At 41.7% G+C, this 59,966-nt stretch overlaps 4 protein-coding genes across 4 annotated transcripts; 2 read left to right on the top strand and 2 right to left on the bottom strand.

Annotated features, from left to right (window-relative positions):
- Positions 1 to 21,552: 21,552 nt before the first annotated feature.
- Positions 21,553 to 26,207, bottom strand: LOC106605997 (uncharacterized). Its single transcript, XM_045718973.1, has 5 exons — positions 25,772 to 26,207; positions 25,607 to 25,661; positions 22,744 to 22,858; positions 22,456 to 22,615; positions 21,553 to 22,015 (listed from the first exon to the last, which is right to left on the bottom strand). Exons 1-4 carry the CDS (start codon positions 26,069 to 26,071, stop codon positions 22,456 to 22,458), a joined length of 630 nt encoding a protein of 209 aa, XP_045574929.1. The 5' UTR covers positions 26,072 to 26,207; the 3' UTR covers positions 21,553 to 22,015.
- A 133-nt stretch (positions 26,208 to 26,340) lies between these two features.
- Positions 26,341 to 36,485, top strand: LOC123743177 (uncharacterized). The gene is made up of 5 exons (XM_045718974.2): positions 26,341 to 26,633; positions 30,279 to 30,576; positions 33,641 to 33,695; positions 35,112 to 35,229; positions 35,421 to 36,485. Exons 1-5 carry the CDS (start codon positions 26,578 to 26,580, stop codon positions 35,452 to 35,454), a joined length of 561 nt encoding a protein of 186 aa, XP_045574930.1. The 5' UTR covers positions 26,341 to 26,577; the 3' UTR covers positions 35,455 to 36,485.
- LOC123743178 (uncharacterized) lies at positions 35,681 to 41,108 on the bottom strand. Its single transcript, XM_045718975.2, has 4 exons — positions 40,896 to 41,108; positions 40,751 to 40,791; positions 40,480 to 40,606; positions 35,681 to 37,316 (listed from the first exon to the last, which is right to left on the bottom strand). The coding sequence occupies exons 1-4, from the start codon at positions 40,959 to 40,961 to the stop codon at positions 37,215 to 37,217; spliced, it is 336 nt and encodes a 111-aa protein (XP_045574931.1). The 5' UTR covers positions 40,962 to 41,108; the 3' UTR covers positions 35,681 to 37,214.
- Positions 41,109 to 41,173: 65 nt separating this feature from the next.
- Positions 41,174 to 46,113, top strand: LOC106592246 (acyl-coenzyme A thioesterase THEM4). The gene is made up of 6 exons (XM_014183569.3): positions 41,174 to 41,642; positions 41,936 to 42,125; positions 42,339 to 42,501; positions 42,661 to 42,771; positions 42,961 to 43,085; positions 43,363 to 46,113. Exons 1-6 carry the CDS (start codon positions 41,481 to 41,483, stop codon positions 43,404 to 43,406), a joined length of 795 nt encoding a protein of 264 aa, XP_014039044.1. The 5' UTR covers positions 41,174 to 41,480; the 3' UTR covers positions 43,407 to 46,113.
- Positions 46,114 to 59,966: the final 13,853 nt, after the last annotated feature.

The raw sequence follows: 59,966 nt of genomic DNA, 5'->3' as shown, positions 1-59,966 counted from the left end.
GTAAAGAAAAAAACACAATTATTTATCGTTCTATCACACCGGAGAAAGCACCCGAGCGAGCGAAACAGCGCCCCTCTGTCTCTGTATGTGTATGCCATCTAACAACTAATGTTGTCTGATCGAAAATAGTATGACATCATTGTCGTCTGTATGGCCTCCCTAGATAAAAAAAAGTATACAATAATAGCCAATGTTGAGCTAGCTGAGCGAGCTGAATGGTATCAATGGAAGGCAGTTTGGATTTGGCTTCACTCAAATCACATCACATGGAGAGCAATACCTAATTGGTCTTGTCCAGGGGCGAAAATCTGATATCAACTTTGCAGGGGACAATTACATGAAATTTTCTCAAGAGCAATTCCTGAGGGGGACACCAAAAGTAGTGCTGTAACACATAGCCTACATTGTAATATGGTAAATGTATATTGAGGAACCAAAGAAATAAGGTGTTTGCCGTACTCCTAACTACCGGTACCCAAAGCTACACAACTAATCACAACAGCAATACCATTGCCTTTAACAAATCTTAGTTCAGTCACCAGTTTAAGTTGAGAGTGGGGGTGTCCATGGCATTTTCCAATTATGTTCCTATTTTACAAGTCAAAAAAATTGAGAACCTTTCATAATGTTGCCAAACAAAGACTCAACAAACTTACCTGAGACTCCCTGTCTCTGCCAGTCTGTCCCTGCATATCTGTCCCCAACTCTGCTGTCTGTGTGCCATCTGTTGCCTGCTCTGCCCAATGACATCATTGTGAAACATTTCCATTAGAATTTCATTTCTTTCTTATGAACATTTTATCAACTAGTCTTTGAGATATTAGGCTACTAGGGTTCTTACTTTGCGTTTTGGTGTACTGAAAAATACTCTGATGTCCGTCTTTTATTTTTCTGCCATTTTTCTACCTGGCTGGCTGGCTGGCTGGCTACACACACACACACTGTGTAAGTTATTTACAGTAGGAGATGGGCTTCTATCATCTTATCTTTTATCATTCTATTTGGGCTTCGATCTAAAAGGTAGCAAGCATATGTGAAACGGATTAAAATGACAAGAGTTGACAGCTGTATGAGTTCACCATTTACACAAAATATGCTGCAACCTTTTGTAATTGTAATAGTTTGTTTCATATTGGCTGGCTTCCAACAATAGCTGAATTTGCAAAGCTAGCGAGCACCAATTCCGTTTCAGTGGTGTTTGCTATAATCTTTGCTACCCGGGTTAAATAAAATAAATAAATAAAAGTTCCCTTGCGACAATTTAGCTTTTGCAACGAGACCATTAAATATATTTAAGACAATGGTAGAAGAGAGTGTAGTTCTGTTCAGTTTGGACTTCAGTTTATCGCTAACCTTATCACAGGGACTTTGAAGCACTAACTTACATCATCTGCATGCTGATCTTGGAATAAATTGACGATAGCAAAGATTCCATCTTTGACGAGGCCACATAAATGGAATAGGTACTAGCTAGCTTAATAGTTAATATTTGCGCGCTAGCTCTGCATATTCAGCTAGTGTGTGTGCACGATTGACTGGATTAACCTCACGTCAGTTACGTTCGTTGAGTGCCTTTCAGACAGTAGATACAACCCCTCTGTTACCTTGCCAACTAAGGAACTGGCAGTGGATCAAACCATTGTGAGGCAAAGGGTGGGGGGGTCGCAATCTTTTGAAACTTAAAAACACGCTATTAAGTGTCTATAATCAGCACAATTGCTTTCATTGCGTATTATTAATATTATTTAAATTACATAGTTATGTTTCAGTGATATATTGGGGGGGACAAATTATATTTTTCCCAGGATGGGGGGGGTCGTGTCCCCCCCGTCCCCCCTGGGATTTCCGCCCCTGGTCTTGTCTACACTTGACACTTACATGTGACTTCTGCTATCAGACTACTAAACTCACATTGTGCGGATTTCCCCTCAGTCTTGATGCAATCAGGCTACTGAAAGCGCATACAGTGGGGGACTTCATGAGCACTCCTCCCACAAGTCTCCAGAAAACGTGTGTTTTTGGGACAGAGGCACCTTTTCATTATAACATTGGAGGAAATACATTCCTAGTGTATGGGGAACGTGTTTGCTGGCCTCAAATGCTAGCCAGCTAGTTAATATTAAGAAAAACTATTTATTGAGGGCTAGAGTTATGCTAACTCGTTTGCAATCCCTTTAGCGTTGCTTGCTATCTTGCTGGCTAGCTACAGAGGTTAGCTAGCTACTTAGCTACAATAGTTAGCTACTGCCATCAGTTGTTGTTGTGTTAGGGTGCGTTCGTAAATTCACTCTGGCTATCTACTCCGATTTCAGTGCACTCTCATCTGAGTGTGCCAGAGCGCAGAATAATTGATGAATTTACCAATGCGCAACACCTGTTGAATATGACAAGTGTCAGTAAACTTAGGCCATTTTTTCAATTGTTGCCAGCAGCACAGTTAGTCACCAACGCTCTAGACAACATGAAAACAGCCTAACCACTTCTACTAGGGCGAGTAAAATGGTCAGAGTGAGGTGTTCTATCATTTGTGTATGGAAGTAGCTAGCCAACTTTAGCCAGTTAGCTTGGGTGCTTGACTGCTGTTGTGAGGTCAGAATGCTCAGATCAACCCTACTCCTCAGCCAGAGCGTCCAGTGTGTGCTCTGAACGCTCACGCTCTGAAATTATAAATGGCTCATTTGACAAATTCCAATACTTTGAATTTATGAAATCCCAGAGCACACTCTGGCACTCCAGAATGAATTGACGAACACACCCTTTTTTAAAATCATATTTAGCCTATTCCACCATTTGTAGAATGCATACTGGCATTTGAATATAGTGCAGGAACGGACACAATGTAGACATGGTGGACACATTTAAATGTAAATGAAGAGGCAGGACTTGTTCGGAATTCCATGATCAGAACTCCATTATCGGAATACAAAAGCTGCATGAACTGTCAAGTGTAGACACGGCTATTGACAGAAACAACTTGAATTGTTGCATCTCATTGTGTTGTTGTCCTCCGGTGGCTAGCTAGCTAAAAGTGTCCCTTTTCTAAATTCGCCATGGATGGAGATAGGGATTTGGAACTGTGATTTGACTTAATTCTCCATACTGGCCAATGATTACCAGGTGATTCTGATCCAGCCATAAATTCATACATTGTGCCCTTGGCCTGAAAGCATGGAAGTTCGATATGTAGCTAGCTAGAAGTAGAAGGCTAATGTTAACTAGTTAACATTGCCCATGAAAAAAGTTAGGCTAGCGAGCATGCATTTTAGCCAGGTAGCCTAGAACAACAAAAAATATAGGCGTGTACTGTATGACAGAGTCATAGACCGTTTCATCAACATAAAGAGAGGATTGCGGCATTATGTTTTTTCTACTTGCATGAATACACACACACACACACACACACACACACACACACACACACACACACACACACACACACACACACACACACACACACACACACACACACACACACACACACACACACACACACACACACACACGAAATCAGAACCATGGACAGCCACATCATATTTAGCTTACGTTGATTACACTAAATTGTTTTTGGTATCTTTAAAGTTGTCACTGTATTAGACTAAGCAGAGGTGATTTGATGATGTTGAAATGTTGAAGTTGAAATGTTGCCGGAATTGTGGAGGCTGCTCCTGTTTTCTTTGCGACTTGGGGTAACTTTCCAATAGTTGTTTAGTAGTCTGAAAATGTCAGAAACTTAACTTGCTTGACCATGCTGTAGGTCATGTAACTGTTTGTTCCATGCAATATGCTTTGTGGACTTCACCGGACAGAGGCTGCTCTCTGTATAATGTTTCAGGTAATGCAGAATGCAGACTGTGTTGAAGTAACAATGTTTATTACAGCAACAGGGGCAGGCAAATGACAGGTCAAGGCAGGCAGGGGTTGATAACCCAGAGTGGTGGGGCAAAGGTACAGGACGGCAGGCAGGATCAGGTCAGGCAGAGGTCGGTAATCCAGAGTAGGGGCAAAGGTACAGGATGGAAGGCAGGCTCAGGCAGAGTGGTCAGGCAGGCGGGCTCAGAGTCGGGACAGGCAAGGGTCAAAACCAGGAGGGCAAGAAAAAGAGAGACTGGGAAAAGCAGGAGCTGAGACAAAACACTGGTTGACTTGACAAACAAGATGAACTGGCAACAGACAAACAGAGAACACAGGTATAAATACACAGGGGATAATGGGGAAGATGGGCGACACCTTGGAGGGGTGTGGAGACAATCACAAGGACAGGTGAAACAGATCAGTGTGACACTGATTTTCTGATTAAACAAAGGTGTGGATTAATTTATTCTGTCACTGTCTTCTTACTGTCTCTGCCTTCAGGCCTATATATCACAGTGGCAAGGCAGGTGAACTAACAGGTTACAGAGCAAACAAAGGTTGTAATATGGCTTTTTTTCTGGCTTGGCTTCCCCAGGGATTTTGCTCACGCACCACTCTACATGCACAGAAGAAGAACAGAAGGCATTTGAAACGTATCTGTTTATTTAAACATCAGGTACATGTAGGACCTAGGTACTAACGTCTTGTGGATTAAACATGTCCAATGTAACGTACATGTATGAAGGAAATTCAATAATGCAGTGAGTCTGACTTTATAACCCCTCCCCCAATCTTTCGGTGTCACTGTGCCATTAGCTGCTGTGGCTGTGTGAGTGGATTGTATTACAGTAATTCTTATTCTTTGCTGTGTTCAAGCCTTAACTTGAGCAGGAGCTCACTGGAGCTGAGTACCAGTATCTCAAATGTTCTACTGCTTGGGCTCCTGTTCCTCTAAAAGAATATTATCTCAAAAGTATTGTGGAGCTCCTGCACCTAAATATAAACAGTACCGGCACCCAAAATGATTACCGGAACCAATTTCAGTCCAAGTCAAGCACTGCCTTTGTTAATGACAGTCTATCTGCATTTGTTCATAAGAAACAGTGAGAAACACTATCAGTCAATCTGTGTTTTAATCATTTCTCATCTTCCCATTTATGAATGGCAGAATTATGGACCGATCCAAATAAAGGGCCACTGTCAGATTTCCACGGCTGTCGCGCTCCTGGCCTCAGACGACCCCGTCCCCACAGACGACCCCGTCCCCACAGACAAGGCAGCTTGTGATTGGCTTTTATCACAGTGATGATGTTGCAGGAGTCTGGCTTGCGGATCACATCACACCAGTCAGGGTAGTCCATGGGTTGAGATCCACTGTGAGGAAGGTAAAGACATTAATAACACACTTTGTTCTATCAACCGTCAATACAATCACACAGTGTCAATGCCGGGGTGTGTATTGTGATGTAAAAGGCTACAGTGTGATGGTCACACTTACTGATCACAGCAGCTCACTCCAAATGGATCCATACAGACACACTGGTGTCGTGACGTTGTATTAGTTATGTGACGACTGTTGCTCATCGAATGATTAACGGTTTATAATTGCGTGATTAAATGAATCAAGCAATGAATCAAGCAATTATTAACTCATTAACCTGGGGCACCATGGGAAAATTAGTTTTATTGAGTTTCTATTTCCCAAATTAACTCAAAGAATATCAGAATATCGATTTTACAACAGTCGCTAATTAATCAATTTCCTCTAATGTCTCATTCTGAATGTCGCATAATCCGGGAATCTGCATGGACCCGGGTCCCACCAATGAGTTCGTACCACACCAATCTTAGTTGATTATTTATTTACTAGCAAGCTAAAAGGATGATAAAAGATACACATACACAAAACACAGTCTAGGCTATTGATTAGGACTTAGTCTAATGGGCCAACACACTATGGCGCGTGTTACCCAAAATGGGGATTTAAAAGAGAGAGAAACAAAGTAAGTACACGAGAGAAATATACATTTGGGTGCATTAGTCAGCTATGCTTATTTTAACCCTAGCCTTGCCCCGAACTGCTGCTCTTATGGGTCAGAATATAATGATGTAATTACGTGTTGGAGGTCTCAGATGGGAAGCTCCGCGTGGCTCGTTTAGGCTTCTCACGGACGCACTTCTCTGGTGTAACTCTCTGGTTGTCCTCACAATGTCAGTGTCCCTTTTGGCTTAGTGGTCTGATTTCTCCCCCTTTCTCTGATAGTGTCGTCTGAGGACAGACAGCTCTGTAGCTCAGAGCTCACAGCGTAGGAATGAAACAGCGTAGATACCACGATTCGACGAAGAGTGGAGGCTAGGTGGTTCGGCTTGAATTCACCCACTTAGACACAGCTACTCATCCGTAGCTTGGGTAGAAAAATATGTATTTGTCTTCAACCTTGTGTTGCGTTTTGGATTTCGTTGAACTTTTAGAACTTGGCTGCAGCCTGGGGTCAGTTAGTCTAATCTGTTCATTCTTCACTCCCATGTCTTATACCTTCGGGTCAGAAGTGGGCATAACCGCCTTTAGGGCAATTCTCTGGGCGTACCAAATTAAGAGACAAGGCCTAGATTTTACTCAAATCCAATTTTAGACAACTAACGTCACATTTCATCTTTACAAAAACATTCTCTTTGATTTGGATATTTTCCACACAATGTACAATGTATAAACATCAGGCATATACTGGGAAAAATCATAAAGTTACAATGTTTTCATAATAACGTCATGTATTAACCTTTAACAACAAGACAAAAATTACATACATTTTCATATTCCATCTATCGTCATGACCACCATTGTGGCTGACGGAAACCATTGTTCCAAAGTCCCTTTATTGCATGTTTAATGTTCTGAGGCCAGTTCTCCATAGTGAGGACAAAGGAATTTCTCTGTGGCCTAAGATTTATCATGGGCGTGAGGGTTCATAAAACCCCCACATCTTCATAGCCCTAGATCTCTCCTCCTCTGTTGGGGGTGAGAGATAATCTGTAGGGTTGTGGTCTCCTGTAACCTGACCTGATCAGGACAGTCATGACACTGGTAACAGTCCTTGGTCATCCAACTCTCACCTATTCCATATACTTGGCCCATGTACTCACAGCTTCCTATAAGATACATACACACACACACATGGTTAATACACTCACACGCACACACATACTGTACACACATACACGCACCTTTGGTATTGAAGTAGCACTCCCCACTGTTGTAGACAGATAAACAGGGCATAGTGACACTCAGGATGAAGACTAGAGCCAGCAGCATTATCCTCATCATCCTCACTGGGTCTGTCATCATTGTCTGTGGATGAGGAACCAACTTAATAGTGTAGACAATGGTCAGTCCATAGGGTTTAGTGTGGTGCATAGAATCAACATGGTCAATTATGATGAAAGAAAGGTATACTGTATACTCTTAGAGTTAAGGCTATAGAAAGGAAATCAGTTAATTCCATTTTATACAAATGCTCCATCTCTCTGTTCATCTCTCACTCTCTCTCTTCCTTAATCTCTCTCTCTCTTTTCCACACTCACCATCTTTAATTCTCTTTTTCCATCTCACTTACACCTCAAAGATCCCTCTGTTTCTTTGTCCCCCTCTATCTTCTGTTTCTCTTATTGGACAAAGTCTTCAGCTCCTGATGTCTTCTGTCTCTCTGTCCAGTATTCCTTATCCCTCCTCTCCCTCAGCCTGTCTCCCTTGGTGTCAGTCTTGTACTGTGGTGTGGTCTGTTCAGACTCAGATATTTATACAGCACCTCCATCTCATCAGCTCTGTCCCCCCCTCCTAACTCTATAGGTCCATCTCTCTCTCTCTCTCTTTATGATTATCTTTCTATGCCTTGGACACACACACACACACACACACACACACACACACACACACACACACACACACACACACACACACACACACACACACACACACACACACACACACACACACACACACACACACACACACACACACACACACACTGTTATGACTTGCCTTCGTCATCTCCTCTTGTTTCCCTTGCAGTGATTGTCCCTGTGCATACAGTGTGGACTCACTCAGATAACAGTTGCCCCAGGAAGCAGTTATGAGACCATTTTTATGGATCCCCCAAACTGGATGTGACATGTGGCTTCAGAGAGTTAAACCACTGGTGATCTTGTGGCTTCAGAGAGTTAAACCACTGGTGATCTTGTGGCTTCAGAGAGTTAAACCACTGGTGATCTTGTGGCTTCAGAGAGTTAAACCACTGGTGATCATGTGGCATCAGAGAGTTAAACCACTGGTGATCTTGTGGCTTCAGAGAGTTAAACCACTGGTGATCTTGTGGCTTCAGAGAGTTAAACCACTGGTGATCATGTGGCTTCAGAGAGTTAAACCACTGGTGATCTTGTGGCTTCAGAGAGTTAAACCACTGGTGATCATGTGGCTTCAGAGAGTTAAACCACTGGTGATCTCTATCAATGTAGCTGTTTAGTAACCATTAACCTATGCCATCACAGGACAGCAGATGAGTGTTTGGTTTCTGTGCATGTGTCTGTGTTTGGTTTGCGTTTGTATGTGTGTGTGTGCACCCTTGTGTGTTTATGAGGGAGGGAAAGTCATTGAGAGAAGGTGTCTGCAATATTTGAGGGACCATGTTGTAAGACCACATTATATGACCACTCAGTATACCAGACGTACTCCTATAGCTCCTTCCATCAGCCTCCTCTGCTATATACAGTTGAAGTCGGAAGTTTACATGCACTTAGGTTGGAGTCATTAAAACTCGTTTTTCAACCACTCCACAAATTTATTGTTAAAACCTGTTGGGGCTAGGGGGCAGTATTTTCACGGCTGGATAAAAAAACGTACCCGATTTAATCTGGTTACTAATCCTACCCAGTAACTAGAATATGCATATACTTATTATATATGGATAGAAAACACCCTAAAGTTTCTAAAACTGTTTGAATGGTGTCTGTGAGTATAACAGAACTCATTTGGCAGGCAAAACCCTGAGACATTTTCTGACAGGAAGTGGATACCTGATGTGTTGAATTACCTTTAAGCCTATGCCATTGAAACACACAGGGGTTGATTAATGTTTTGGCACTTCCTATTGCTTCCACTAGATGTCACCAGCCTTTACAAAGTGTTTTGAGTCTTTTACTGTGAGATCTGACTGAACAAGAGCTTTGGAACGGTGATGGCCGATTAGACTCTGGCGCGCGAGTTCATGTTGGGTACCCTCGTTCCAATACGTTATAAAAGAGAATGCATTCGTCCACCTTGAATATTATTCATGTTCTGGTTAAAAAAGGCACTAATGATTTATGCTATACAACGTTTGACATGTTTGAACGAACGTAAATATATTTTTTCCCCTCGTTCATGAAGAGAAGTCCGGCTGGCTTAGATCATGTGCTAAGAACACAGAGCTTTTTGGACATAAATGATGAGCTTTTTTGAACAAAACTACATTCGTTATGGACCTGGGATTCCTGGAAGTGACATCTGATGAAGAGAATCAAAGGTAATGGATTATTTACATAGTATTTTCGATTTTAGATCTCTCCAACATGGCCGTTTGTCTGTATAGCGAAGCGTATTTTTCTGGGCGCAGTGCTCAGATTATTGCAAAGTGTGATTTCCCAGTAAGGTTATTTTTAAATCTGGCAAGTTGATTGCGTTCAAGAGATGTAAATCTATAATTCTTTAAATGACAATATAATATTTTACCAATGTTTTCTAATTTTAATTATTTAATTTGTGGTGCTGACTTGACTGCCTGTTATTGGAGGGAAACGATTTCCTGAACATCAACGCCATAGTAAACCGCTGTTTTTGGATATAAATATGAACTTGATAGAACTAAAAATGCATTTATTGTCTAACATAATGTCCTAGGAGTGTCATCTGATGGAGATTGTTAAAGGTTAGTGCATCATTTTAGCTGGTTTTATGGTTTTGGTGACGCCTGTCTTTGAATTGACAAAACATTACACACAGCTATTGTCAATGTACTCTCCTAACATAAACTAACTTTATGCTTTCGCCGTAAAACCTTTTTGAAATCGGACAACGTGGTTAGATTAAGGAGATGTTTATCTTTCAAAGGGTGTAAGATAGTTGTATGTTTGAAAAATTTGAATTTTGACATTTATTTGGTTTCAAATTTGCCGCTCTTGAAATGCACCTGCTGTTGATAGGGTGCACCACGGGTGGCACGCTAGCGTCCCACATAGCCCCAAGATTAACAAACAATAGTTTTGGCAAGTCGGTTAGGACATCGACTTTGTGCATGACACAAGTCATTTTTCCAACAATTGTTTACAGACAGATTATTTCACTTATAATTCACTGTATTATAATTCCTGTGGGTCAAAAGTTTACATACACTAAGTTGACTGTGCCTTTAACCAGCTTGGAACGTTCCAGAAAATGATGTCATAGCTTTAGAAGCTTCTGATAGGCTAATTGACATCATTTGAGTCAATTGGAGGTGTATGTACCTATAGATGTATTTCAATGCCTACCTTCAAACTCAGTGCCTCTTTGCTTGACATCATGGGAAAATCAAAATAAATCAGCCAAGACCTCCACAAGTCTGGTTCATCCTTGGGAGCAATTTCCAAATGCCTGAAGGTACCACGTTCATCTGTACAAACAATACAAACAATAGTACACAAGTATAAACACCATGGGATCAAGCAGCCGTCATATCGCTCAGGAAGGAGACGCATTCTGTCTTCTAGAGATGAATGTACTTTGGTGCGAAAGTGCAAATCAATCCCAGAACAACAGCAAAGGACCTTGTGAAGAAGCTGGAGGAATTAGGTACAAAGGTTTCTATATCCACAGTTAAACAAGTCCTATATCGGCGTAACCTGAAAGGCCGCTCAGCAAGGAAGTGCTGGACTGCTCCAAAACCGCCATAAAACTATGCCAGACTATGGTTTGCAACTGCACATGGGGACAAAGATCGTACTTTTTGGAGAAATGTCCTCTGCTCTCATGAAACAAAAATAGAACTGATTGGCCATAATGACCATCGTTATGTTTGGAGGAAAAAGGGGGAGGCTTGCAAGCCGAAGAACACCATCCCAACCGTGAAGCACGGGGGTGGCAACATCATGTTGTGGGGGTGCTTTGCTGCAGGAGGGACTGGTGTACTTCACAAAATAGAATGCATCATGAGGCAGGAAAATGATTTGGATATATTGAAGCAACTTCTCAAAGCATCAGTTAGGAAGTTAAAGCTTGGTCGCAAATGGGTCTTCCAAATGGACAATGACCACAAGCATACATCCAAAGTTGTGTCAAAATGGCTTAAGGACAATAAAGTCAAGGTATTGGAGTGGCCATCACAAAGCCCTGACATCAATCCTATAGAAAATGTGTGGGCAGAACTGAAAAAGTGTGTGCGAGCAAGGAGGCCTACAAACCTGACTCATTTACACCAGCTCTGTCAGGAGGAATGGGCCAAAATTCCCCCCAAAAATGTTTGACCCAAGTTAAACAATTTAAAGGCAATGCTACCAAATACTAATTGAGTGTATGTAAACTTCTGACCCACTGGGAATGTGATGAAAGAAATAAAAGCTGAAATAAATCATTCTCTCAACTATTATTCTGACATTTCACATTCTTAAAATAAAGTGGTGATCCTAACTAACCTAAGACTGGGAATTTTTACTCGGATTAAATGTCAGGAATTGTGAAAAACTGAGTTTAAATGTATTTGGCTAAGGTATATGTAAACTTCCGACTTCAACTTTACCCATTGCAATTTAGATTACGAGGAAGTCTTTTAATGGCTGCATTGTCCAACAATTGCTTTATGATGCAATTACATTAATACATTCATGCATATCAGTCATTATCTATAACAAGAGGTTCTATCACTTATGAGTCATTAAAGCTGTAATCCTTAATTGAAACAAAAACAAAGTGGCTAACCCCGCCTGTGTTTTAGTAAAAAGCCGAGGGATGGGCCTGGAGAAATGAAACCACTTTCAAATTGAAAGCAAGAGCTATGTATGCAAGGACTGACCATCCATGATATCAATATTATTGTTTTAACCATGTTTTGAGGCTGTACAGTGTTTGTTTACATGTACTTTGTTTACAAACATTGGAGTATAACAAGCCTATATTTTGGGTTAAGATGGTGTATGACAGTTGAACTAAGCCCATGAGGCATTTAGAAGTTATATTCTTCAAGAATCAATGGCTATACTGTATATCTTTAAGTCCTAAAATGGATGTAGCAACTAAGGATTCTTGCTTTAAAATGTGTTTGTGAATATGGCATCACTATGTTTCACTGACCTTTATAATGAATGTCATTACATTTCTTAGAAACATGCAGCCATCTAATTATGTTGATATAGGCAATGTTATACTATTTCAAAGTTTTGTTTTGTGTGTGTGTGTGTGTGTGTGTGTGTCAGAGTTTATCTAGTAATCTGTTGTTTATACACATTCATGTTATTTTTTCTTGAAATTGTTTGCATTCACCACCTTGGGTGTCCTGATAACACTCACAAAACAATACACACACACCGTGGGTGATACACACAGGAGATATAGAGATCTATGGTGCTGCTGTGAAACCATATTGATATATTCTGTCCTATCCTGGGTAAGCAGCATCTGATAGATATTCATATCCTCTGACGTCAGAAAACCCACCCACCCAGTATACACTACTACCCACATCAGTCAAATTGACATCAATGTGATGTGCAATACATTTATCCTAATTGTTGTCGCAATGAGACCAAGGTGCAGCGGAGGATGTGTATTCATATTCAAGATTTTAATAAACAGAAAAATAGAACACTTTTCAAATAAACAAAAAAACGACAGCCGACAGTTCTGTCAGGTACTCACAACGAAACAGAAAGCAATCACCAACAAAACCCAAAGGAAAAACAGGCTGCCTATGTATGACTCCCAATCAGCAACAACGAACTACAGCTGTTCCTGATTGAGAGCCACACACGGCCAACTAAAGAAACAAACCAACATAGAAAAATAAACATAGAACGCCCACCCATGTAACACCCTGGCCTAACCAAAATAGAGAACAAAAAAAACCCTCTCTATGACCAGGGCGTTACAGTACCCCCCCCCCCCCCCCAAAGGTGCGGACTCCGGCCGCAAAACCTGACTCTGAAGAGGAGGGTCTGGGTGGGCCTTCCTACGGCGGCGGCTCTGGTGCGGGACGTGGACCCCGCTCCACTCTTGGCTTAGCCCACTTTGGTGGCTCCCCTAGCTGCACCGGAGGACTGGCGGGCGTCCCTCTGGCTGCGCCCGGCTGGCGGGCGTCCCTGGCTGCGCCCGGCTGGCGGGCGTCCCTGGCTGCGCCCGGCTGGCGGGCGTCTCTGGCTGCGCCCGGCTGGCGGGCGGCTCCGGACAGGCGGGCGACTCTGGCGGCTCCGGACAGGCGGGCGGCTCTGGCGGCTCCGGACAGGCGGGCGGCTCTGGCGGCTCCGGACAGGCGGGCGGCTCTGTGCGCTTCACAGCATAACACGGTGCCTGACCAGTACCACGCTGCTTCCGGTAAGCACGGGGAGTTGGCCCAGAATTCAAATAACAACAAGATAACTACCGTAAAACATATATTGGTTCAGAAATTTTGTGAAAGAAACAGATGGAGAGGTTGAGGTTAGCGGAAGGACAGGAGTAAAAACAAACAAAATATAACTATTGTAAAATAGACTGTGCCATAAAATGTATATAGTATGTATAAGCTGGAAGTAGAAGCCTAAGTGTTGTTGTTCACTAGTTTACTCCAATTAGGGGAGGGGTGGTAGGGTTAGAAAGTAATAAAGGAAAATATATATAAAGATGTGTATGTATATGTATCTATGTATGTATATATTTATGTATGTGTATATGTATGTATCTATGTATGTACAGTGTGTATGTGTATGTATGTAAACTCAGCAAAAAAAGAAACGTCTTCTCACTGTCAACTGCTTTTATTTTCAGCAAACTTAACATGTGTAAATATTTGTATGAACATAACAAGATTCAACAACTGAGACATAAACTGAACAAGTTCCACAGACGTGACTAACAGAAATTGAATGTGTCCCTGAACAAAGAGGGGGTCAAAATCAAAAGTAACAGTCAGTATCTGGTGTGGCCACCAGCTGCATTAAGTACTGCAGTGCATCGCCTCCTCATGGACTGCACCAGGTTTGCCAGTTCTTGCTGTGAGATGTTACCCCACCCTTCCACCAAGGCACCTGCAAGTTCCCAAACCTTTCTGGGGGGAATGGCCCTAGCCCTCACCCTCGAATCCAACAGGTCCCAGACGTGCTCAATGGGATTGAGTTACGGGCTCTTCGCTGGCCATGGCAGAACACTAACATTCCTGTCTTGCAAAAAATCATGCACAGAACGAGCAGTATGGCTGGTGGTATTGTCATGCTGGAGGGTCAAGTCAGGATGAGCGTTGAGATTGCTTGCAATGACAACAAGGTCAGTCCGATGATGCTGTGACACACCGCCCCAGACCATGACGGACCCTCCACATCTAAATCGATCCCGCTCCAGAGTACAGGCCTCGTTGTAACGCTCATTCCTTCGACGATAAATGCGAATCTGACCATCACCCCTGGTGAGACAAAACCGCGACTCGTCAGTGAAGAGCATTTTTTGCCAGTCTTGTCTGGTCCAGCGACGGTGGGTTTGTGCCTATAGGCGACGTTGTTGCCGGTGATGTCTGGTGAGGACCTGCCTTACAACAGGCCTACAAGCCCTCAGTCCAGCCTCTTTCAGCCTATTGCGGACAGTCTGAGCACTGATGGAGGGATTGTGCGTTCCTGGTGTAACTAGGGCAGTTGTTGTTGCCATCCTGTACCTGTCCCGCAGGTGTGATGTTCGGATGTACCGATCCTGTGCAGGTGTTGTTACACGTGGCCTGCCACTGCGAGGACGATAAGCTGTCCGTCCTGTCTCCCTGTAGCGCTGTCTTAGGCATCTCACAGTATGGACATCTGCAGTCCTCATGCCTACTTGCAGCATGTCTAAGGTACGTTCACGCAGAAGAGCAGGGACCCTGGACTTCTTTCCTATCTGTGGGACTGGGATGGGCTGCTATGACCATGGACCACTTCTTATCTGTGGGACTGGGATGGGCTGCTATGACCATGGACCACTTCCTATCTGTGGGACTGGGATGGGCTGCTATGACCATGGACCACTTCTTATCTGTGGGACTGGGATGGGCTGCTATGACCATGGACCACTTCTTATCTGTGGGACTGGGATGGGCTGCTATGACCATGGACCACTTCCTATCTGTGGGACTGGGATGGGCTGCTATGGCCACTGGACCACTTCTTATCTGTGGGACTGGGATGGGCTGCTATGACCATGGACCACTTCCTATTTGTGGGACTGGGATGGGCTGCTATGGCCACTGGACCACTTCCTATCTGTGGGACTGGGATGGGCTGCTATACTATTTCAAAGTTTTGTTTTGTGTGTGTGTGTGTGTGTGTGTGTGTCAGAGTTTATCTAGTAATCTGTTGTTTATACACATTCATGTTATTTTTTCTTGAAATTGTTTGCATTCACCACCTTGGGTGTCCTGATAACACTCACAAAACAATACACACACACCGTGGGTGATACACACAGGAGATATAGAGATCTATGGTGCTGCTGTGAAACCATATTGATATATTCTGTCCTATCCTGGGTAAGCAGCATCTGATAGATATTCATATCCTCTGACGTCAGAAAACCCACCCACCCAGTATACACTACTACCCACATCAGTCAAATTGACATCAATGTGATGTGCAATACATTTATCCTAATTGTTGTCGCAATGAGACCAAGGTGCAGCGGAGGATGTGTATTCATATTCAAGATTTTAATAAACAGAAAAATAGAACACTTTTCAAATAAACAAAAAAACGACAGCCGACAGTTCTGTCAGGTACTCACAACGAAACAGAAAGCAATCACCAACAAAACCCAAAGGAAAAACAGGCTGCCTATGTATGACTCTATGGCACTGGACCACTTCCTATCTGTGGGACTGGGATGGGCTGCTATGGCACTGGACCACTTCCTATCTGTGGGACTGGGATGGGCTGCTATGGCACTGGACCACTTCCTATCTGTGAACTGTAAATGGTTGTTTGTTTTGTGGGCGGAGTCTGTTGGCAGCTGCCAAACTGGAGGTGCAAATATTGCAAAAGAGATGATGGATTCCCTACACACATATTCTGACGTCAAACGACATTAACCCTCACACCTCCTCAGTTCTCATTTGTTCAATGTTTTCTGTATACACAGCAGACACGGATCTTATCTCTTGTAACACTGTGGCAACATTTTACAATCAGTCTTTTCGAGGTTTAACTGTCTTTATTCAAAGTAGATGCAATAGCAAAGACAATATACCGTAATTTCCGGACTATTGAGCGCACCTGAATATAAGCCGCACCCACTGAATTAATTATATATTTTTAATTTTGAACATAAATAAGCTGCACATGTCTATAAGCTGGAGGTGCCTACCGGTACACTGAAACAAATGAACTTTACACAGGCTTTAACGAAACACGGCTTGTAACAAAAATAAATAGGCTTTAACGAAACACGGCTTGTAACAAAAATAAATAGGCTTTAACGAAGCACGGCTTGTAACAAAAAATAAATAGGCTTTAACGAAGCACGGCTTGTAACAAAAATAAATAGGCTTTAACGAAACACGGCTTGTAACAAAAATAAATAGGCTTTAACGAAGCACGGCTTGTAACAAAAATAAATAGGCTTTAACGAAGCACGGCTTGTAACAAAAATAAATAGGCTTTAACGAAACACGGCTTGTAACAAAAAATAAAAAATTAGCAGTAAACAGTAGCCTACCAAGAAAGTCATTGGTCACTATCTTCCTCCTCCTGTGCACTGAAACCACTGAAGTCATCTCCTTCGGTGTCGGAGTTGAATAGCCTCAGAATTGCTTCATCCGATATTGGATCGTTTTCATTGTCACTCTCATCACTGTTTGACCTTAACCCGTTCGCCAATTTCATTGGTCTAATGAAAGCTTCATGCCGCCAAAAAACTGAGCACGTCACAGAATGTGGGTTTTTTGGAAAAAAAAAAATGTAAAGCGGGAAAAATCCATATATTAGCCGCGTCATTGTTTAAGCCGCGAGGTTCAAAGTGTGGGAAAAAAGTTGCGGCTTATAGTCCGGAATTTACGGTATATATTTTTTAACTAAATCTAAGCAGGCTTCTATATAGCCTAATACTACATTACATTGCCTGAATGTTGTCAATTGGTTATTTTAATAATGTTAAGAGATATAAAATAGAAATGTTTGTTTCATTTTAATTTACAATATAGTCGTCCATGCTCGTCTATTCAAAAACTGGATAACTCTTTTGAATAAAGTCAAATAATAGCTCATGAATAACGCATTTTTTAAATGATTTACAAACAATACAAACCATGATTATCTGACTCGACTGGCCTGTTAGTATCCAGGGTCTGTAGATGTGTGCCAGGCTCTGTAGGAATATGTCTGATATTTAGTTGACTTGATTACGCAGGAGAACAACCGAATATCAAACATATCACACAGCCCCTGGCCAAACAGGACCCCATGCAGCCATCCTGTCTTCTGTCTGAAAGGACACAGATATGGGTGGGTTTTTAGGACAGATCATTTGTGTGCCAGTGTTAAGCGTTAGAGAGATGATGAAAAACGAAACATCAGGAAAAGGTGAATTTGGACATCAACATGAACAATTTATAAAAAATTAAAAAACAGTGGTATAAACGGGTTTAAGACATTTGATGTAAGTGCACATTTAACATGTTATTTAGTTTCATAGGGAGAGGACCAGACATGAATGATATCCAGAGTTCCACCTACAGCAAAGTAACAGAGCAGAGGGAAGAGCCCTTTGTGGGGAGGGAGTGAAGGTGGGGTTTGGAGGGACAGACGAAACAGATGAAAGACAGGAAACCAACTGATCCAACAGTCCTACAGAGCGAGCGAGAGAGAGAGAGTCTTATACTTACAATGTTTTCTATGTCCCAATAGCGTAGTCCTCTTTATCTTGGTCCAGTGTATGTGTGTGTCATATCCATTGCCCCTGTTCTGTGTTGTTGACATGAAGAGCAACAGCCGTTCAATGCATGTCCCATTCACAGTTCTACTCTAGTTACAAAGGTGTTAGGTCTCAGCATGTGGGTGCGTAGGTTTGTGAAGTTTCTGTAAAGTATGTAAGTACAAGTCTATGTCTTTTAAAGTGCTGGGGTATTTGAGAACACATGTGTGTGTGTGTGTAGCTGTGTGGTGTGTAGCTGTGTGTCAGTGTGTGGTGTGGTTGTGATCTGTGTGTGGGAGTTTGTGTGAGTTCCCTGTGGGACGGGGTATATATACACCCCTGTAGATTTGGGGGGCTCCACACACACCCATACATAATTAGGAGTGTATTGATTGCTGTGGCCTAGGGCCCTTCCTCCCTGCATTAGCTGGATCAATACATCAGACTTTCATCCAGCTGTGAGTTCACACACTCACACACCCACATGGTCATAGACTAAAGTCAATTAACTCCATGTTTGAATATGTGTTCTTAGCTGTAACTATGGCTATAACGTCACTGTAACTATGGCTACAATGTCACATACAGCCTTATAGGTGGACTATCTTTGTGAGTTTAGTAGATAGGAAAGTTGTTTGGATTGATTGTTGCTCCCTCCAGCAGTGGCCCTGTGGTGGGCCTACTGTGGATGGATGTACTGTAGACAAGCTATAAATAACCTGTGTTTTCTCCTTACAGCCTTTTTCTTTATTTTCAACCACCCCATGTCATCAAGGAGCCCTGGTTGTCAAGGTGACCCTTGGTTGTCAAGGTGAACCTAGTCGTCATGTTGACCTTAGTCATCGAGGTGACCTCTGGTTGTCAATGGAACCCCATGGTGGCTTGTGATGTCATCTGGTGAGATTCTGACCTGTGTCTGTGTATCTCACACTGAATGCAGGTCAAGGGTCATCATGATGGGTGAAGGGCTCAATGAGAGCAGAGCAACATTTCTCTGGGTGGTATGAACCCACACCTTCAGGGGTAGAATGAGGGAGGAATCTGAAAAGGGAAAATCAACCAGTTCAACAAGGGGTTTGGTGTTGTGTTGTGTGAGGGGATTCACAGTCTTATTTCACAAACATCCAAATATTCTGTTTACTTCCCTTCTTTCAATCATGAGCCTGCCTCAGATGTGCAATCTACTGGGTTACTGTAGGACAAAAAGGGTACAAAGGATATTATAAAGTAAATATGAACAACAAAAAATCTGACTGTTTTCCAGCAAAACGGACCAACAGAGGGTTATTAAAAAAAAATGTATATGAGGCTCCAACTACATATACTTAAACTTATACATTGTAAAACATTTTATCATACATTTACAATACAATTTAAAGTGTAAATGAAGTCTGGTTCAGTTTTGCAGCATGATTTAAGTCTAATAGCAACGATTCTATTTATCTGTTGAGGATTTGTCATCTGTTAATTTCTAATACTATTTATCCTGTACTGTTAGAACATGTAGTACTTTCAAGATAAACTGAATGACTAAGAATCATTTAACGTCATGACTACCACCTTACATCATTTGAATTGTAAACTTCCTCATTGCTCGATTAAGGACAGATATTAGGCATATCAGGACATACTATATGTATTAGTGATGTTAGTGGGATGTTGGGCAGAGGTCCACTCCCCCGTCCTATCCCTCACTCCTGCCCCTTTCCCCACTCTCTCTGCTCTCCCTGTCCTACAGTTGCCAGGCGGTAACAGTGACCTTGTGAGTTTGCTGGAGCGGAATGATAGCTCCCTAATTGGCTAGGCCTAATTTAAGCCTGAAGGGAGCATTGTCATCTGTGGAGGGAGGTAGGGGGGAATAAAAAGAGAGAAGGGGAGGGAGGCAGAGGGGAAGAGATAGGAGGGAGAAAGGTGGAGAGGGGGAGACATTAAATGGATAGGAGAGGGAGAGCAAGCGAAAGGCAAAGATAAAAGGACAGAGAGTGAACGGGATGGAGTGACAGAAAGACAGAGGTCTCCATAGTATATTGTATGAAAAAAAATAAAGACAATTATTTTCTTTTATACCAATACAATTGCACAGAGAAAAACATTTAATTCTCTAAAAGACACGTGTCTAAATTATTGGGACCATTAAATATTGTTACATTTTATTTTATCCGAATTAACATTTTTTTTTTTTAAGTTGATCTCAGTTTAAGGAAGTGAATTGTGGCTTTCTATTGCTTCCTGTTTCACTGGGGCATAAAAATGAGGTAACACGCATGTAAAATCCCTCTGTCATTCATCACAATGGGGAAAGGCAAAGCACTCACAAATAAGAAGAGACATGGTTGTTGACTTTCATAAAATCAGGCAGTGTGTACGATTTTCTTTCTGAAAAACCAAATATACCACCTAACATTAAGGCAACAATTTAGAAGTTTAAAACCACTGGAACAGTGGTAAACTTGCCTGGTATCGGATGCAAGTATATCTTGTCCCTAGTGTTGTAGTGGTAAAATTGCAAAACTTGGTCGCATCTTCGGGTCACCAAATCTACAACAAGACACCACCTCCATGCCAGTTAGCTATTTGGAAGGGCTTCAGTAAAAAGCCTTTACTGAGAGCAACCAGCATATGTAAACGCCTGGAGTTTACTAAACGGCATTGGCACTTTGACTGGAACAAGAAATAGAGCTCTTTGGCCATGCACACCAGTGTTGGGTTTGGTGTCAAAAGAAGAATGCATATGCAGAAAATAACCTCATACCTACTGTAAAATATGGTGGCGGATCTTTGATGTTAAAAGGCTGTTTTGCTTCCACTTGTCCTGGGGCCCTTGTTAAGGTCAACAGCATCCTGAACTCTACCAAGTAGTACAAAAATATTTTTGACAAAAAGGCTGACTTGGCCGCAAGTGGATCTTCCAGTAAGACAATGACCCCAAGCAAACATCAAAAATCCACAAATAAATGCTTAATTGACCACAAAAATCAACATTTTGCAATGGCCATCTTAGTCTCCGGACTAAAAAAACCTGTGGTTTGAACTGAAGAGGCCAGTCCATAAGCGCAGGCCAACAGATATCAGGGATCTGAAAAAGATTCTGTATGTAGGAATGGTCTAAGATCCTTCAATCTCAAAACATCCTAGAAAAAGGCTCAGAAACATTATCCTGGCTAGGTGTGGGTACACAAAGCATTGAAAGCAGGTGTGACAATAACTTTGACATTTGTCTTTGAGATGAAAAAAATAAATCCTTGTTCAACAAAATATTTTTCTTTGAGCAATTGTATTACTATAAATATTTTATTTATTTGAGCATACAATATACAATAGCTCAATATTTGTGTTTATTATATAGTACTTTTTGCTCATCATTATCAAGGGTGCCAATAAATTTGAGGTGACATTCTAAATGAGTTATACATCATTGTGATACTCTAACAGATCTCCAGCAGCTGTTATTAGTTATTTGCCTTAATGTTTAAAGATGGAGGGACTCAGAACATACAGTAAACAATGCCAATGTTTGTGCTCACATTAAATATGAAATGGTTCTGTATCAATAGTTAATAAAATCCACATTCACACATTCAACATTTTCCTTTAGGGTTAAGCTTTATTACATCAGAATCAGACTAACAGAAATAACAGTTAGTTTAATCCACGACTTTTGATTGGTCAATGCTATGGTCGCCACCACTGCATAATACCGTCACCGGGGTAACAGAGTGAGGATGATGAGGAGTGACAGAGAGAGGCTATGGACTTTCCGATTGGTCGATACTGGTGGCACATACACATTTGTTCTAATCCCACACACAAACACCCCCCGAGGGAGGGTCATACTGAGAGAGAGGAATGGACAAGGTTAACAAAAAGTATTCAATATCCACTCATGTTAGATGGTAGTTAATAGACACTCTAAAGTAGCATGAAGGACAACTTCTGACGAGTTTAAAAAGGAACAGAGAAATGTCCTGCAGATGGTCTCCATTTTTCATCCGCCTTCCTTGTCTTTTCTTTGATTCCATGTTGCTCTTCTCGTTCTCGTCGCCCACCCTAATAACAAACAAAGATCAAAATGAAAGAGTCAGTCATCCTTCACACAATAAAGGCAAATACAAACAACATCCTGATAGACAGATGAGACATTGTTCCAGAGAAGACAGATCACACATCTGTCATGCACACACCTCTGTCAACAATGAGAGATGGGAATTATAACTAGGACATCATAAAGCTGGTTAACATCATACTGACACTCCAGTCAACTCTAATACAGTCCCAGACAGCAAGACTCAAAAGATAGTGACACTGTATTTGACAGAAATACTATCCTTTTTAATGATAGAAGCCTTTTTTTATGATGGTGTTTTTGAGTCATCTGGCATTTCTACATAGCAATGAAGATACATGTTATAAGCTGTTTCCTAATGCTATCAAGACAATACCAATCAGTGGAATGCTAACAGAAAAAGACAGAACAAAAGATACTCAGCTCATCTCATCTTTGGGGCCTCAGGTTTGGGTTCTTCTGGTTTGGGGACGGCTTCTTGTTTAGGGGCTTCTTTAGGAGAATCAGGTTTGGGTTCTTCTGCTTTGGGGGCATCTGGTTTTGGAGCGGCCTCTTGTTTAGGCGGTTCATCCCCACACAGTTTCCTTTGGGAGTCAGAGACACATAGAGCTAAAGTGTGCAAGTGTCCATATACCTGTGGTGTACAGGTATACATACAGATGGACATGTATAGAGGGGTTCCATGTTCAAGCCTCCAGTCCCAGTCTCTTACCTTCCCTCTACAGAGTCCTTCTTCACAAAGACACACACTTTGCTGCGCTTCTCTACCTGCTGTTTGAGAGATGTCACCTCTGCTACCCAGGCAGCCTTTTGCTTCTCAAACTCAGCTACAGGAACAGACAGAGAGGGGGTTAGATGCTACAGGACACAATATGGAGCTAGAGGCTACAGGACAGAACAGGGGGTTAGAGGCTACAGGACAGAACAGGGGGTTAGAGGCTACAGGACAGAACAGGGGGTTAGAGGCTACAGGACACAATATGGAGCTAGAGGCTACAGGACACAATATGGAGCTAGAGGCTACAGGACAGAACATGGGGTTAGATGCTACAGGACAGAACATGGGGTTAGATGCTACAGGACAGAACAGGGGGCTAGAGGCTACAGGACAGAACAGGGGGCTAGAGGCTACAGGACAGAGACACAACATGGAGCTAGAGGCTACAGGACAGAGACACAACATGGAGCTAGAGGCTACAGGACAGAGGCACAACATGGAGCTAGAGGCTACAGGACAGAGACAACATGGAGCTAGAGGCTACAGGACAGAGACACAACATGGAGCTAGAGGCTACAGGACAGAGACACAACATGGAGCTAGAGGCTACAGGACAGAGATAGGGGGATACTAAAAGACAGGTTAGTGAATAAAACATATTCAATAAGACCCGTCGCATAAACAGAATACTACTCTTAAACCTAGCGACCTGCAATGAGCCTATTCCACCACAAGATGTCTCTTTCATCCACCAAAATATTTAGAAGAGAAAACAAAGCTTGCACCTAGAACTGGTCACGGACCTGTTTTATGTTATAGTTCACTGTGAAAGGGAAGGGAAAACCTAGTTAGTTGCACAACTGAATGCATTCAACAGAAATGTGTCTTCTGCATTTAACCCAACCACTCTGAATCAGAGGTGCGGGGAGCTGTCTTAATCAGGGGCGGAAATCCCGGGGGGGACGGGGGGGACACGACCCCCTTTATCCTGGGAAAAATATGATTTGTCCCCCCCAATATATCACTGAAACATAACTATGTAATTTAAATAATATTAATAATACGCAATGAAAGCAATTGTGCTGATTATAGACACTTAATAGCTCGTTTTTAAGTTTCAAAAGATTGCGACCCCCCCCCCCCCACCCTTTGCCTCACAATGGTTTGATCCACTGCCAGTTCCTTAGCTTGCGAGGTAACGTAGAGGTCGTATCTACTGTCTGAAAGGCACTCAATGCACGTAACTGACGTGAGGTTAATCCAGTCAATCGCGCACACACACTAGCTGAATATGCAGAGCTAGCGCGCAAATATTAACTATTAAGCTAGCTAGTACCTATTCCATTTATGTGGCGTCGTCAAAGATGTTATCTTTGCTATCATCAATTTATTCCAAGATCAGCATGCATGTAAGTTAGTGCTTCAAAGTCCCTGTGATAAGGTTAGCGATAAACTGAACAGAACTACACTCTCTTCTACCATTGTTTTAAATAGATTTAATGGTCTCGTTCCAAAAGCTAAATTGTTGCAAGGGAACTTTTATTTATATATTTTATTTCATCTTTATTTAACCCGGGTAGCAAAGATTATAGCAAACACCACTGAATTGGTGCTCGCTAGCTTTGCAAATTCAGCTATTGTTAGAAGCCAGCCAATATGAAACAAACGATTAAAATTACAAAAGGTTGCAGCATATGTTGTGTAAATGGTGAACTCATACAGCTGTCAACTCTTGTCACTGCAATCCTTTTCACATTTGCTAGCTACCTTTTAGATCGAAGCCCATATAGAATGATAGAAGATAAGATGATAGAAGCCCATCTCCTACTGTAAATAACCTACATACTGTGTGTGTGTAGCCAACCAGGTAGAAAAATGGCAGAAAAATGGCAGAAAAAAGACGGACATCAGAGTATTTTTCAGTACACCAAAACGCAAAGTAAGAACCCTAGTAGCCTAATATCTCAAAGACTAGTTGATAAAATGTTAATAAGAAAAAAATGTAATTCTAATGGAAATGTTTCACAATGATGTCATTAGGCAGAGCAGGCAACAGATGGCACACAGACAGCAGAGTTGGGGACAGATATGCAGGGACAGACTGGCAGAGACAGGGAGTCTCAGGTAAGTTTGTTGAGTCTTTGTTTGGCAACATTATGAAAGGTTCTCAATTTTTTTGACTTGTAAAATAGGAACATAATTGGAAAATGCCATGGATACCCCCACTCTCAACTTAAACTGGTGACTGAACTAAGATTTGTTAAAGGCAATGGTATTGCTGTTGTGATTAGTTGTGTAGTTTTGGGTACCGGTAGTTAAGAGTACAGCAAACACCTTATTTCTTTGGTTCCTCAATATACATTTACCATATTAAACGTAGGCTATGTGTTACAGCACTACTTTTGGTGTCCCCCTCAGGAATTGCTCTTGAGAAAATGTAATGTAATTGTCCCCTCCAAAGTTGATATCAGATTTTCGCCCCTGGTCTTAATAGACGTCCACTTCATTGAGGAGCAGTGAACTATCATTTGTAACAGTGTTGGTCCTCCGTCCCTCTCTTCGCCCCAACCTGGGCTTGAACCAGGGACCCTTGCACACATCAACTGACACCCACGAAGCATCGTTACCCATCGCGCCACAAAAGCCGCGGCCCTTGCAACGCAAGGGGAAACCCTACTTCAAGTCTCAGAGCGAGTGACGTCACCGATTGAAACGCTATTAGCGCGCACCACCGCTAACTAACTAGCCATTTCACATCGGTTACACATGCATGTTATGGTCGTACCAGGAACAAGGCAAAGATCCTTTCAGAAGAGTGTTGATGTAACCATAGAGTTTCGGGTGTTTAAACACTCACTTTTGGAGTTACTGTTCTCTGCCTCAACGGCCCCCACCTCATCAGCGACATGTTTCTGTGACACGAGAGAAAACACACACACACACACACACACACACACACACACACCACACACGAAATCAATTGTGTACACTCTAAACCCCAGACATATCCCTCCTTCCTTACCTTTTCTCCCTGGCATGCCTCCAGTTCACTCTTCTTCTTGGCCTCTGCAGCCTGCAGTGGGGGGAGTTCTGACCCCAGAGTATCCACCTGAGCCTTAGTCTTGTCCAGCAGGTTGTGGGCTCTGATTACCTCGTGTTGGTACTCTCCCAGTACGTCTCTGGTCACACGCAGTTTAATCGTCTCGAACGATACATGTTTCTGCTCCTTCACCTCTTCTTTCCGCCGCACGTTTATCAGTCCCAGTAGAGCTACGCTAGTCAGTAGAGACACCCCCACCAACACACCCTGCGTCTTCATCATGCCGTGAAGTTTGACCAAGGAACAGTCGTTTTCGCTGGTCCCTGTCGACTGCTCGGCAGAAGTGTTGGCGACGTCCTCGCAGACTCAGAGCGAAAGAACCAATGGAGTGTGAAAGGACAGGTGGACGCCCACTGTACTTGAGCGGAGTCCGTACTTCAGTTTTCAGGTGAAACGGGAGTCAGGTTGAAAATACTATATCCACTATATCCCTGAAAAACAGAAACATCTGCTTCTGTCGACTCCGCGGGGAGCGCACTTATTCTTATTCTTTTTTCTTTTGGAGAGCGCTTCACCAAAACCATCCACGTGCCCGCCCACCTGTCACGGTCCTTGCTATCTGGGATCCTTGGGACGGGCCTACCTCCCTTTGAAGTTGACATTTAAAATGGTTAATAATGCTTTAAGTTAGGTAAGGATTATGGTTAAGGTTAGGATTTAGGGTATGGACGTCCCAAGGCTCCCGGATAGCACTAGCATACCTGGCACTGCTACGCGGAAGTAAGTGGATGAACGCAAAATGGTCATCTGTGCTTCGGAATCAAGGGAATATAAACGTAAAAAGGTAACGTGATAATACTGTATAACATGTGCAACTCGAATTAGGAATGATATCATAATTTGTTTTAACACGCCCTAGCCTATAGGCTACGGCTACCTTTGATTTAGTTCTAGTATAAACATGTAGTCATGACTAACCTATAAAGCTCTGCCAGTTTGATGTAAGGCCACACTAGCTATTTTTCCAGTAACTTGTCAAGTAAACTAGGAATTTACAGGAAAACAAAAAGCAGAGCAAAATCGTTGGTAAAGTCAATAAAAAAATCGTATCTGGTGTATTACCTTACCAATAAGTTATATACAGTAGATGACTGACATGGGGCGCTGTGTTGAAGCCACCTGCGCCTCCATCTTGGAACTCCACCGCCGTTGTAAAAAATATTTAAGGAAATATAGAAATGTACCAAGCTAAGGACCCTGGGACTAAACACCTCCCTCTGCAACTGGATCCTGGACTTCCTTACAGGGTGCATGATTATTGATGAATTGGAGAAAAAAAAAAGTAATCTATATTAGAATAAGGCTGTAACGTAACAAAATTTGGAAAAAGTCAAGGGGTCTGAATACTTTCCGAATGCACTGTATATTTTCAGTTTGTGAGTGTGTGATATGCGAGTTGGAGACATGTGTATTTTGACATAATAAAGAACAACTTTTATAAACAATGTTTAGAGCGCTTGCTGTTGCATTGAGCCTTGCTGTTGAAAAACCACATCAGTGTCCGTCTTTTGGCTGTCGCAGATGCACCTCCCCCAACCTCACTCCTCGACTTTTGTCTACAGTCGGTTGCTTTCGCCTTCCACCTCAAATGATCCCAATGTCTTACTGGCCTCTTAGAGACAGGCCCTTTATATCCTAATCAGACAGCACCAGAGTAAACACCAGCCTCTTGGAGACAGGCCCTTTATATCCTAATCAGACAGCACCAGAGTAAACACCAGCCTCTTGGAGACAGGCCCTTTATATCCTAATCAGACAGCACCAGAGTAAACACCAGCCTCTTGGAGACAGGCCCTTTATATCCTAATCAGACAGCACCAGAGTAAACACCAGCCTCTTAGAGACAGGCCCTTTATATCCTAATCAGACAGCACCAGAGTAAACACCAGCCTCTTGGAGACAGGCCCTTTATATCCTAATCAGACAGCACCAGAGTAAACACCAGCCTCTTGGAGACAGGCCCTTTATATCCTAATCAGACAGCACCAGAGTAAACACCAGCCTCTTAGAGACAGGCCCTTTATATCCTAATCAGACAGCACCAGAGGAAACACCAGCCTCTTGGAGACAGGCCCTTTATATCCTAATCAGACAGCACCAGAGTAAACACCAGCCTCTTGGAGACAGGCCCTTTATATCCTAATCAGACAGCACCAGAGTAAACACCAGCCTCTTGGAGACAGGCCCTTTATATCCTAATCAGACAGCACCAGAGTAAACACCAGCCTCTTGGAGACAGGCCCTTTATATCCTAATCAGACAGCACCAGAGTAAACACCAGCCTCTTGGAGACAGGCCCTTTATATCCTAATCAGACAGCACCAGAGTAAACACCAGCCTCTTAGAGACAGGCCCTTTATATCCTAATCAGACAGCACCAGAGTAAACACCAGCCTCTTGGAGACAGGCCCTTTATATCCTAATCAGACAGCACCAGAGTAAACACCAGCCTCTTGGAGACAGGCCCTTTATATCCTAATCAGACAGCACCAGAGTAAACACCAGCCTCTTGGAGACAGGCCCTTTATATCCTAATCAGACAGCACCAGAGTAAACACCAGCCTCTTGGAGACAGGCCCTTTATATCCTAATCAGACAGCACCAGAGTAAACACCAGCCTCTTGGAGACAGGCCCTTTATATCCTAATCAGACAGCACCAGAGTAAACACCAGCCTCTTGGAGACAGGCCCTTTATATCCTAATCAGACAGCACCAGAGTAAACACCAGCCTCTTAGAGACAGGCCCTTTATATCCTAATCAGACAGCACCAGAGTAAACACCAGCCTCTTGGAGACAGGCCCTTTATATCCTAATCAGACAGCACCAGAGTAAACACCAGCCTCTTGGAGACAGGCCCTTTATATCCTAATCAGACAGCACCAGAGTAAACACCAGCCTCTTAGAGACAGGCCCTTTATATCCTAATCAGACAGCACCAGAGTAAACACCAGCCTCTTGGAGACAGGCCCTTTATATCCTAATCAGACAGCACCAGAGTAAACACCAGCCTCTTAGAGACAGGCCCTTTATATCCTGATCAGACAGCACCAGAGTAAACACCAGCCTCTTAGAGACAGGCCCTTTATATCCTAATCAGACAGCACCAGAGTAAACACCAGCCTCTTGGAGACAGGCCCTTTATATCCTAATCAGACAGCACCAGAGTAAACACCAGCCTCTTGGAGACAGGCCCTTTATATCCTAATCAGACAGCACCAGAGTAAACACCAGCCTCTTGGAGACAGGCCCTTTATATCCTAATCAGACAGCACCAGAGTAAACACCAGCCTCTTGGAGACAGGCCCTTTATATCCTAATCAGACAGCACCAGAGTAAACACCAGCCTCTTGGAGACAGGCCCTTTATATCCTAATCAGACAGCACCAGAGTAAACACCAGCCTCTTGGAGACAGGCCCTTTATATCCTAATCAGACAGCACCAGAGTAAACACCAGCCTCTTAGAGACAGGCCCTTTATATCCTAATCAGACAGCACCAGAGTAAACACCAGCCTCTTGGAGACAGGCCCTTTATATCCTTATCAGACAGCACCAGAGTAAACACCAGCCCGTGAGGCTGGTAGGAAGTCAAAACAAAAGGCTGCTACTTTGCCAGCTGCTACAGAATCATACAGTGTTTACACAATGTCATCAATACAATATGAATAATCAGTGTGTCCTCGGTCCTTGTACATCCAGTCTGGCGTTAATCACTATCAACAGATATGAGAATAATCCATAACATTCAGTATCAAGTCTAGTGACCATCAACCCGCACCTTGAGTGTCACAAACACTGGAAATCATGTGTTTTACAGAAGGAACATAATATCTACTAATATGCTAAACATTGTGTTAATCACTCTAAACTAAATATGAACTTTAATGATCTTAAATCTCCCCATTGCACAAACTGCACCCTAAATGATGACTTACTACATGGAACAATTTCATAATCTCTGGTTGTCTGTGTACCCTCTAAGAGGAAGAGGGAGAAGAAATTAAATGCAAATGAAAGAGATAGATAAACAATATAGAGAGAGCATATCTGTTAGTAATAAAACGTGACCTCTGAAACAGAAGGTGAGAGAGCAAGAGAGGAAGGGAGGGAGAGAGAGAAGTGGCGAGGGAGGGAGATAAAAGCGGTGGGGGTGTGGTAGTTAAACAAGGAAGTAGATTTCGCTTTGTCTACCAAACATTCCGCCTAGCAGGAAGATCCGGTTACAGGTGGACAGACTGCCATCAGCAACCAGAGGGAGGGAATGTGAACACACACTCTCCAACACACACAGGCTGACTACGGAGATGGTTGAGGAGTGACCGATCAAGACAGCAGCCAAGAAAGACAAACTGTACCTGACTTGAGCCTCATCTCTCTCTCCCTCTCTCTTTCTCTGCCCCCTTCCTTCTCTCTGTCCTGTCCCAGCAGTATGCGGGCTGTGTCTGCGCTAGTGTTCCTGGCCGCGGGTGTGATGGTGGTGTTGATGTACCAGGCGGTCCACCAGGAGCTGACTCTGCGGGGTCTTAAAGCCCGCACTCTGGAGAGCTCCTCTCAGGTTAAGCAGAAGGAGAACGACATCGTCCAGGTCAAGATGAAGATCCAGAAGCTGAATGGTGAGCTGGAGCCCATCAACACCAAGAGAGACGAGCTGACTAAGAAGAAGGAGGAGTCTGCTAAAGCCACAGGCGAGGCGGACAAGAGTCTAAAGACCTGTCAAACAGAGAAGGTAATTTTATTTTCCGTAGACTCATTAGTACTCCTAACCCTCATGTAAGGGCCCTGTATTCACCGATCACCATCAAATCAAATGGAATTTGTCACATGTGCCGAATACAACAGGTGTAGTAGACCTTACCATGAAATGCTTACCTACAAGCCCTAACCAACAATGCAGTTCAAGAAATAGAGTTAAGAAAATATTTACTAAATAAACTCAAGTAAAAATGTTTTATCAAAAGTAACACAAGAAAATGACATAACAATAACGAGGCTATATACAGGTTGTACCGGTACTAAGTCAATGGGCGGGGGTACAGGTTAGTCAAGGTAATTCATACATTTTTACATGTAGAGGTGTATGTCAGGTGAGGTGTGTTAATGTTTTGTGTTTCATACTAGAGGGCAACTTGATCTGATTACCACATCATTCACCACTGTGGCAGATTACACACATTGGAAGGTAAACTGACAAGGGATATATTACAGGGCCTTCAGAAACTATTCACACTCCTTCACTTTTTGTTGTTTTACAACCTGAAGTTAAAATGGATTAAATTGAGATTTTGTGTCACTGATCTACACACAATACCTCAAAATGTCAAAGTGAAATTATGTGTTCTGAAATTGTAAAAAAAAATATAAAAAATGAAAAACTGAAATGTCTCGAGTCCATAAGTATTCAGCACCTTTGTTATGGCAAGCCCAAATAAATTGAGGAGTAAAAACCTGCTGCTGCTAAGCTAATTGTTTTAAGATGGTCATAGATTATTTAGCTATTTTATTTGGAATTGTTTATACCTTTAGGTATATAAAGAAAAATATAGCACATAGAAACACATTGAATAACTCATTCATAAATGGCAAAACAGAGTCAAAAAATAAATAATAAGGAATAAGGTTTTGATGTGTCTGTCCTATATCTAGGAGATATAAGAAAGCTCAGGAAATAAACAATTTTTTGGCACAAAACTACTTACATACTTCCATTCATTTTTTGACCCGTTACAGGGTTACATTCAGATGAGCCCCATGACACTTGTTCGGACACTACAGACGTTTTCGTGAGGAGACCGATTTTCGGGATGTATGCTGATCTGACAAACAGCATTGTAGCTCTGCCACTTTCCACTGCAGATGCACAAGGTGGATGCAGTGGATTGAGACACAGCCCATACAGTATCTCTATCTTAAACAGACAGATTTTGATGGGGATTTTGCATGGACTCACTCTGTGTGCCACAAGTGTTTAACATGATTACCCCACATAATGATTACCCCATCTAAGTACCCCACACATACAATTAGTTGTAAGGTCCCTCAGTCCAGCAGTGAATTTAAAGCACAGATTCAACCACAAAGACCAAGGATCTTTTCCAGTGCCTCGCAAAGGACGACACCTTTTGGTAGGACACCTTTGAGCGTGGTGAAGTTATTAATTACATTTTGGATGGTGTATCAATACACCCAGTCACTACAAAGATACAGGCGTCCTCAGTGGCTGTAGAGGAATGAAACTGCTCAGGGATTTCACCATGAAGCTAATTGTGATTTTTAAAACAGAGTTTATTGGCTGTGATAGGAGAAAACTGATGGATCAACAACATTGTAGTTACTCCACAATACTAGCCTCAAGGACAGAGTGAAAAGAAGGAAGTCTGTACAGAATAAAAAATATTCCAAAACAGGAATCCTGTTTGCAATAAGGCACTTTAGCAATACTGCAAATAATGAGGCAAAGAAATTACATTTTTCTCCTGAATACAAAGCTTTATGTTTGGGGCAAATCCAACACAACACATCACCACTCTTCATATTTTCAAGCATGTTGGTGGCTGCATCATGTTATGGGTGTGCTTGTCATCGGCAAGGACTAGGGAGTTTTTTATTATAAAAATGTATGGAATAGAGCTAAGCACAGGCAAAATCCTAGAGGAAAACCTGGTTCAGTCTGCTTTCCAACAGACACTGGGAGACAAATTCATCTTTCAGCAGGACAATAACCTAAAACACAAGGCCAAATATACACTGGAGTTGCTTACCAAGACGCCATTGAATGTTCCTGAGTGGCCTAGTTACAGTTTTGACTTGAATCGTCTTGAAAATCTATGGCAAGACATGAAAATGGCTGTCTAGCAATGATCAACAAACAAGTTGAAAGAGCTTTAAGAATGTTTTAAAGAATAATGGGCAAATATTGTACAATCAGATGTGCAAAGCTGTGTGCTCACAGCTGTAATCGCTGCCGAAGGGGATTCTAACATGTATTGGCAGGGGGATTGAATACCTACAGTATCTAATCAAGATAGTGTTTTATTTTTCCATTTACTTTTTTTAAAATGTTTTCCGCTTTGAATTACAGAGTATTTTGTGTAGGTCATTGGCAAAAAAGTACAATTAATCCTATTTGAATCCCACTTTGTATCACAACAAAATTTGGAAAAAGTCAAGGGGTGGGAATACTTTCTGAAGGTACTGTATGTTTTGTGTTGAGTGGCATGTGAGAGGTATTCTGCCAGGTATTCTCTTAGCAATGGAATTACATTTTGTTCTCACTTATTAGTCACAAAAATGATTAGTCACACTTTAAACAAAGTGCATATTATGAAGGACTCATTGTATGCCTTATGTAGCTGTGACGATCGTCTGAAAGAGGGGACCAAGATGCAGCGTGGGAAGTGGTCATCATTTATTATAAATGACGAAACATTTAAACAAAGAAACAAAAACGAAAGCCAACAGTTCTGTCAGGTGAAAAACACAAGACAGAAAACAACCACCCACAAAACCCAAAGGAAAACAGGCTACCTAAGTATGGCTCCCAATCAGCGACAACGATGTACAGCTGTCCCTGATTGAGAGCCATACCAGGCCAAAACAAAGAACACAAAACAAAGAAAAAAGGACATAGAATGCCCACCCTAGTCACACCCTGGCCTAACCAAAATAGAGAATAAAAACCTCTATGGCCAGGGCGTGACAGTAGCCCTTAATAAGGCCTAGCTAGATAAGGCCCATAATGCTTCAAATACCGGTCCTCATCTTCCTCATCTCCCCTCTTTTTTTCTCCTCAGGCCGATGCGGAGAAAAAGAAGACTGACGCGTCGGCGGCCCTTCAGAAAGTTAAAGGTACGATGGTTATTTTACTGCAGTGATGGGATACCGTCAGCGGCCCTTCAGAAAGTTAAAGGTACGATGGTTATTTTACTGCAGTGATGGGATACCGTCAGCGGCCCTTCAGAAAGTTAAAGGTACGATGGTTATTTTACTGCAGTGATGGGATACCGTCAGCGGCCCTTCAGAAAGTTAAAGGTACGATGGTTATTTTACTGCAGTGATGGGATACCGTCAGCGGCCCTTCAGAAAGTTAAAGGTACGATGGTTATTTTACTGCAGTGATGGGATACCGTCAGCGGCCCTTCAGAAAGTTAAAGGTACGATGGTTATTTTACTGCAGTGATGGGATACCGTCAGCGGCCCTTCAGAAAGTTAAAGGTACGATGGTTATTTTACTGCAGTGATGGGATACCGTCAGCAGCCCTTCAGAAAGTTAAAGGTACGATGGTTATTTTACTGCAGTGATGGGATACCGTCAGCGGCCCTTCAGAAAGTTAAAGGTACGATGGTTATTTTACTGCAGTGATGGGATACCGTCAGCGGCCCTTCAGAAAGTTAAAGGTACGATGGTTATTTTACTGCAGTGATGGGATACCGTCAGCGGCCCTTCAGAAAGTTAAAGGTACGATGGTTATTTTACTGCAGTGATGGGATACCGTCAGCGGCCCTTCAGAAAGTTAAAGGTACGATGGTTATTTTACTGCAGTGATGGGATACCGTCAGCGGCCCTTCAGAAAGTTAAAGGTACGATGGTTATTTTACTGCAGTGATGGGATACCGTCAGCGGCCCTTCAGAAAGTTAAAGGTACGATGGTTATTTTACTGCAGTGATGGGATACCGTCAGCGGCCCTTCAGAAAGTTAAAGGTACGATGGTTATTTTACTGCAGTGATGGGATACCGTCAGCGGCCCTTCAGAAAGTTAAAGGTACGATGGTTATTTTACTGCAGTGATGGGATACCGTCAGCGGCCCTTCAGAAAGTTAAAGGTACGATGGTTATTTTACTGCAGTGATGGGATACCGTCAGCTCTGTTATGAATTGCTTCCTTTTAGGTGGTTCTGGAATTTAACGTCTCTTTTCTAGATTTTGATCATTAGTGGGTATCAGCCTAATTCTGCTCTACATGCATTATTTGGTGTTTTACATTTTACACTGAGGATATTTTTGCAGAATTTTGCATGCAGTCTCAATTTGGTGTTTGTCCCATTTTGTTAATTCTTGGTTGTTGAGCGGACCCCAGACCTCACAACCTTTCTCTCTCTCAATACATTTCTTCCTGCCCTCCCAATTTCCCTCCATGTCTTTCTCTCCTCCTTCCCACCTCTCTCTCAATACCCTTTCCTCCTTATCTACCCATTTCCTTCTGTCTTTTTTCCTACCCTCCCGCTTTCCACCCCTCTCTCATTATCCCTCGCTCCCCCTCTAGATGATCAAGAAGCAGAGAAGAAGAAAGCTCAGGAGGAGATCCAGGCGTTGAAACAGCAGATTCTGGACCGGGACAAGGCACTGTGTGCTTTTGTGGACCAGACCAATGAGGAAGGACGGTAAGAGCAGACACACACCCAGGCATTCAGCCACACTCACACACACCCAGTAACACAGTCTTGTGGTCACCATTATGAAAGACTTCTATGGTCACGCTGTACTGTGTGTCATGTAGTTCTGTGGTTACTGGGTGCTCACATGCTATTGATAACTAATGGTTGTTGTTGTTGTTTTCTTTGTTGTTTTGCAGGAAGCTGTGTGGAATCACAGAGGCCCCAAAATGAAGACTTGGACTACACTATCAGCCTCCATCCCTCCCTCACTCCCTCCCTCACTCCCTCCCTCATGCTTGCCGTGATGCACACACACCCTACAACCACTTTCACTTCACTGTACCTCTCAATACTCAGGAAAATAAAAAACAAGAAGGGTTTGGAAAACCCAGTCTGAATGTCATGTCTTCATTACATACAGTACACTGTTAGTTTATGTATGCAGGTAAGGAAGGGAGACATTACATGTTTTTAATTAGTGAGTTTCATCCTATGGTACAGTACATTAATGTAGGAATGACTGAAAGAGGTTAGGGATAATTCCCTCAGAGATGGAGCAGGGTGTCTCTGAGGTGACTTCTGAATGTTGCAAAGGTTCTAGAGAAGGGTTCTAGAGAAGAGTTCTAAAGAAGTGTGCAGGTGCATGCCCATCTGGTTCAATTGTCTATTAAATATTTATTATGCATAGATGTATGATTGACCTTTATAGTGCATAGATGTATGATTGACCTGTATTGTGTATAGATTTATGATTGATCTTCATTGCATTTGGGTGTGGTGTGTGTTAATCAGAGTATAACATTGCCCTATGTGCGTGTGGGTAATGGGAAAATGTAAGATGAATAAAGTGAATATTCAGTTAACAGGAATTAACACAATGATTAGCATATTTATATGTTTTCCCTTTCTATAATACACATGATTTCCAATGTTCTATTTGTGACACTCACTTTTGTATGGGTTGATGGTCACTAGACCTGAGCTACTGAAGGTACAAGGACTGAGAACACACTGATTATTATTGTATTGATGACATTATGAACACTGTGTGATTCTGTAGCAGCCGGCAAAGTCACTGTCTTTTGTATTGACTCCAAGCCTCTCTGGTTGATATTTTAGAGAACATTTGGTACTGTCTGATAAGAATATGAAGGTTCGGTCTCCAAGAGCCCTGTTGGACATTTTCTGTGCTTCTGTTCTGGAGGTGTCTCCCTGAATGATTGTATTAAACTGGATTGATCTCTGATTGATATTATCAACAACTGCTCTCCTTTTTGTTTATCTGGAAATTCCAATTACTTTCTCAGTCTGTGTTAGAATCTCCAACCCTGCATGACCAAGTGTCCCAGATATGGCTAGAGAGATTGGACCTGTCATTGTGAGCTACAATACAGTATGTTAAATGTAGTGAGCTCATATGTTACATAATTACTCCTCAAAGACTGAAGCAAATGACCAGTAGAGAGTTCTACTGAATGGACAAATGCCAGACTGTGTATCGGTTGATTTTTTTGGTCTTGCTTGCTGTTGACAAGGAGACCTGTTTGTTAACCAAATATGTGTTTTGTTTATGTACAGTGCTACCTCCCTGACTGTCACACAAATTCCTGTTTTGTTAAGGTGACATGAGTCATGTGATGTAAATTGCTTTAAAGTGTACTTTTACAGAAGCAGTTTATTCACTCTGCTTCTGTACAGATCAGACCTTTTTTTATTTATGTAAATACAACGATATAAAACTGTAATCCTAAAGATAAAACACTTTAATATGTGTTTTATCTTTAGGATTACAGTTTTACATCATTGTATTTACATAAATAAAAAAAGGTCTGATTGTAAACAAGATGCTTGTAGATGGCTGTGAGTAAATGTTTTCACATTAATACTTCAAAGTATTCTATAGTTGTTCACACATCCTTGCTGCTAGATGGCTTTCAGCATAAACTTCAGATGATCTTTGGTGTTGTTATGGGTCTAGTGGAGACTAGAGTCTAGACTCTCTGTTTGTAGATGGTCTTGCCCAGTCTGTTGAGCTCTATGACGTACTGCTGTCTCTCATGCTCCAGGAGGGCCTGCAGTGCTGCTCTACGGACCTGCACACACACAGAAAGCAGACATAATGGAGAGGATGTACTGTAGATACGGGACGCCGTAGTTGAAGTTCTGGTACAAATATGGACAATGCAAGCAATTCATAAGTTGGTGTGTCCTATATGGAAAACCTGACAATGTGTAGCCTACTTTTACCCCTGCCTGGTGTTACAAATGTGTAATTGCTCTGACAGTGTATGTGTGTAAAGGACACTGCAACACAAATTAACAAGAATAAGACCATTCATTTTCCTCAGTCAGAGGAATAGGTTAGAGATATGATGCTACGAACCTTCATGAAAGGGCTGATAATAGGTTATTTAATGAAGTCCCCTAAGAGAACAAGGTCTCTAAAACAGTATGGAGACAGGGATTAGCTTCATGGCAACAACACTAGTTGGATCCTATCCACATTAATTTATACTTCAGGTTTCCTGATTTTGCCTTCAAAATAATAGTCTGCGGTAAAACGCTGTGTCTGCCACAAAATATATATATTTTCAGCTTTGTGCATAATGTTAAAATTAGGAGAAATATAATAACTACATGGGGTAAAAATCTAAACTAAATAGAATTAGTACTTTATATAAATCAAATCAAACATGCCCCGAATACAACAGGTGTAGTAGACCTTACTGTGAAATACTTACTTACAAGCCCAAACCAATAATGCAGTTAAAAAATGAATAATAATTCATTAAAAAAACGAATATAATATATATATATATACATTTAAAAAGTTAAATAAATAATTAATACATTTAAAATAAAGAAATTAAATAACATATAAAAGTAACAAATAATTAAAGAGCAGCAGTAAAATAACAATAGCGAGGCTATATACAGGGGCTACCGGTACAGAGTCAATGTACAGTAAGATAAAGAATATTATAAGGTGGAGCATAATGAGAAAATGGTTGGCGCTTAATAATATCCTACTGGTTAAAAAAATATACATTAAACATAAAAAATATATATATTTTGATTGTATGATTCTTGTTTATATACTGGTGCTATTGTTTAAGGATGCAATTTGAAATGTAATGTTTAAGAAAAAAAGTACTGTATTTTTGTTGTATTGCACAGACAAATTGCACACAGGAAAGCGATTGATTGTGTGTCCATAAAACCAGGGCCCAGTCTACTTACTAGAGTTCCTAGAATACAAATCAGATGAGTTAGAACAAAAAACTAGGTCATTGGAAGAGTTGCTGTACTTTTACTGTGGTCAAACATCTGAAAATGGGGTGCCTGGACACTTTAAGATTATTTGTGCAGATGTACAAATGGGGTGAGGAGTACTCAGGGTCTGTAGAATGTAATGGTGTCATTTAGTGTTGCTGGCCTTTTACTCCACCCATTCCATTGGCCACGATGAAAATCCCTGTATAAGGAATACATGTTGGCTTATAGAGAAAAAACTATTCTAGGTGTCGCAGTGGAAGCATTGTAGGGAATACTCAGTATGGTCTGTAGAATGTATATATGGTGTCATTTCATTGGGCTCTGAATAATATGGAGTGTTCCTTCCTGTACAGTGCTATAGTTGTACCTTATAGTGTCTAGGCACCCCAATTTAAGCTGTTTGACAACAATGAAAATTAAATCAAATTAAATGTTATTTGTCACATACACATGTTTAGCAGATGTTATTGTACGTGTAGCGTAATGCTTGTGTTTCTAGCTCTAACAGTGCAGTAATATCTAACAGTAATATCTAACAATTTCACAACAATACACACAATCTGAAGTAAAGGAAAGGAATTAAGAATATATAAATATTTGGGCGAGCAATGTCAGAGTGGCATAGACTAAGATACAGTAGAATAGAATACAGTATATACATATGAGATGAGTAATGCAAAATATGTAAACATTATTAAAGTGACTAGTGTTCCATTATTAAAGTGGCCTCTAATGTGCTAGTGATGGCTATTTAACAGTATTTAACAGTTTGATGGCCTTGAGATAGAAGCTGTTTTTCAGTCTCTCAGTCCCAGCTTTGATGCACCTGTACTGACCTCGCCTTCTGGATGATAGCGGGGTGAACAGGCAGTGGTTCGGGTGGTTGTTGTCCTTGATGATCTTTTTGCCCTTCCTGTGACATCGGGTGCTGTAGGTGTCCTGGAGGGCAGGTAGTTTGCCCCCGGTGATGCGTTGGGCAGACCGCACCACCCTCTGGATAGCCCTGCGGTTGCAGGCGGTGCAGTTGCCGTACCAGGCAGTGATACAGCCTGACAGGGTGCTCTCAATTGTGCATCTGTAAGAGTTTGCGAGGGTTTTAGGTACCAAGCCAAATTTCTTCAGCCTCCTGAAGTTGAAGAGGTGCCTTCTTCACCACACTGTCTGTGTAGGTGGACAATTTCAGTTTGTCAGTGATGTGTATGCGAGGAACTTGAAGCTTTCCACCTTCTCCACTGCGGTCACATCGATGTGGATAGGGGGGATGCTCCATCTGCTGTTTCCTGAAGTCCACGATCAGCTCCTTTGTTTTGTTGACGTTGGGTGAGAGGTTATTTTCCTGGCACCACACTCCCAGAGCCCTCACCTCCTCCCTGTAGGCTGTCTCTTCATTGTTGGTAATCAGGCCTACTACTGTTGTGTTGTCTGCAAACTTGATGATTGGAGACATGCATGGCCATGCAGTCATGGGTGAACAGGGAGTACAGAAGGGAGCACGCATCCTTGTGGGGCCCCAGTGTTGAGTATCAGCGAAGTGGAGGTGTTTTTCCCTACAGTACCTTCACCACCTGTGGGCGGCCCGTCAGGGAGTACAGGACCCAGTTGCACAGGGCGGGGTTCAGACCCAGGACCTCAAGCTTAATGATGAGCTTGGAGGGTACTATGGTGTTGAATGCTAAGCTATCTTGATCTGTGTTATTCAGAGCCCTATGTAATTACACCATATATACATTCGACAGACCCTACTGAGTATTCCCTACAACACTTCTACTGCGGCACCTAGAATAGTATTTGCCCTACAAGCCAATATGTATTCCATACACAGTGATTTGCATTGGGGGCATTTAGGCTATTGACACTTTTCTGCTTTTACATGCAGACATTTATTCTGAACATTCTGAAATTCCCGGAAGTACTTTTTTAGTGTTGCTGAGTGTTGCTGAGGAGACAGGGCCCTGTTTCAGCACCCCTCCACTCCCTCACCATCGTCAGAGCAGCCTTTCCCAGCTCAATCTCTCTCTGCTGGGTCAGCTCTCTCAGCTTCAGGGTCTTCATGGAACCAGCCTGGGTGGAGCCCTCAAACTCAGCCTTTTGCATCACACCACAGATACTGAGAGAAAGAAAGAGGGGGGGGGGGGTCCTTTCACTACATTGAGAACTGAAAGGACTGTAACTTCAAGGTATTTCAGGGAAAACGTATCAAACGTTACAGTTACAATTAGCCCAACAGTACAGAACGGAATAATTTACACACCTGTCCAGCTCTGCAATGCGTGTAGTCATCTCGCCATCTTTCTATAAAAGAGTGAAAATGCAGGCTATAACACATTTCCAGCCACTTAGCTATAGGTATCTGACCACTTTTTTGTCTGTGTGTTGCCTAGTATTGACATGCTTACCTTGATTCTGTCTCTCGCCCTCTGCACACGTTTGTTTTTGGAACGTCGTTCCTCACAACCAAACATCCTGCTGGCAGTTTATTTGAAGTAAATAATCACAAAGTATCTTGCTTTAACAAAAACTGCACAATAAACGAATAAATGGTAAAAGGCGTCTCAATAGATGGAGGAGTCTGTCTACGTTGGCATGGTAACTAACCTTTGTAGCCGGAAATATTATTCCTTCGCTGCCAATTACAGTGAACGATACAGATCACATGACCAGGAAGACGCATGTTGCCCGTCGTCGTTCCTTGTGCAGGAAGTGGTAACATGGGGCGATGAGATACACATGAAAGTCATTCTACCGGCAAAACCAGTGGCGAGACGAAATTGACAAAAGTTCCGTATTTATCCTCCTGTTGTTAGTTTGTTACAGTAGAAAGTTATAGTTCTATGTTAGGTTTGATTCGGAATGTGTATTGCTATCATACAACAGCCACTAGTCAGTAAAGCTGAAGGGCTGGCTAGTAGTAACCGTAACGTTACAGTAATTTGTAGTTACATCAGAATAGGGCTTGGCAATCTTACCCCAACATTGTCATCATGATACGAACAGGAGTGCAGAAGATGGCCAGGGGACTGTGCCAAATAATGGGACGTGAAATCTCAAAGGGAAATTTCAACACCAACATCGGACAACAAATGACTCCAAGAGGGACTCTCCAGCTTCCCTGGTCCTCTATCAACAGTGTCCGAACCATGGCGGTAGGTCCGGAAACACACACACAGCCACACATATTTAGCTAGCTACAAACAGCCATAACATTAGTGTAGCCTACTGTCAAGGGCAATGTGAGTGAGAACATGTGAGTCATGATTCATCTTATCTAAACATTTGTCATGGTTCCCATTTCCCTAACGTTACTGCCGATAGAAACAGTATTTTTTCCCACAATGTGCATTGTGAACTGTGCTGTAATGTATTTCGTTCTGGATGTTTCTGCCGTGTACTGTAAAGAAATATTGATGAGAGTGTAATAGTAGTGTTTGTCCACTAGGTGCTGCCCTGGCCTTTCTCTTTCCAGCCACGGGACTTCAGCCTGCCCAACTCGTCCTGGGGCTCAGACATGAGGCGTCTGTATGAGCACTATAACAGCCAGTGTGAGGTAGAGACAGATGACGGAGAGAAGAAGTGGGGGGTCTGGAGAAGACTGCCCAGCTATAACCGCTCCCTCAAGTACACCACAGGTACAGTAAGGAAGGGTTTCTTTCACTTATGGATGGCGTGTGTGTACGAAAATGCATGCACTCACTACTGTAAGTTGCTCTGGACTAGATAAATTACTAAAATGTGACGTAAAAAAAATGTGTTTGTATAACCCTGTCTCTCTCATGTCCTGGGCATAGTGTCTGAGTAAGATGCTGTGTGTATGTGTGTAACTCTGTGTCTCTCCTTCCAAGGTGGGGTGTATCTGAGTAAGATCATTCAGTCGAAGGCGCGTCTGTTCACGCGGAACATCAGGGAGCAGGGTGCAGCGTTCGAGTACGTCGTGTTTGTCAACAAGCAGGAGCAGAAGTGTGTGTGTGTGTTCCAGGCTGGCCACCTACTGGAGGGACCCCCGGGGTGAGCTGTTTGTGTCTGTGTGTGCTGATGGCATGTGTATACTGTGACAATGTTTGTCCTTGTGTGTGTATCTCTGTAAAAATGACACAATCAACTGCTAGCATTCAAACATCATATTTAGTCAGAAGTGTAATGTTTATAAATTGTGTGTGATTCCAGGCACGTCCATGGGGGGGCAATAGCTACCATGATTGACACTGTAACAGGGACCCATGCCACCTACCTCTCTGGGCCTGTCATGACTGCCAACCTCAACATCAACTACCGCAGGTACACACACTTTCTCCCTCACTCTGTTCCTCACTCTCTCCATCACTCACTCACGGCTTATTAAACTCTAAAAACATGTTTTCATGTTATTGTGGTCATTATTGTAGGGTTCTAAGTGAGGTTCTAGATTTTTCCTGACCACATTTCCTGGTTATGACACATACTGTATCCCGCCTCTCCTCCCCAAAGCCCCATCCCATTGGGTAGTACAGTGCTGCTCACCTGCTCATTGGATAAGAAGGAGGGACGGAAAACCTTTGTTTCCTGTCAAGTGACCAACACGGACAGCTCCAAACTACACACAGAGGCCACAGGTACTGTCACCCACCCTCACGTGTTGGTTGTGTTTTTAGACGTGTCATTGGACATTCAGTCAGTCGGAAGTGTTCTCTCAGTCTTAGTATGTTTCTCTTTTCCCTCATCCTTCTCTCTCTCTCTCTCTCTCTCTCTCTCTCTCTCTTTCTCCTTCTCTCTCTCTTTCTCCTTCTCCCTCTCTCTCTCCTTCTCCCTCTCTCTCTCCTTCTCCCTCACTCTCTCCTTCTCCCTCACTCTCTCCTTCTCCCTCACTCTCTCTCCTTCTCCTTCTCTCAGGGCTGTTTCTGTCAATCACAATGGGACACCTATTAGGAGGATGATGGATTGGCCAGCTCATCGACCAACCTGACGCTACAAACACACAACATCAGAAACAGCACTGACTTCCTAGGGGGTGTGTTTGTCTGCACACAAATGTTTGGGTGTATATCAGTACCTTAGTGTGTGTGTGTGTGTGTGTGTGTGTGTGTGTGTGTGTGTGTGTGTGTGTGTGTGTGTGTGTGTGGTTATGACTGTCAGATTCAGTAATCTTCTTAACTCTAGCAGTTTGCCTGAGACACCTGATGCCTTGCGCTCCACTGACATAGCCTACAGATACTGTATATCATAGACACAACCAGTTGTTGATATTGTACCTCTCTTTCTCCACTGTTACACACTCCTGGACCACCAGCTCCAGTCAGAGTGAAGGACATAACCTCTGGTATATTATATTTAGGTTGAGGCTGTGGATACAACTTTTCTGAACCCTTCTTCCCGACAGCTAAAGGTCCCGACACTTCTGCATGTGCAGGATTCTCTACTTTTACGCACCTTCCTTCACATTTCTCAGTCAATTGTGAATGATAATCTTCATGTTTTACCTGTGAAACGTCCATGCAGCATCTGCATACCTGTGTCTAGTTTCAATCATAGCACATATTCTGCCTAGTGGCACGTGCTGTTGAGTTTTGGCCACATGAGAGAAAAATGTGCCCGTTCGCACAATCATCCTAAAAACTCATAAGAAATGAGGTGGTGTTTTGTCTTACAGTAATTTTATACTACGCTATTACAGTGCCTTGCGAAAGTATTCGGCCCCCTTGAACTTTTCGACCTTTTTGCCACATTTCAGGCTTCAAACATAAAGATATAAAACTGTAATTTTTTGTGAAGAATCAACAACAAGTGGGACACAATCATGAAGTGGAACGAAATTTATTGGATATTTCAAACTTTTTTAACAAATAAAAAACTGAAAAATTGGCCGTGCAAAATTATTCAGCCCCTTTACTTTCAGTGCAGCAAACTCTCTCCAGAAGTTCAGTGAGGATCTCTGAATGATCCAATGTTGACCTAAATGACTAATGATGATAAATAGAATCCACCTGTGTGTAATCAAGTCTCCGTATAAATGCACCTGCTCTGTGATAGTCTCAGAGGTCCGTTTAAAGCGCAGAGAGCATCATGAAGAACAAGGAACACACCAGGCAGGTCCGAGATACTGTTGTGGAGAAGTTTAAAGCCGGATTTGGATACAAAAAGATTTCCCAAGCTTTAAACATCCCAAGGAGCACTGTGCAAGCGATAATATTGAAATGGAAGGAGTATCAGACCACTGCAAATCTACGAAGACCCGGCTGTCCCTCTAAACTTTCAGCTCATACAAGGAGAAGACTGATCAGAGATGCAGCCAAGAGGCCCATGATCACTCTGGATGAACTGCAAAGATCTACAGCTGAGGTGGGAGACTCTGTCCATAGGACAACAATCAGTCATATACTGCACAAATCTGGCCTTTATGGAAGAGTGGCAAGAAGAAAGCCATTTCTTAAAGATATCCATAAAAAGTGTCGTTTAAAGTTTGCCACTAGCCACCTGGGAGACACACCAAACATGTGGAAGAAGGTGCTCTGGTCAGATGAAACCAAAATCGAACTTTTTGGCAACAATGCAAAACGTTATGTTTGGCGTAAAAGCAACACAGCTCATCACCCTGAACACAACATCCCCACTGTCAAATATGGTGGTGGCAGCATCATGGTTTGGGCCTGCTTTTCTTCAGCAGGGGCAGGGAAGATGGTTAAAATTGACGGGAAGATGGATGGAGCCAAATACAGGACCATTCTGGAAGAAAACCTGATGGAGTCTGCAAAAGACCTGAGACTGGGACGGAGATTTGTCTTCCAACAAGACAATGATCCAAAACATAAAGCAAAATCTACAATGGAATGGTTCACAAATAAACATATCCAGGTGTTAGAATGGCCAAGTCAAAGTCCAGACCTGAATCGAATCGAGAATCTGTGGAAAGAACTGAAAACTGCTGTTCACAAACGCTCTCCATCCAACCTCACTGAGCTCGAGCTGTTTTGCAAGGAGGAATGGGCAAAAAGTTCAGTCTCTCGATGTGCAAAACTGATAGAGACATACCCCAAGCGACTTACAGCTGTAATCGCAGCAAAAGGTGGCGCTACAAAGTATTAACTTAAGGGGGCTGAATAATTTTGCACGGCCAATTTTTCAGTTTTTTATTTGTTAAAAAAGTTTGAAATATCCAATAAATTTCGTTCCACTTCATAATTGTGTCCCACTTGTTGTTGATTCTTCACAAAAAATTGAAGCCTGAAATGTGGCAAAAAGTCGAAAAGTTCAAGGGGGCCGAATACTTTCGCAAGGCACTGTATATTGGGTTCTATTATGTAAAATACCATCGTGTGATCTGGCAGACATTGATTCAGCTTTGATCTAACTTTATTAAACGAGCTCCATTCACCAGAGTAGCTTGTTCTCTATGAGTAGAACAGAGACGGTGTGTAAAGAAGCTTCAGGACCTTTAGCCGTCGGAATGAGGGGTCTAGAAAAGTTGGATCCACAGCCACTCCGATATATTTAATAGATCGTTTATTTTTTGTATTTGATTTATATCATTCTGATTAATTTATTGGGCCTTTTACAGTTTGAGATTTGAATCATTGCTGATACGTTATTATGTGACCATTATGACCTCTTGAATAAAGCCTTACCTCTTGGGTACTGTAGACTGTTTTTCTATGGTATCTGGCTCAATGTGGGATAACTTTTCCATTCTCATTGGTCCATGTGTTATAAACAACCTTCAGACAGACTGATGTCATACAGACCCTTTTCTCTTCATATGTCAACCTCTCTCTTCGAATCTATATCTACCTCTCACCCTTTCTTCCTTCTTTCCCCTCTTCCTTCCTTCCTCTCTCTCTCTCTGTCACTGTCTGTCTCTCTTTTTCTTTATTTGTCAGTCTATCTTGTCTCTGACCCCTCCCTCTTTGTGAATGATCCCCTTCCAGTAAGAAATAAATGACAGGCAGCATTACGGTAAAAACTGACACGTTGTCCACATCACAGAGTTCAGAGGATTCTGTCAGCATAAACCCAGCAGACCACATAGCCTTAACCAGCACTCTCACTACTGAGACTGATACTGAGGACAAAACATAGACACTATGGTCCCAATCTGGCCCTTTCAAAATGCTACTTTATTCGACTCTTCGGGTATCGTAGGCACCCATAACACATAGTAGGCATGGTAACGAACTGATAACAGTAGGCATGGTAACGAACTGATAACAGTAGGCATGGTAACTAACTGATACTAGTAGGCATGGTAATGAACTGATACTAATACGCATGGTAATGAACTGATACTAGTAGGCATGGTAACTAACTGATACTAGTAGGCAGGGTAACTAACTGATACTAGTAGGCATGGTAATTAACTGATACTAGTAGGCATGGTAACTAACTGATACTATTAGGCATGGTAACTAACTGATACTAGTAGGCATGGTAACTAACTGATACTATTAGGCATGGTAACTAACTGATACTAGTAGGCATGGTAACTAACTGATACTAGTAGGCATGGTAACTAACTGATACTAGTAGGCAGGGTAACTAACTGATTTAACTAGGCATGGTAACTAACTGATACTAGTAGGCATGGTAACTAACTGATACTAGTAGGCATGGTAATGAACTGATACTAATACGAATGGTAATGAACTGATACTAGTAGGCATGGTAACTAACTGATACTAGTAGGCAGGGTAACTAACTGATACTAGTAGGCATGGTAACTAACTGATACTAGTAGGCATGGTAACTAACTGATACTAGTAGGCAGGGTAACTAACTGATACTAGTAGGCATGGTAACTAACTGATACTAGTAGGCATGGTAACTAACTGATACTAGTAGGCAGGGTAATGAACTGATACTAATACGCATGGTAATTTACATTTACATTTTAGTCATTTAGCAGACGCTCTTATCCAGAGCGACTTACAGTAGTGAATGCATACATTTCATACAATTTCATACATTTTTTTTTTGCTGGCCCCCCGTGGGAATCGAACCCACAACCCTGGCGTTGCAAACACCATGCTCTACCAACTGAGCTACAGGGAAGGCTAACTAACTGATACTAGTAGGCATGGTAACTAACTGATACTAGTAGGCATGGTAATGAACTGATACTAATACGCATGGTAATGAACTGATACTAGTAGGCATGGTAACTAACTGATACTAGTAGGCAGGGTAACTAACTGATACTAGTAGGCAGGGTAACTAACTGATACTAGTAGGCATGGTAACTAACTGATACTAGTAGGCATGGTAATGAACTGATACTAATACGCATGGTAATGAACTGATACTAGTAGGCATGGTAACTAACTGATACTATTAGGCATGGTAACTAACTGATACTAGTAGGCATGGTAACTAACTGATACTAGTAGGCATGGTAACTAACTGATACTAGTAGGCAGGGTAACTAACTGATTTAACTAGGCATGGTAACTAACTGATACTAGTAGGCAGGGTAACTAACTGATACTAGTAGGCATGGTAATGAACTGATCCAAGGAGGCATGGTAACTAACTGATACTAGTAGGCATGGTAATGAACTGATACTAGTAGGCATGGTAACGAACTGATACTAGTAGGCATGGTAACTAACTGATACTAGTAGGCATGGTAACTAACTGATACTAGTAGGCATGGTAACTAACTGATACTAGTAGGAGGCATGGTAACTAACTGATACTAGTAGGAGGCATGGTAACTAACTGATACTAGTTGGCATGGTAACTAACTGATACTATTAGGCATGGTAACTAACTGATACTAGTAGGCATGGTAACGAACTGATACTAGTAGGCAGGGTACCTAACTGATACTAGTAGGCAGGGTACCTAACTGATACTAGTAGGCATGGTAATGAACTGATACTAGTAGGCAAGGTAACTAACTTATACTGGTGGGCATGGTAACTAACTGATACTAGTAGGCATGGTAATGAACTGATACTAGTGGGCATGGTAACTAACTGATACTAGTTGGCATGGTAATGAACTGATACTAGTAGGCATGGTAACTAACTGATACTAGTAGGTAGGGTAACTAACTGATACTAGTAGGCATGGTAACTAACTGATACTAGTAGGCATGGTAACTAACTGATACTAGTAGGCATGGTAACGAACTGATACTAGTAGGCATGGTAACGAACTGATACTAGTAGGCATGGTAACAAACTGATACTAGTAGGCATGGTAACGAACTGATACTAGTAGGCATGGTAACTAACTGATACTAGTAGGCATGGTAACTAACTGATACTAGTAGGCATGGTAACTAACTGATACTAGTAGGCATGGTAACTAACTGATACTAGTAGGCATGGTAACTAACTGATACTAGTAGGCATGGTAACTAACTGATACTAGTAGGCATGGTAACTAACTGATACTAGTAGGCATGGTAACTAACTGATACTAGTAGGCATGGTAACTAACTGATACTATTAGGCATGGTAACTAACTGATACTAGTAGGCATGGTAACTAACTGATACTAGTAGGCATGGTAACTAACTGATACTAGTAGGCAGGGTAACTAACTGATACTAGTAGGCATGGTAACTAACTGATACTAGTACGCATGGTAATGAACTGATACTAGTAGGCATGGTAACTAACTGATACTAGTAGGCAGGGTAACTAACTGATACTAGTAGGCATGGTAACTAACTGATACTAGTAGGCATGGTAACTAACTGATACTAGTAGGCATGGTAATGAACTGATACTAATACGCATGGTAATGAACTGATACTAGTAGGCATGGTAACTAACTGATACAAGTAGGCATGGTAACTAACTGATACTAGTAGGCAGGGTGACTAACTGATACTAGTAGGCATGGTAACTAACTGATACTAGTAGGCATGGTAACTAACTGATACTAGTAGGCAGGGTAATGAACTGATACTAATACGCATGGTAATGAACTGATACTAGTAGGCATGGTAACTAACTGATACTAGTAGGCAGGGTAACTAACTGATACTAGTAGGCATGGTAACTAACTGATACTAGTAGGCATGGTAACTAACTGATAATAGTAGGCATGGTAACTAACTGATACTAGTAGGCAGGGTAACTAACTGATACTAGTAGGAGGCATGGTAACTAACTGATACTAGTAGGCATGGTAACTAACTGATACTAGTAGGCATGGTAATGAACTGATACTAATACGCATGGTAATGAACTGATACTAGTAGGCATGGTAACTAACTGATACTAGTAGGCAGGGTAACTAACTGATACTAGTAGGCATGGTAACTAACTGATACTAGTAGGCATGGTAACTAACTGATACTAGTAGGCATGGTAATGAACTGATACTAATACGCATGGTAATGAACTGATACTAGTAGGCATGGTAACTAACTGATAGTAGTAGGCATGGTAACCAACTGATACTATTAGGCATGGTAACTAACTGATACTAGTAGGCATGGTAACTAACTGATACTAGTAGGCATGGTAACTAACTGATACTAGTAGGCAGGGTAACTAACTGATACTAGTAGGCATGGTAACTAACTGATACTATTAGGCATGGTAACGAACTGATACTAGTAGGCATGGTAACGAACTGATACTAGTAGGCATGGTAACTAACTGATACTAGTAGGCATGGTAACTAACTGATACTAGTAGGCATGGTAACTAACTGATACTAGTAGGCAGGGTAACTAACTGATACTAGTAGGCATGGTAACTAACTGATACTAGTAGGCAGGGTAACTAACTGATACTAGTAGGCATGGTAACTAACTGATACTAGTAGGCAGGGTAACTAACTGATACTAGTAGGCATGGTAATGAACTGATCCAAGGAGGCATGGTAACTAACTGATACTAGTAGGCATGGTAATGAACTGATACTAGTAGGCATGGTAACGAACTGATACTAGTAGGCATGGTAACGAACTGATCCAAGGAGGCATGGTAACTTACTGATCCAAGGAGGCATGGTAACTAACTGATACTAGTTGGCATGGTAACTAACTGATACTATTAGGCATGGTAACTAACTGATACTAGTAGGCATGGTAACGAACTGATACTAGTAGGCAGGGTACCTAACTGATACTAGTAGGCAGGGTACCTAACTGATACTAGTAGGCATGGTAATGAACTGATACTAGTAGGCAAGGTAACTAACTTATACTGGTGGGCATGGTAACTAACTGATACTAGTAGGCATGGTAATGAACTGATACTAGTGGGCATGGTAACTAACTGATACTAGTTGGCATGGTAATGAACTGATACTAGTAGGCATGGTAACTAACTGATACTAGTAGGTAGGGTAACTAACTGATACTAGTAGGCATGGTAACTAACTGATACTAGTAGGCATGGTAACTAACTGATACTAGTAGGCATGGTAACGAACTGATACTAGTAGGCATGGTAACGAACTGATACTAGTAGGCATGGTAACAAACTGATACTAGTAGGCATGGTAACAAACTGATACTAGTAGGCATGGTAACGAACTGATACTAGTAGGCATGGTAACTAACTGATACTAGTAGGCATGGTAACTAACTGATACTAGTAGGCATGGTAACTAACTGATACTAGTAGGCATGGTAACTAACTGATACTAGTAGGCATGGTAACTAACTGATACTAGTAGGCATGGTAACTAACTGATACTAGTAGGCATGGTAACTAACTGATACTAGTAGGCATGGTAACTAACTGATACTATTAGGCATGGTAACTAACTGATACTAGTAGGCATGGTAACTAACTGATACTAGTAGGCATGGTAACTAACTGATACTAGTAGGCAGGGTAACTAACTGATACTAGTAGGCATGGTAACTAACTGATACTAGTACGCATGGTAATGAACTGATACTAGTAGGCATGGTAACTAACTGATACTAGTAGGCAGGGTAACTAACTGATACTAGTAGGCATGGTAACTAACTGATACTAGTAGGCATGGTAACTAACTGATACTAGTAGGCATGGTAATGAACTGATACTAATACGCATGGTAATGAACTGATACTAGTAGGCATGGTAACTAACTGATACAAGTAGGCATGGTAACTAACTGATACTAGTAGGCAGGGTGACTAACTGATACTAGTAGGCATGGTAACTAACTGATACTAGTAGGCATGGTAACTAACTGATACTAGTAGGCAGGGTAATGAACTGATACTAATACGCATGGTAATGAACTGATACTAGTAGGCATGGTAACTAACTGATACTAGTAGGCAGGGTAACTAACTGATACTAGTAGGCATGGTAACTAACTGATACTAGTAGGCATGGTAACTAACTGATAATAGTAGGCATGGTAACTAACTGATACTAGTAGGCAGGGTAACTAACTGATACTAGTAGGAGGCATGGTAACTAACTGATACTAGTAGGCATGGTAACTAACTGATACTAGTAGGCATGGTAATGAACTGATACTAATACGCATGGTAATGAACTGATACTAGTAGGCATGGTAACTAACTGATACTAGTAGGCAGGGTAACTAACTGATACTAGTAGGCATGGTAACTAACTGATACTAGTAGGCATGGTAACTAACTGATACTAGTAGGCATGGTAATGAACTGATACTAATACGCATGGTAATGAACTGATACTAGTAGGCATGGTAACTAACTGATAGTAGTAGGCATGGTAACCAACTGATACTATTAGGCATGGTAACTAACTGATACTAGTAGGCATGGTAACTAACTGATACTAGTAGGCATGGTAACTAACTGATACTAGTAGGCAGGGTAACTAACTGATACTAGTAGGCATGGTAACTAACTGATACTATTAGGCATGGTAACGAACTGATACTAGTAGGCATGGTAACGAACTGATACTAGTAGGCATGGTAACTAACTGATACTAGTAGGCATGGTAACTAACTGATACTAGTAGGCATGGTAACTAACTGATACTAGTAGGCAGGGTAACTAACTGATACTAGTAGGCATGGTAACTAACTGATACTAGTAGGCAGGGTAACTAACTGATACTAGTAGGCATGGTAACTAACTGATACTAGTAGGCATGGTAACTAACTGATACTAGTAGGCAGGGTAACTAACTGATACTAGTAGGCAGGGTAACTAACTGATACTAGTAGGCATGGTAACTAACTGATACTAGTAGGCATGGTAACTAACTGATACTAGTAGGCATGGTAATGAACTGATACTAATACGCATGGTAATGAACTGATACTAGTAGGCATGGTAACTAACTGATACTAGTAGGCAGGGTAACTAACTGATACTAGTAGGCATGGTAACTAACTGATACTAGTAGGCATGGTAACTAACTGATACTAGTAGGCATGGTAATGAACTGATACTAATACGCATGGTAATGAACTGATACTAGTAGGCATGGTAACTAACTGATACAAGTAGGCATGGTAACTAACTGATACTAGTAGGCAGGGTAACTAACTGATACTAGTAGGCATGGTAACTAACTGATACTAGTAGGCATGGTAATGAACTGATACTAATACGCATGGTAATGAACTGATACTAGTAGGCATGGTAACTAACTGATACTAGTAGGCAGGGTAACTAACTGATACTAGTAGGCATGGTAACTAACTGATACTAGTAGGCATGGTAACTAACTGATACTAGTAGGCATGGTAATGAACTGATACTAATACGCATGGTAATGAACTGATACTAGTAGGCATGGTAACTAACTGATACTAGTAGGCATGGTAACTAACTGATACTAGTAGGCATGGTAATGAACTGATACTAATACGCATGGTAACTGAACTGATACTAGTAGGCATGGTAACTAACTGATACTAGTAGGCATGGTAACTAACTGATACTAGTAGGCAGGGTAACTAACTGATACTAGTAGGCAGGGTAATGAACTGATACTAGTAGGCATGGTAACTAACTGATACTAGTAGGCAGGGTAACTAACTGATACTAGTAGGCATGGTAACTAACTGATACTAGTAGGCATGGTAACTAACTGATACTAGTAGGCATGGTAATGAACTGATACTAATACGCATGGTAATGAACTGATACTAGTAGGCATGGTAACTAACTGATACTAGTAGGCAGGGTAACTAACTGATACTAGTAGGCATGGTAACTAACTGATACTAGTAGGCATGGTAACTAACTGATACTAGTAGGCATGGTAATGAACTGATACTAATACGCATGGTAATGAACTGATACTAGTAGGCATGGTAACTAACTGATACTAGTAGGCATGGTAACTAACTGATACTATTAGGCATGGTACCTAACTGATACTAGTAGGCATGGTAACTAACTGATACTAGTAGGCATGGTAACTAACTGATACTAGTAGGCATGGTAACTAACTGATACTAGTAGGCATGGTAACTGAACTGATACTAGTAGGCATGGTAACTAACTGATACTAGTAGGCATGGTAACTAACTGATACTAGTAGGCATGGTAACTAACTGATACTATTAGGCATGGTAACTAACTGATACTAGTAGGCATGGTAACTAACTGATACTAGTAGGCAGGGTAACTAACTGATACTAGTAGGCATGGTAACTAACTGATACTAGTAGGCATGGTAACGAACTGATACTAGTAGGCATGGTAACGAACTGATACTAGTAGGCATGGTAACTAACTGATACTAGTAGGCATGGTAACTAACTGATACTAGTAGGCAGGGTAACTAACTGATACTAGTAGGCATGGTAACTAACTGATACTAGTAGGCATGGTAACTAACTGATACTAGTAGGCATGGTAACTGAACTGATACTAGTAGGCATGGTAATGAACTGATACTAGTAGGCATGGTAACTAACTGATACTAGTAGGCAGGGTAACTAACTGATACTAGTAGGCATGGTAACTAACTGATACTAGTAGGCATGGTAACTAACTGATACTAGTAGGCATGGTAATGAACTGATACTAATACGCATGGTAATGAACTGATACTAGTAGGCATGGTAACTAACTGATACTAGTAGGCATGGTAACTAACTGATACTAGTAGGCAGGGTAACTAACTGATACTAGTAGGCATGGTAACTAACTGATACTAGTAGGCATGGTAATGAACTGATACTAATACGCATGGTAATGAACTGATACTAGTAGGCATGGTAACTAACTGATACAAGTAGGCATGGTAACTAACTGATACTAGTAGGCATGGTAACTAACTGATACTAGTAGGCATGGTAACTAACTGATACTAGTAGGCATGGTAACTAACTGATACTAGTAGGCATGGTAACGAACTGATACTAGTAGGCATGGTAACTAACTGATACTAGTAGGCAGGGTAACTAACTGATACTAGTAGGCATGGTAACTGAACTGATACTAGTAGGCATGGTAACTAACTGATACTAGTGGGCATGGTAACTAACTGATACTAGTAGGCATGGTAACGAACTGATACTAGTAGGCATGGTAACGAACTGATACTAGTAGGCATGGTAACTAACTGATACTAGTAGGCATGGTAACTAACTGATACTAGTAGGCATGGTAACTAACTGATACTAGTAGGCATGGTAACTAACTGATACTAGTAGGCATGGTAACTAACTGATACTAGTAGGCATGGTAACTAACTGATACTAGTAGGCATGGTAACTAACTGATACTAGTAGGCATGGTAACTAACTGATACTAGTAGGCATGGTAACTAACTGATACTAGTAGGCATGGTAACTAACTGATACTAGTAGGCATGGTAACTAACTGATACTAGTAGGCATGGTAACTAACTGATACTAGTAGGCATGGTAACTAACTGATACTAGTAGGCATGGTAACTAACTGATACTAGTAGGCATGGTAACTAACTGATACTAGTAGGCATGGTAACTAACTGATACTAGTAGGCATGGTAACTAACTGATACTAGTAGGCATGGTAACTAACTGATACTAGTAGGCATGGTAACTGAACTGATACTAATAGGCATGGTAACGAACTGATACTAGTAGGCATGGTAACTAACTGATACTAGTAGGCATGGTAACTAACTGATACTAGTAGGCAGGGTAACTAACTGATACTAGTAGGCATGGTAACTAACTGATACTAGTAGGCATGGTAATGAACTGATACTAATACGCATGGTAATGAACTGATACTAGTAGGCATGGTAACTAACTGATACTAGTAGGCAGGGTAACTAACTGATACTAGTAGGCATGGTAACTAACTGATACTAGTAGGCATGGTAACTAACTGATACTAGTAGGCATGGTAATGAACTGATACTAATACGCATGGTAATGAACTGATACTAGTAGGCATGGTAACTAACTGATACTAGTAGGCATGGTAACTAACTGATACTAGTAGGCAGGGTAACTAACTGATACTAGTAGGCATGGTAACTAACTGATACTAGTAGGCATGGTAATGAACTGATACTAATACGCATGGTAATGAACTGATACTAGTAGGCATGGTAACTAACTGATACTAGTAGGCATGGTAACTAACTGATACTAGTAGGCATGGTAACTAACTGATACTAGTAGGCATGGTAACTAACTGATACTAGTAGGCATGGTAACTAACTGATACTAGTAGGCATGGTAACTAACTGATACTAGTAGGCATGGTAACTAACTGATACTAGTAGGCATGGTAACTAACTGATACTAGTAGGCAGGGTAACTAACTGATACTAGTAGGCATGGTAACTAACTGATACTAGTAGGCATGGTAACTAACTGATACTAGTAGGCATGGTAATGAACTGATACTAATACGCATGGTAATGAACTGATACTAGTAGGCATGGTAACTAACTGATACTAGTAGGCAGGGTAACTAACTGATACTAGTAGGCATGGTAACTAACTGATACTAGTAGGCATGGTAACTAACTGATACTAGTAGGCATGGTAATGAACTGATACTAATACGCATGGTAATGAACTGATACTAGTAGGCATGGTAACTAACTGATACTAGTAGGCATGGTAACTAACTGATACTAGTAGGCAGGGTAACTAACTGATACTAGTAGGCATGGTAACTAACTGATACTAGTAGGCATGGTAATGAACTGATACTAATAGGCATGGTAATGAACTGATACTAGTAGGCATGGTAACTAACTGATACTAGTAGGCATGGTAACTAACTGATACTAGTAGGCAGGGTAACTAACTGATACTAGTAGGCATGGTAACTAACTGATACTAGTAGGCAGGGTAATGAACTGATACTAATACGCATGGTAATGAACTGATACTAGTAGGCATGGTAACTAACTGATACTAGTAGGCAGGGTAACTAACTGATACTAGTAGGCATGGTAACTAACTGATACTAGTAGGCATGGTAACTAACTGATACTAGTAGGCATGGTAACTGAACTGATACTAGTAGGCATGGTAATGAACTGATACTAGTAGGCATGGTAACTAACTGATACTAGTAGGCAGGGTAACTAACTGATACTAGTAGGCATGGTAACTAACTGATACTAGTAGGCATGGTAACTAACTGATACTAGTAGGCATGGTAATGAACTGATACTAATACGCATGGTAATGAACTGATACTAGTAGGCATGGTAACTAACTGATACTAGTAGGCATGGTAACTAACTGATACTAGTAGGCATGGTAACTAACTGATACTAGTAGGCATGGTAACTAACTGATACTAGTAGGCATGGTAACTAACTGATACTAGTAGGCATGGTAACTAACTGATACTAGTAGGCATGGTAACTAACTGATACTAGTAGGCATGGTAACTAACTGATACTAGTAGGCATGGTAACTAACTGATACTAGTAGGCATGGTAACTAACTGATACTATTAGGCATGGTAACTAACTGATACTAGTAGGCATGGTAACTAACTGATACTAGTAGGCAGGGTAACTAACTGATACTAGTAGGCATGGTAACTAACTGATACTAGTAGGCATGGTAACGAACTGATACTAGTAGGCATGGTAACTAACTGATACTAGTAGGCATGGTAACTAACTGATACTAGTAGGCATGGTAACTAACTGATACTAGTAGGCAGGGTAACTAACTGATACTAGTAGGCATGGTAACTAACTGATACTAGTAGGCATGGTAACTAACTGATACTAGTAGGCATGGTAATGAACTGATACTAGTAGGCATGGTAACTAACTGATACTAGTAGGCATGGTAACTAACTGATACTAGTAGGCAGGGTAACTAACTGATACTAGTAGGCATGGTAACTAACTGATACTAGTAGGCATGGTAACTAACTGATACTAGTAGGCATGGTAATGAACTGATACTAGTAGGCATGGTAACTGAACTGATACTAGTAGGCATGGTAACTAACTGATACTAGTAGGCATGGTAACTAACTGATACTAGTAGGCATGGTAACTAACTGATACTAGTAGGCATGGTAACTAACTGATACTAGTAGGCATGGTAATGAACTGATACTAGTAGGCATGGTAACTGAACTGATACTAGTAGGCATGGTAACTAACTGATACTAGTAGGCATGGTAACTAACTGATACTAGTAGGCATGGTAACTAACTGATACTAGTAGGCATGGTAACTAACTGATACTAGTAGGCATGGTAACTAACTGATACTAGTAGGCAGGGTACCTAACTGATACTAGTAGGCAGGGTACCTAACTGATACTAGTAGGCATGGTAACTAACTGATACTAGTAGGCATGGTAACTAACTGATACTAGTAGGCATGGTAACTAACTGATACTAGTAGGCATGGTAACGAACTGATACTAGTAGGCATGGTAACTAACTGATACTAGTAGGCAGGGTAACTAACTGATACTAGTAGGCATGGTAACTAACTGATACTAGTAGGCATGGTAACTAACTGATACTAGTAGGCATGGTAACGAACTGATACTAGTAGGCATGGTAACTAACTGATACTAGTAGGCATGGTAACTAACTGATACTAGTAGGCATGGTAACTAACTGATACTAGTAGGCATGGTAACTAACTGATACTAGTAGGCATGGTAACTAACTGATACTAGTAGGCATGGTAACTAACTGATACTAGTAGGCATGGTAACTAACTGATACTAGTAGGCATGGTAACTAACTGATACTAGTAGGCATGGTAACTAACTGATACTAGTAGGCATGGTAACTAACTGATACTAGTAGGCATGGTAACTAACTGATACTAGTAGGCATGGTAACTAACTGATACTAGTAGGCATGGTAACTAACTGATACTAGTAGGCATGGTAACTAACTGATACTAGTAGGCATGGTAACTAACTGATACTAGTAGGCATGGTAACTGAACTGATACTAGTAGGCATGGTAACGAACTGATACTAGTAGGCATGGTAACTAACTGATACTAGTAGGCATGGTAACTAACTGATACTAGTAGGCATGGTAACTAACTGATACTAGTAGGCATGGTAACTAACTGATACTAGTAGGCATGGTAACTAACTGATACTAGTAGGCATGGTAATGAACTGATACTAGTAGGCATGGTAACGAACTGATACTAGTAGGCATGGTAACGAACTGATACTAGTAGGCATGGTAACTAACTGATACTAGTAGGCATGGTAACTAACTGATACTAGTAGGCATGGTAACTAACTGATACTAGTAGGCATGGTAACTAACTGATACTAGTAGGCATGGTAACTAACTGATACTAGTAGGCATGGTAACTAACTGATACTAGTAGGCATGGTAACGAACTGATACTAGTAGGCATGGTAACTAACTGATACTAGTAGGCATGGTAACTAACTGATACTAGTAGGCATGGTAACTAACTGATACTAGTAGGCATGGTAACTAACTGATACTAGTAGGCATGGTAACTAACTGATACTAGTAGGCATGGTAACTAACTGATACTAGTAGGCATGGTAACTAACTGATACTAGTAGGCATGGTAACTAACTGATACTAGTAGGCAGGGTAACTAACTGATACTAGTAGGCATGGTAACTAACTGACACTAGTAGGCATGGTATCGAACTGATACTAGTAGGCAGGGTACCTAACTGATACTAGTAGGCAGGGTACCTAACTGATACTAGTAGGCATGGTAACTAACTGATACTAGTAGGCATGGTAATGAACTGATACTAATACGCATGGTAATGAACTGATACTAGTAGGCATGGTAACTAACTGATACAAGTAGGCATGGTAACTAACTGATACTAGTAGGCAGGGTAACTAACTGATACTAGTAGGCATGGTAACTAACTGATACTAGTAGGCATGGTAACTAACTGATACTAGTAGGCATGGTAACTAACTGATACTAGTAGGCATGGTAATGAACTGATACTAGTAGGCATGGTAACGAACTGATACTAGTAGGCATGGTAACTAACTGATACTAGTAGGCATGGTAACTAACTGATACTAGTAGGCATGGTAACTAACTGATACTAGTAGGCATGGTAACTAACTGATACTAGTAGGCATGGTAACTAACTGATACTATTAGGCATGGTAA

The sequence above is a fragment of the Salmo salar genome, chromosome 05, assembly GCF_965601325.2.
Source record: "Salmo salar chromosome 05, fSalSal1, whole genome shotgun sequence".
Lineage (NCBI taxonomy): Eukaryota > Metazoa > Chordata > Actinopteri > Salmoniformes > Salmonidae > Salmo > Salmo salar.
Note: the sequence above shows the minus strand (reverse complement) of the source record. Positions and strands in the feature narration are given on the sequence as shown.

Coding starts and splice junctions, on each gene's coding strand:
- LOC106605997 (XM_045718973.1), bottom strand. CDS start 26,071: ATGATGAAGACGCAGGGTGTGTTGGTGGGGGTGTCTCTACTGACTAGC. Junction 25,662..25,771: donor AGGCATGCCAGGGAGAAAAG/GTAAGGAAGGAG, acceptor CTCGTGTCACAG/AAACATGTCGCTGATGAGGT. Junction 22,859..25,606: donor AGAGAACAGTAACTCCAAAA/GTGAGTGTTTAA, acceptor CTGTTCCTGTAG/CTGAGTTTGAGAAGCAAAAG.
- LOC123743177 (XM_045718974.2), top strand. CDS start 26,578: ATGAACGCAAAATGGTCATCTGTGCTTCGGAATCAAGGGAATATAAAC. Junction 30,577..33,640: donor AGACCTGTCAAACAGAGAAG/GTAATTTTATTT, acceptor TTTTCTCCTCAG/GCCGATGCGGAGAAAAAGAA. Junction 33,696..35,111: donor GGCCCTTCAGAAAGTTAAAG/GTACGATGGTTA, acceptor CTCCCCCTCTAG/ATGATCAAGAAGCAGAGAAG.
- LOC123743178 (XM_045718975.2), bottom strand. CDS start 40,961: ATGTTTGGTTGTGAGGAACGACGTTCCAAAAACAAACGTGTGCAGAGG. Junction 40,792..40,895: donor GGGCGAGAGACAGAATCAAG/GTAAGCATGTCA, acceptor ACTCTTTTATAG/AAAGATGGCGAGATGACTAC. Junction 40,607..40,750: donor CGCATTGCAGAGCTGGACAG/GTGTGTAAATTA, acceptor TCTTTCTCTCAG/TATCTGTGGTGTGATGCAAA.
- LOC106592246 (XM_014183569.3), top strand. CDS start 41,481: ATGATACGAACAGGAGTGCAGAAGATGGCCAGGGGACTGTGCCAAATA. Junction 41,643..41,935: donor ACAGTGTCCGAACCATGGCG/GTAGGTCCGGAA, acceptor TTTGTCCACTAG/GTGCTGCCCTGGCCTTTCTC. Junction 42,502..42,660: donor CTACTGGAGGGACCCCCGGG/GTGAGCTGTTTG, acceptor GTGTGATTCCAG/GCACGTCCATGGGGGGGCAA.